Below are 72,089 nucleotides of genomic sequence, written 5' to 3'. Positions count from 1 at the left end.
CCACCTCCTCCAGGCTCTCGTCCCTTTACCCTCCTTTATTTGTTGCATGGCTTCTTACGCCACATGAGGTATTACATATCTGTTGCTGTTCCTTTGTCGTTTTTAATCTTCCTGTGGCAGGCACATTCCTAAGCTGGTCCCCAAGATTCCCGCCCTTCTGGACAGATACCAGTGTGACCCTCTCTCTGGGTGAGAGGAACCTCTAAATGCAGGGGGATGGTCTCTCCTTGATTGGTGATGCTATAGGGCAGTGGTGGGAGCTGCGCCTGCCCTAGTGGACTGGACAGAGATTTCCCTGCAGGCCTTGGAGAAGTGGGCTGCCATGTTGTGGGAAAGCATGTGTCAAGGACCTAAGGAGCCCATATTGCTGAATTCTCCCAGCAAGCGGGATGATCCTGGAAGAGGCAGATGACCCTGAGCCCCAGCCAACACTTGGATTTCAGCCTGTGAGACACTGAGCAGACAGCACAGCTAACAGGTGCCCAGGCTCTTGACCCACGGACATTTAGACAATAAACGGGCTTTTCTTTGAGCGGCCTAGACTTTGGTAACTAGTTACACAGCAATAGATACACCTTTCCATTAGAAAGCAAGCTCTGTGAGGGCAGCGAACCTGTGTTCCTCACTCCTTTCTCCTCTCAGCCCACCGCTGGGACTCAATAATGAGTATGGGCTGGGGCTGCTTGGGGTCCAGTTTTATAGAACCTGGGGTCCAGAGCGCACCCAAAGATTTCTGCAAAGTCCTGCCTTCCTCCCTCATGCTTCTATCTGGCTACCATCCCCTGGCACAGCAGCAAACAGTGTGGGTGTGAAACACTGCCCCTTGATGAGTGTTTTCTCCAAATTCCAATAGAACTAAGTATTGAGACGTCGCTAACCTGGGAGGGGTCATCTGCCATGGGAAGGGCCAGGATATGAAGCACGCTGCCTTCTCCACTTTGGGGACAGCCCTGTCCATGGCCAGGTTCCTCCAGCTTTCAGTGTGGAACCCATGGGGGCCTCTCAAGGAATTCTTTCTAAATAAACCCAGTGCCTTTCTTGGAAGCTCGTGGGGACAGCTGTTAATATAGTGACATTTTCTACATCGTTTAATCTATGCTGATAAATTCTACTTCAGACTCTCCACTGGGCGTCACATGCGTCGCATTTATCCATTTGCCTGCTGGTCACCTGCGTTTGGAAGTCTCACAGGTACCACAAATTCCACACGTCCAAACACTGAACTAACCATTTCATTCCTGAAAGCTTCTTCTCCAGGGCTCCATAGCTCATCGCCTGGCATTTCCACCCAGTTGTCCAAGCCGCAAACCTTGGAATCACTTCTGAGGTGCCCTCTCTCTCACCTCTGGCGTCTGATCAGTCATCCAGAGAGTTGGACCTCTTTCTTCTCCTTTGGAAATGGCTTTGGGTCCATCCACCCCCCTGCAATGTCATGACCATGACCTGACGCCAGACCACCATCACCATCTCACTGCTCCTTCAGAAAGCTTCACGGGGGCTTCTCTGCCCTTTGTCCTGACAGTTCATTTTCCACAGTGCAGCCAGGTCTGTGTCCTGATGCAAATATGCTCCCCATGACTTCCCTGCAGCCCTCTGTCATGTATGTTCTCAGTTCCTCAGAAACTCCCTTGTCCTTCTCACTCCCCCTTGGCCTTTGCCCATACGTCTGCCTGGAAGGCCCCATCTCCTCCCCTGCACCTGCTGACTTGTCTCTACCCCTCAGGTCTCTTCTGCATTACTTCCTTAAGACTTGGTTAGAGTGCCCTCTTATTTGCTTTCATAGCTATCAAAATGGTCACCTACTGCCTTATAATGGACAATCCAGTGCCCGACTCCCCACCTGAACAGATGATTTACAGGGCAGAAGTTGCATGTGTCATCTTGTTAGAAGCTGTGTCCCAGTGGCCAGCACGGTGTGGGACAACAGGTGGTGCTTAAGACTTGTAGGTCGGGGGACAAGAGAACAAGGAGAAGACACAGGCCCCAGGAACCCCAGAAGATGCTGGCCCCCAGGAGCTCACTGCCTTGTTGCAAAGTTAACCCATGAAAACTCACTGTCCAATAGCGATGCAACAGTGCTAGGTCATGCTAGATGGTGTGGAGCTATATTTGACTGATTGTGGGTCAGAACCACAGAAAGGGAATGTCCATGAGTTGAGAGACACATGGGAGCCCTGTGTGCGGGGAATATCTCACTGAGAAGTTGCACTTTGAGCAGAGCCCTGGTCAACGCCGACAACTATATCAAAGGAAAAAGCCAGGGCAAGTTTCTCTGAAAGAAGCAGATGTACAAGAGGGGCTCTTGGGGGTTGGGATGGTGAGGTGGGAAACAGAGGGCACACCCGAGAGAGGTTGCATGGACACAGTTCAGCTAGGAGGCAACTTGATGAGATGTGGGGACCAGCAGACAAGCAGGGTGGTGGTGGTGCAGCGCCCAAGGTCTTGGAAATGGCGGAGCCATTACTCTGGTGAAGTTCAGAGGGATGAGGACAGAACACGGGCTCCCGGCCCATGCCTGAAGGAGCCGCACAGGAATGGGCCTTGGGGTCACCACCAGCATCACCTTCCCACCCCCCACCTGCCTCCCCACAGGATCTGGGAGGAGAAAGCCCGAGGGACACAGTGGATGGGGGGCAGGAGGGGGCACAGAGCTGGGTGAGGGTGGGCTGGGCAGGCAGTGCAAGATGTGAAATCATCATAAGTAACCCCTTTAACTCTGCAGCAGAAATTCTGTACAGAATCAGGGTTCTGTAGGATGCGGGATTGGATAGGTTCCCAGCCCCCCCATTTGAAGGATCACGGAGCAAATGAATGAATAGGTGCAGACTGATGTTTCTGGAGCCGTAGCTGGGCACTGGCAGCACATTTCACATACCACACAACGTCAGTCCATCCAGATTAGTGAGTTTGGACTTCATCACATCACCACGGGCAGCTAAGTAAAGCCTGTCGCAGCAGAGAGATGGAATGAAGTTCATCTAGAGTCTCTAGGTGAGCTAAGCTCCGCGGTGGCACATTGGGAGAGCAGAAGGGGAGAGTCTGGATGCAGGCGAAGTCAGAGGTTCCTGGTGGTCGTGATGATGATAGTTATAACAACAATAATGTATTGAGTGTCTTCCATAGACCCGGCACTGGTGGCCCACGTTTCTGCTAAACTCTCTCTCTCACCGCACACAACTCCACTGGGGGAGGCAGGTACTAACATTCCCTTCATTTTACAGCTGAGGAAACGGGGGCTCGGAGATGTTTGGAAACCTGCTGCTGTCGCACACATGGTAACTCATAAAGCTCCAATCACTCGATGTCAGAGTCCACGCGGGTGACCCCGAGGCGGAGCCACGTGCCGGACCGGAAGTGACCAGGGCGGAGTCAGCAGGCCCTGTGGGAGCAGGAGTACAGCCCATCCTCCTCCAAATGAGCTCACTCCCTCTCAGTCTCTGTGCTGTGTTTCAGGCAGCCTGCCCCCTCTGCATCCTGCCCACGATAAGGTCCACTGGATCCATCATGATTTGCACTTCTCTGAAGGTGTCCCCAAATCTCTGTAAAACTCCCCCTTTCACTTTCCATCTAATGGCAAATTGTGAAACAGTCAAGGTCCTTCTGCTGAAATTGCAAGACGGTGAAGAAAGGTAAGATTTTTAAAAATGTGGGGATTATGTTAAATACCCCCCACATAAAGGCATTTATTTTCCCATTATCTGAGAACCACTCGAGAAGAAAAACACAAGTGGGTCCTTGACTTATAGGGGGTGATCATGGATAGACCAATTTTTTAAAAACACACACAAAAACTTTTTTTTTATTAGATTACTGGTTGTGTGGGCTGTTTCTATATGTAGAAACAAAGCATGCTATCTCTTTGGGGCACATGAGAGAACAGTCCCATGTCCCACAAGAGTCCCCTCCATGGTCCCCGCACAAAATGCCATGGGGTCCCACTAGATTCCTCATGGGGTTGCTCCCACCACCCACGTGTTAGCAGCAGAGCAGGAAAGATCCGGTGTGTTTCACGAGCATTGTCAACCCAAAGCCAACCCGTACCCCCTACCAAATCGTCCAGTGATTACCAGAGTCGGGGCAGGTGTGCTGGTTTTGGATAGCTCCGCCGACCCTCCAAACAAGTGTCCCAGTGAAGCCAAGTCAACACAATTCAGTTTCTAACTACTAACATCCCTACTGAACCGTTTGGATGGCCGTTCCATCACCATTATCCCCATTCCTTCACTAAATAAATCAACCAACAGAGTAAGGCGTAGAATCCAAGAAGAATATAAACCAAGTCAATGAGAGAAGAAAATGGCAGTTGCAACCAAAGCCATTGTTTGGTTGGGTTGCTGGTTAGTTTCGTGGTTAATTTTGGTTGTTTTTCAAGCGCATGACCTGGAGGGATCACAGGGAAAGGGAGGGTGGGAGGCAGGAGGTCCTCCTCGAGAAGGAGGCTTTGTCTGAGCTTCCAGAAAATCCAAGTCTGTCACACCCCTGAAATGAGAAAGCTGGGCATGTGAAGCAAGCCATTTTTTTTTGTAACTCCTAATGCCTGTGTGCATAATTCCAAATCAAACATATTCACATTATTAACTTTTTAAAGTTTATTAGTCTCAGCGCTAATGAACTCATTCATCCTTGGCAAAGGCACACGGCTCCCTAATGAAACGTCAATAGATACATCGCCCGTGAAGTGAGCACATCCAATGTCTGATGCCAAATTCCACTTGGCTGTAAGGACTGGAAAGACGAGATCACTTCCAAGGAGACGCTTGGACTCAGCTTCGCGTCACGGGAAAAGCACCAGAGCGGATGTCTGCAGACTGGGATTCTACACCTGGCTCAGCCACTTGGTGGCTGGGTGACCTTGAGCAAGTCTCCTGCAGGAAGAGGAGAGCGGTCTGGCTTAGCCCTAACGTTGGCTCTCGGTGTGTAATTAAATACTCTCCCTCCCGCCCCACACACCCGCGCCCTTCTAAGAGCTATCAGCGTTTACCTACGCTATGTTGCATGGCATCCTGTGTTCAGACATCTGCCTAGTTAAACAATGGTTCGTTTTTTAAGGATGAAATTAAAACTTGGCTCCTTGGGAGATAGCATGCCACAGGTTAAGGGTTTTAATTTCTGACCCGTCTGAACACTGCACGAATCCGGAGCTGTAATGAGTTTCCTAACCCGCGCTGTATGTGTCAGCCTGCGTGACACTGTGTTGAGCGTGCCACGGGAGACAGAAAAGGGAACGGCCTTTTAAAAAAAATCTAAGCGAGCCTCCCCTTCTCTCAATTATCAGTTTTGAAAAGTAGCCTGAGCATGGGTGCGATTCTGTTTGGAGGTTTCTGAACTGCTAGCATTAATTCTCCGGGGTAAACTTCCTGTCTACAAGCAATGATGGGTTTGTTTGTTTGTTTTTCTCACTTTACCTCAGATCTTTAAAATTGCACCACAGCTAGGAAGTGAGGACGGCGTTCCCCCAATGCTTCATGGAAAGAGACTGCTTTATTATTGAGCAAAAGCAAAAACGATAATCGTGAAAAGCTTTTGCTTCGGGACCGCATAAATTATCTCCAATTTTCCTCATTATTTTCTTCTGCAGGGTATAAAGAGATTGCCTGCAGTAAAATATGGATCAGTACAAAACAAATAGAAAACAGTTTAAACCACTGAAGTATTTACTTTTTTTATTTAAAAAAAAAAGACATTTTAATCCTATTAACGGTAAATTATATTACCTATTGTGAAGGCAGACATGAAAGAAATATTTGAAGCATGCAGTTAATTATGATACCAAGTGACACATAATATTTATGCTCTTCTTCTCTGGCCTCCACAGTTTTTCTCTCACTAACTGTGAGTCACACGCTGATTGAAGTCTTGAAATCAACGCCGAGGCGGACCCACAAGCACATGTGCAGAGGATGCCTTGTTCTATGGCTAATTAATGGTGCAAGGAATAGCCATTGTTTATTCTTTTATAGTCCTAATTTCACATAGAGGAGAAAATTCTCTCCCCCAGTCCTTTTATCTTAATTCTCCATTTCAGCATATTTGCTAACTGCCTGTCCGGGCACGGCGAAGCACGGAGCTTGCAAACGACCATCTGTGCCTCCGTGAGGCGGGTGGGCTTTGCGAAACTCCAAGACATTCAGTAGAGCCCAACCGTCTTTGAAGGAAGTGGCTAACCCACCTAAATAAGTCAGGTGTTTCAGACGTTACGACGTATTTCCGTACAATTGGAATAAGATATAAAATACCGGCTGGAGTTAGTAAGTCGTATTCCTGTTTGACGACTACACGGTGACTTTGCCAAGCTATGTCAGAGAAACAGGTAACAGGTTCCCGCTGGCTGGCTTTCCGATCAAGAATGTTCCAGTTCCAGGGGCAGTGTGCTGGGAGGTCACTCCGGAGGGCTGAGGGCATGGGGACACACCCACTGGTCTATGCTGCACCAAGGCAGGGTCTCAAGCAGCAAAATACTTCTCCTTCCTTTCGCACATAGAAGGCTAAGCCCTGTGGACGTCCACTGTCTCCTACCAGAGTCCCAGTATACGTTCTGCTGTTTGTAGCAGTGGCGATGTGTTTTATTTGAACTACCCCATTGTTACCTGTGAGTCATACAGGCATTTCCCCTAACGCTTCGGTTTCATGACCACTTGTAATTCCCAACAAGGATTGAGTGGGAATCCGATTGGCTACGGAAGTATGTAGTTGACCATGAGACATTCCCGCTATTAGATCTTGAGATGAGATGTCACTATCATCCTAAAAACAAGAGTTTTTACTCACCTATTATTCCCCATTGTAGTTCCATGAGATTGATTAATTTTTATGTCAGAACCTAAATAATGTGAGAAATATCTATCATTTGAAGTAACAAGAGCCATCCAGTCTGTTGAAGATCAATCATACACTACGTGTTTCGCATATGTTCTCATTTATCCTCACAATAAATTTGCAACGTCAGCACTAACATCCACTATGGTCAAGATAGAAACAGAGGTTCAGAGAAGCTAAGTCACTTGCTGAAAGCCAAGAGCCTATATGTTGAAGGACCACAAAACAAATGCAAGCAGGTACTTGGTCCCCAACACCAACTATTTCTCATTTAAATAGCTTCATACTACAAAATTATGACACAAATATTAACAATTGAGTGAAAGCATTTAAATTTGAATTCAATATCCATTCTGAGTTAGAGAAATAATTCTACCAGACCTCATTTAGTGACAAAATATTCAGAACATTTCGTCCAATTCTCAAATTATAATGAGATATTTTTTTTTTTTTTTTTTTTTTGCTGAGGTGTAATTTACATTTTCTGAAACGCACAGATCTCAAGTGTGCAGTTTGATAAGTTTCGACAAACGCATACGCCTGTATAACCCAAGGCTCTGTCTGGATAAAAGTGTTTCTGTCACGCCAGAGCATTCTGTCATGCCTGTGTCTGGCCGATACCTGCCCGTCCACATGGGGAAGCACTGTTCTATTTCCTTTAGATGATCTCACCTGTTCTTACCTCCATGCAGAACCATAGAGTATTGGGTTTGTGTTCTATTGTGTCCATAAGAAATTACCACCAATTTAGCTAATTTTACTCACACTCATTCGCTTGGGTGTGCTTAGTTCTGTACAGTTTTGTCACATGTATAGGTCCCTGTTTCCACCACCACAAAGTACTGAACAGCCCACCTGAAGGCTGGTGGTGCCATTTGCAATAGCGGAACTGAAGGGTCCCCCCTGTGGCCATTGAAGAGCCATACACACCTGCTTCTTCCTGCCCTGTCCCCCCTGTATCTAGTCACTAGAAACCACTAATCTTGTATCTATTTCCACTATTTTGTCATTTAAACATGTTTACATAGGGGCACTTGGGTGACTCGGTCGGTTGAGCTTCCAACTCTTCATTTCGGCTCAGGTCATGATCCCAGGGTCATGGGATCGAACCCCACATCAGGCTCTGTGATGAGCATGTTGCCTGCTTAAGATTTTCTCTCTCTCTCTCTCTCTCTCTCTCTCTCTCCCTCTACTCCTCTTCCCCGCTTGCATGCCCTCTCTCTCTCTAAAAATAAAATAAAATAAAAATGTTTATATAGATGGAATCATACCATATGTAACTTTTTGGATCGGCTTTTTTCACTCAGCGTAATGACCTGGACATTCATCCAGTTTCTTGTATGTATCAATAGCTTGTTTATTTTATTGAGGAGTAGTATTCTGTGGGATGGCTATGCCACAGTTTGTTTAACTATATACTTATCGAAAGATATCTGGACTCTTTCCAGTCTGGGGCTATTTAAAAAAAATAAAGGAAATATGAATACTTATGTACTGCTCTTTGTACGAACATGTTTTCATTTCTCAGGTAGCCACTGATGAACGTTTCAAGTGCTAAGTTGCCCGTCGGTTGCATAATTAGCTTTAAAAGAGAAACAAAACTGCAAAACTCGTTTCCAGAGTGGTTAAACCATTTTCCGTTTCTACCAGCGATGCATGTGCGACTCACATCCTCGCCAGCATTTGACTTTGTCACCGTTTTTAATGTTAGCCTTTCTGATAGGCGCGCAGTGATAGTTCATTATCATTTTAATTGCATTTGCCTAATGGCTAATAATCCTGAGCACCAATTAATATGCTTATTTGCCATTTCTAATATCCTCTTTGGTAAACTGTCTATTTATGTCTTTAGTCCATTTTCTAATTGGATTGCTTAATTTTTACTGTTGAGTTGTGAGAGTTCTTTATATACCCTACTTGTTAGTCCTTTGTTGGATATTTTCTGTGAGCCTGTAGTTTGGTTTTTTACGCTTTCCGCGTGCGGTTTCGAAGAGAAAAACGTTTTCACTTTGATGAGGACCAAAAATTCATTTTTTAAAATGAAATGAGCTTTTAATGTCAAGCCTAAGAACTCTTTGTCTGTACCTAGATTCTAAAGATTGTCTCCTATGTTTTTAAAGAGGTTCTATAATTTTGTGTATTACATTAAGTCCATAATCCATTTTAAGTTAACTCTTGTATAACATGTGAGACTTAAGTCAACATGCTATTTTTATGGCCTATAAAAAAAGTTGTTGAAGCAATTTTGTGAAGTCTGTCCTTCCTCTATTGAATTGCTTTTCTACCTTTGTCAAAACTAATTTAAGTGTATGTTTGAGGTTCTACTTCTTGGTTCTCTACTCTGTTCCATATATCTAGGTCTCTATCTCTCCACCAACTCCTACTTGGTGTTGGATCGTTTTTCCTACTTTATTTTTCTTTGTCAATACTATTGTAGCTATTCAAGAGTAGCTTTCTACATAAATTTTAGAATTAAGTTTGTCTATATCTGCAAAAAATCTTGGTGAGATTCTGACAAGAATTGCATTATATTCATTAATGAATTTGGGGGAGAAGTGACGCCTTATGATGTTAACTAATCCATTAACATGGTACAGTTTTTCATTTATTTATATATCCTTTTATTTCTTTTATCAGCATTTTAAAATATGTAACATACAGGCCCTGTACGTGTGTTGTTTGGTGGATGTTTTAGTATTTCATTTTCTTCGGGACAAATATCAATGGTATTTGTTTTTAATTTAGATTTCCACATGTTCATTGCTAGTATAGAATAATGTGTCTTGACCTTGTGCCCTATGAACTTGCTGAACTCACTTACTATAGAATTTTATGGGTAAGCACAAATTCCTTGAGATTTTCTACATAGGCAATCACTCATTTTCAAATAGAGGCTATTTAATTTCTTCTTTACAGATCTGTGTGTCTTTTGTTTCTTAAGCTTGTCTTGTTACAGTGGAAATTATTGCCAGTAGTATGTAGAATAAGAGTGGTGAGAACAAATGTCTTTGCCTTTTTTATTACCTTAGGAGTAAAGTTTTAATTCACCACTAAGTATGATGTTAACTGTTGGTGTTTCATAGATATTTTTAATCAAGATGAGGTAATTACTTCCCATTTCTAACTTAATGAAAGTTTTTTTTTTTTAATTTTTTTTTTTCAACGTTTATTTATTTTTGGGACAGAGAGAGACAGAGCATGAACGGGGGAGGGGCAGAGAGAGAGGGAGACACAGAATCGGAAACAAGCTCCAGGCTCTGAGCCATCAGCCCAGAGCCTGACGCAGGGCTCGAACTCACAGACCGCGAGATCGTGACCTGGCTGAAGTCGGACGCTTAACCGACTGCGCCACCCAGGCGCCCCAATGAAAGTATTTTTTAAAGTCATAAATAGTGTTACATTTTGTCAAATGTAGGGGTTTTGTTTTGTTTTGTTTTTTGGGTTTTTTTTGGTGGTTTTTTGTTTGTTTGTTTGTTTTTTGTTTTTTGTTTTTTGCATCAGTTGACATGATTGTATGGTTGTTATTCTTTAGCTTGTTAGTATGGTGGAATGCCTTAACTGATTTTCAAAAGCTGAATTAGCCTTGAATAACACTCCACAGCCAATCTACAAATCACTGATTTCTGACTACTGCAGTTAGTCCATATACATTATGGTGACTATTGACACATTGGAGATTAAGCCTGCCATTTTATTATTTAATATTTGTTTTTTCTGGTCCTTGGTCCTGTTTCTCTTTTCTTGACTTCCTATAGGTTATACATTTTTTTCAGAGGTGTATCTTGATTTATTTATCGTGTTTTTTCATTTATCTCTTTTATAGTTTTTTTGGTGGTTCTTCTGAGTTTTGAAACACACACACATGACATCACAGTCTACTGATATCAACATCTTCTCTCTTTCACTGGGGGAAATCTTACCTCCATTTGGGTCCTTTTAACCTGCCACACTGTAAAATATAATTATCCTCATTGTTAACTTTTTTTTTCAATCATGAAATAAGATTTATAAAATCTTTTAGAAAAAATAATCTATTGTGTGTACCCATATTTCTGTTCTTTCTGTTGTTCATTCCTTCTTCCACACCATCTAAGACCTTTACATTTTTTTTGTTTGAAGAAATTCCTTTGGTCAATATTTAAGGGTAGGTTTTCTAACAACAAATTCTTCTAGTACTTCAATTCTTTGAGAATGTATTTATTTCCCCTGTATTCTTAAAGGATCGTTTTCCTGGATATAAAATTCTGGGTTGACAGTTTTCTTCTTTCACAATTGAAAATTTTTATTCTACTTTCTCCTGGCATTCATGATGTTAGATGAGCATTGTACAAGCTTTCAGAATGATTTTTTTCTAGTATTGGGGAAAATGCTACACTAATTGCTATTCTAGTCTTATTTAACAAAGATAAAATATAAAAGAGATAGGGATGAGACTCTTTGCAAGTAACTTTACTACACTGAGAATAAAGCTCAAGAATATTTATAGGGTTGCAAAAATATCCAGCACTCAACACAGAAAAATTTACATTATATTGCATCCCATAAAAAGCACCAGCCAAATAAAACAGCTGTATTATTATGAGAATGATTAAGATGAAATCGCACACAATGCAAACTTAAAACTGACACAAATGATAAAACAAAAGATAGATAAAGAGCAAATATCTACTATAAATATATTCCATATGTTTAAGGAGCTAGAGAAAGATTGAACATATTAAATAGAGACATTGATATTAAAATAAAAGTCTAAATAAAACTTCTAGGGATAAACTTCACAGAGTCTGAAGTTAGAAATATATTGGATGGGATTAACAACAGATTAGATATTTCAGAAGAGAACAATAATAGAAACAATCCAATATAAAACACAGAGAAAATAGATTTTTCAATGAAAAGAGCATTGGTGAGCTGTGGGACAATGTACAGAAGAACAAAGGTAAGAGCTACAGCCAACTTCTTGTCAGAAACAATGCAGCCAGAAGATAGTGTAGGAGCATCTTTACTATATAGCAAAGCAAAGAAAAAAATGTGAAGGCAAAAAGAAATGGTCAACCTAGAGTCTGTACCAATAAAAATAGCCTTCAAAAACAATGATGAAGGAAAAACTTTTCAGACACACATAAACTGAAAGAATTCAGTTCAACTGTATATAAGTTGTATTAAAGTGAGTCCTTCAGGCAAAAAGAAAATGATCCCAGATGGAAATCTGGTTATACCTTAGGGTTGCTCTACGATGGTACTACCTGTCTTTGAAACAGAGAGTCTGTTGCAAAGGATTTCTGTTCATTGTAGGCTGCCTTGGAGCATCCCTGGCCTCTACCCACTAGATGTCAGCAACACTCCCCCTGCCCCAATTGTGACCCCCCAAAGTCTCTACATATTATCAATTGTCCTCCAGAGGGGGAAAAATTGTTCAAGTGGAGAATCACTAATCAACATAAAACAATAAAGACTACTGGAAATTATTACTATGTGAGTAATATAAAAAACATTTTTCCTCTTATTTAAATCTCTTTAAAAGACGATTGCTTAAAGCAAAAATAATAATGTAGTCAGAGAGTTACAACATATGTAGAAATAAAATACATGGCAATAATAACACAAGCCTTGAAGCGAAAAAATATACTTTGATAAGATTCTTATACTATATGTGAAATGAAAAAATGTCCATGAAGGTAAACTTATAAATTAAGATGGATACCACAAATCCTACAGCAACCACCAAAACAAAACAAAATATTATAATAATAGCCAACAAAAGAGGTAAAATGAAATAATAAAAATGCTCAATAGTGCAAAAGAAGACAGAAAAAGACAACAAAAGAATCAAATGATGAATAGTATAGCAGGAAACAAATGGCAAAATGGTCGATTTAAACTCAACCATATCAGTGATTATATTAAGTGTAAATGATCTAACATTCCAATTAGAAGACAGAGATTGTCAGATTAAATAATAAAAAGAACCTCACCCAACCATATTCTGTCAACAAGAAACTGAGCATAAATATAAAGACACAAATTGGAGGAGTTTAAAAATGGAGAAAGATGCCTCATAAAGACATTAATTTTTTAGAAAACTGGAGTGACTATATTAATATCAGACAAAGTAGATTTCAGCACAAAGATTTTTCTGGAATAGTCATTTCATAAAAATAAAGGGATCAATTCATCAAGAGGATGTAACAAACTAAATGTTTATACCTCTAATAACAGTGTTTCAAATACATGAAGCAAACACAAACAGAACTGCAAGGAGATATAGACAAATGCACAATTATAACTGGAGATTTCAACACCCCTATCTCAGTAATTGATAAAATAAATAGACCAAAAATAATCAATAATTATATAGATGATTTAACCGACATTATCAACTAAATTGACTTAATAGGCATTACAAAAATAGAATACACATTTTTTCTAGCGCACACAAACATTTGCTAAGAGAAACTAAATTCTGGTACATAAAACAAAGTAGGAACAGAAGAGAACTTCATAAAACTGATAGAGTACATCTATTTAAAATGTACAGCTAGTATCAGACCTAACTATAGAAGACCAAATGCTTTCTGCTTAAGATTAGTAACAAGGAAAGAATATTCACTGTCATCACTTTTATTCAATATTGTATTGGAGGTTATAATCACAAAGCAATAAAAAGAAAGAGAAGGCACCCGAATTGGAAAGGGAGAATTAAGACTGTCTTTATACACGGATGACATGATAGCATATACATAGAAAATCCTATAGAATCTAAAAAATAAAATAAAATAAAGCCTACTAGAACTGATAAGTCAGTTTAGCTAAATTGCAGGATACAAGGATACAAAATAAATGTGCAAAAAGAAATTGTATTTCTATATACTAGCAATACATATTAGAAATTAAAATTAAAAATAAAACAATTTATAATAATGTCAAAAAATGCAAAATAACTTGAGGTAAGTCTGACAAAAAAGTGTGCAAGATGAGTACACTAAAAACTACAAGACACTGCTGAGAAAAATTAAATAAATTATCAATAAAAGAAAAGATACTGCATTATAAACAAAATATCAGCAGTCTTTCATAGAAATTGACAGAAGGTTTCTAAATTTCAAAGCTGGAAGCTTTACATTACCTGATTTCAATACTTATTATAAAGCTACAGTAATGAAAACGATGTAGTATTGGCCTAAAGATGGACAAATAGATCAATAGAACAAATAGTCTAGAAATAGATATACACATCTGTGGCCAACTGGTTTTCAACCAGGTTGCAAGAAAATTCAATAACCATAATTTTTAGCAAATGGTGTTATAAAATTGGATAGCCACATTGAAAAAGACAGACATTTTTTTTTAATTTTTTTTTCAACATTTATTTATTTTTGGGACAGAGAGAGACAGAGCATGAACGGGGGAGGGGCAGAGAGAGAGAGGGAGACACAGAATCGGAAACAGGCTCCAGGCTCTGAGCCATCAGCCCAGAGCCCGACGCGGGGCTCGAACTCACGGAGCGCGAGATCGTGACCTGGCTGAAGTCGGACGCCCAACCGACTGCGCCACCCAGGCGCCCCCCCCCTTTTTTTTTTTTGACATTTTTGATACCTTAGACTATTTGCAAAAAGATAAATCCAGTTGGATCATATACTTAAATGTAAGACCTAAAATGATAAAATTTCTAAGAGAAAACAGGATAAAATCTTTCAGTTCTTTGGCTACAAAAGTTTACTTAATTACAATACCAAAAGCATGAGCCAAAGAAGCACAAAAGGCTACGTGTTCTATGATCTATTTATATAGCATTCTGGAAAAAGTGAAACTATACGGACAAGAATCAGATAAATGGATGCCCAGGCGCTGGGGTGGAAACCAGAGATTGACTACACAGGGGTTATAGGGCACGTCTGGGAATCCTACACCTTCATCAAAAGTCATGAAACTACAAAAGTGAATTTAACTGTATTCTGTCTCAATAAACTTGCCTTTTTAAATTAAAAACAAATTAGAAGACTGAGTCTTTTTATCCCCCTCTCCGCTAGCACTTGGCCAACAGTAGATGTTGTGGAAACAAATATTGGGTAGATGGCAAATGTGCTTCTCCCATCTCTGGAAGATCTCTAACAGCCTGGTCTCTTTCTATCTCCATCTCTACTCCTGAATCCCAAGACAATAATGGCCCATCTCCCTTACAGAATTGGGTCCAGAATGGAATAAGGTAATGGGTGTGAAAAGCCAATGCAAACATTAAAAGTTACCATGATCCAAGTTTGCACACTGTAGACTGTGCCCATCTGCTCTCTGGCGTCAAAGCACCTCCCGGGTTGAAGACACTGATCCTACATCCAATATTTATTCCAGCCAGCCCTTTTGCCGGTCCCACTGAAAGTTTCTCCTACCCACCATTCACCCCCTCACATCCACTTTGGAAACTTGAAGCAAGACACAGAGGTCATCCCAATGCTACCAAGCACAGCCCGTTATTCCTCTTGGGGAATCCTTCAAGCCTGCTCGAAACTCTCCCAAGAAGGGAATGTGAGGAAGGTGGTGCAGATCCCAGCAAGTGACCGAAAGAGAGTGGGAATGCCCTAAAATTAAAGTTTTAACCACTTACTTTAAGTGGAGGGGGAACATCAAGTCTACTTGGGTTTTCAGAGGCTCAAAAACTGAGAGGAGGGCTTAACCAGTTCCATCTGGTCACACCTTAAAGAGAAATGTCCTTTACACATCTCACGGACGTGAGTATTCTGAACTTCATGTAGTATACTCCTTCTCCAAGTGCTCACTGAGGGCTGGCTGGGTGCAGGTGTTTCTCCAGGAAATGTAACATCCCAGTGAAAAAAGAGAGTGAACCTGTCCCTCAGAGCTTATGCTCTTTTTATTTATTTATTTATTTATTTATTTATTCATTCATTCATTTAATTTTTTAAATTTTATACATATATATATATATATATAATTTGTCCAGTTGGTTTTCATACAACACCCAGTGCTCACCCCAACAAGTGCCTATGTTCTTTAAACGATTATTAGAATCCAAAAAAAATTAGAAATGCGTTTTATCCAATTTGTTTGTTTGCTCATCGCTTTGAAATGTTACTTTTTTGGCCAATGTTAGCACAGGACTGGAAAGACAAATAACAAAATCATTAAGTGTACCCTTAAAAGGCCCAAATTCTAACAAAAAGCGTAAGTATCTTCAATGTGTGCTCCGTTCGACCACATGGCCAAGTCCAATATTTATAAGAATCATGGTAGGGAGAGAACATGTCTGTCATAAGCCCACCACACTGGCTGTTTGGGAGGCACAAGCAGATGATGCGCGGACATAGGGAAAGCAAGGGGCCACTGCTCGCTCTCAGGCCCTTTACAGGCAAGCTTGCTCTGATGTCAAGTCACAGAGAATTCCTTCATAACCTGAGCTCAAGGAGCCATCCAAAACTATGACTACAACAAAAAAATCACAGACCAATTTTTAAAAAAATTTTTTAAAGTTTTATTTATTTTGAGAGACAGAGAGTGTGGAGCAGGGGAAGAGAGGGAGGGAGACAGAGAATCCCAGGAAGGACCGTGCTGCCAGCACGAAGCCCAATGTGGACTCGAACTCACCAACTGGGAGATCATGACCTGAGCCAAAACTAGGAGTTGGACGCTTAACTGACTAAGCCACCAAGGTGCCCTAATTACAGACCAAATTTTTAAGTAGTTTTTAAATAATAACCCGTACATATGGTATAAAAATAGATGACATATACATTGGTATGTATATACCTACATATGTAATATATATAGACCTGGTGTATATAATGATAATAAAACGTTATGAAAGACATAGATGCTGGATGCTTTTTCTTGAGGCTGTTTGATGGTGTTTTTAATCTTGAGGCTACATATAGCTAGCAGATCTTTTTGAAAAGATACTAATATAATATCCAGAATCTGATCACAATCTTCTAATATCTAGTTGTTAGAGAGTGACCACCTCTAAGGACTTTTGCAACATCCACACTGTGCAGGGCATTTGCAGTCAGTCGTAAGGACTCTTGGCAGTCAATACTTCTGGAGCCTTCAGAGGCCCGCTCGCCTAAACCCTTCTCAAACTGCAGTCCTAGAATTCAACACAGGAGCCAGGACTGGGAAAATATGTCATCTGTCCCTCCATTGCTCAGAACATGAATTATTCGAAATCCCTTTCCTCTTTACCGATAATTTTGTTTATTACTTGCTTCTCTCAGCTTGGCAGGAACAATCTGTTTCTTTTCTATTCCCTGCTAGTATCATTTTGTCATATTTGGGTTCGGTGGTAACATTCCTGTGTTTAGATCTCCCATTACTACTCAGGAATATTCAATCTCAGAACAGTTTTCGTTGACTTTTTAAAAAAATGCATTTTCTCTCAATCTCTTCCCATCCCCACCCCCAAACACACATTGACACTGGCTTCAGTCAGTGGTCTTTTACAACTGGCCAGCACCCAATACCTGAATCTTTGCATCATGAATGAATTTTATAATCTGTTTATTGACTAAAGCCTGAAACAAAGGCAAAATTACCTGAAACTATCTCTTTTATACCACATAGTTAAGCGTAAACATTTGAATTCATTTTCACCATTTTCTACTCCAAATGGCACTGATCCACGGACTAGAAGAAAAAAAAAACATTCTTTAAACTTCATTGGTATCATTTTTTAACCAATATTAAAATGATGGAGTGTGATATATGTAGAGGAGTATAGACAATCAGAGATTGTTAAAAACTAAAAATTGGGAACGTATGAGATATTTAGGCATCATTAAGATCATTCCTCATTAAGATATCAGTGGGCATCCCCATCAAAAGAAGAATGCCATCAAGTCAATTCCATTCTCTGATCCCTTTATGTATGTGAAATTATCATTACGTCTGATCCGAAGATCTGTCCACATGGAGACGATGGACCAAAATCTCTCTATGGCCCTTTAACCAAATTCCTTAAGCTCAACATTCAAATGGCCCTCCGCATTCCTAACAACACATATTTAAACCCACACAAACGTGCAGGGTGATGTACGTCGTAACTGTCTGTGTGGCATCCTGCCCCATGGATTTCTCCCATTTGCCATATGAAAACCAATGGATGTGTCCGTGGGAGATAAGAAGCTGGCCCCGTGGCAGGCAGCTCCAGATTTCCGTATGGAATCCACTATTTAATGTAGGTGTTCTTAATGGCTGCTTAATTAGTAAACTCAGACAATTGCACTCAACTCGGGTCCCTGAGTGAGAATCTCAATTCTAGCAGTAAACTTGCATCTGGCTCACTACTGCCTTCATGGCACCCTGTCTCCCTGGAAGCTTTGGGTTATTGGGTTTGGGTGAGGGTTTCATCTGTTTGTTAGTGTGCTTTTCATGCCCGTATTTACCAAGTCTGTTACTGGCTTGTTTTCTCCTCAACCCTCCCTGGGCATCCAAGTCCACTGGTCCTTGACCTTGTGGGGCCACCTTTCTGGTGCAGGTTCTCCTTCGTACAGCCATCCATCATTTTCCCTGACTTCAACACAAGCTCTGACACACTCGGTGAGGAGCTACAGCTGCTCTGCCACCTACAGGGACTTACACGTCACCTGCTCCAAGCCCTCTGTTGTCACTGGATTAAAAGACCAGACAGCTAGAATGTCTGGATAAACTCGTATCTGCTCGTGATCGTCATGGCCTCAAGCCAGCAACAAATCCTATGTGTTTTCAGGGGAGGTCACAAGGATTTCTAGGATTTGGCTCTTCCCACAGCTTAGAAATTTCTTTCACCTTCCCTTTATGTTTTAGAATAAAAAAAAAAAATCCCATGTCAATCCAACAATACGAGAGAGAGAATGTACTTATACCCAGAATGTGAAATTCTCCAGGTAGAGTGGAATTTATAAATCAAATATTAAACTACAAGGCAAATATTCCCTAGGAAAGAGTTATGCCCATGTTGATGGCCTATCTTCCTCACAAACTGGTAATTTAGTCATTGCCAAATTAACAAATACTCCTGCTTAGTTGTCTCCCTTTGTTAAAAGCACATCACTACCAGTTTTGAAGTCTGAACCATGCCATCAGACAGACCTCATTTGATACGTGATCTCTGTTTTACCCAAAAGAATGTTCTCCCACACTGCAAAACCTTCTAGGTGTTCATTGTGAGATTTTCCTGGGCCTGATCTGAGCGCTGACATCCTGACATGTTTCACGAAGTCTTAAAAAACATTTTTTTGGCCTAAAATATAAGGAGGAAATGTGTCGGGTGTCTTTCTTCCACGTCCACTAACACCCTTTGCTTTATTTACTTCCTTAATTTGATTGCATTGCTTCTGCCTTTTTTAAAAAAAAACTGGTAAACGTTGAGTGACTGTTGCAACACGTTGGTCTTGGTGTCTAGGCCTCTCAGACCCTATAACCATTCTCTGCAAACCCGTGATTTCCTCCCCTGGGTCTGGGGCATGTGGGCCTTGCTTTTCAACAGCTCATTCAACCAGCTGGAAATTCCCATGTCCTCCAGCAGGAAGCGCCTGATGGAAGCGCCGATGGCAGGTCAGATAAACCAAAGGCACAACCATTTTTCTTTCGCGTCTGAGCCGAAGGGTAAACTTTTGGATTTGATGAGAATTCCTTAAAACGTCAGTATTGAAGCAGTGATGAAGCAGGAGGTTTCCTTACCACAAACACTCCCAATCTCCTGTGTCAACGATGGCCAATACCGAGGCAGCAGACCCTTGTCACGTGTGGACTTTCCCAAGTAATTTACATGCAGGAGGCCGGTGTTCCCCCCGGTTCCCATTCTGCAGCTGAGGAGACAGAGGCAGAAGAGGTCGGCCAACCTACAGAGTCTAGTGCAAAAAGCTAGATGTTTAGTGGCCACACCAGCAGATTGAACATCCAACAGGATGTGTGCAAGATATGGTATCAGCTAGATCCCCACTGAAGACTGAAAGTGGCACACTTGTGTTACTGAATTTGTCTACAAGCATCTAGAGGCAACCTTCACCTGGAAACTCACAGCCATCTGACTGGAGACTGAGTTACGGCTCAATTTAGAACGCCCAAGCAACTTTTGCATTGTCACTGTCTAGAACTCTGGTTAAGATTTCATCTGGGGGGACGGTCTAATTAGATGGTAAATTCAATTTCTTTGAAGAGGCAATTCATTGGCAATTTTGATACAATTTAGAATAAATACTAAATTAACCATGAACTCAGAGTTGAAAGTTCTTCTAACCAAATCAATAATGGAGAAAAGCAGGTAACCCTTTAATAGTCAAGACTGTAAAGGGTTTTTTTTTTTTTATCTAAATATATGCCCCCAATAACATCTGTTAAATCAAGGCAAATAAGGTTGACCTCTCTCGTGGGTCCTTGTGAGAAACAGTCAATAAAAATGTATTCTGCTTAACTCTTAATCCAATTTTATCCCTTTGTGCAACATTTCCAAATTTTTAAGCTGCTAATAATGTTCCAAAAATAAACCTTCCATCAGTTCAAGCTAGCACCTTTGTGTGAGGGGGGAAAAAAATAATAATAAATGCATCGCTACAAGCAGTTAAAAAATCAAAACTACAGGAAGCTCAGGAAGCTTCTCTATAGGGAGTCCTTGCAAACGGTAACATAAGTCCCCATGCAAATCCACTTCTGTCAGCTATGTCACAGATGCCAAAAAAAAGCAGGCACAATAAATATGGAGTATATAGATATAAAAAGGCAATGATGTCAACGCTGGGGGATTTATAAGCCCCTCCATTCCTTGCTTCGAATGTGGACAATGCAAAAGCCTTTAAACAATTCTATCTTCTTACCGGGTCGCGGGACATCACAAAAGCAAATATTTTCTGTTTGTGTTGGTGATGGGTAAAAACAAAACAAAAAAAAACAACTCTCCTTCAAAACAGCAACCGCGGTTTGCATTATCTGTAACACGTTGGTATTCAAAGACCGAGTTTCCAGAAGAGAAAAGTAGATATCAGAGTTGCCATCTGGCAGATTCCCCGTCCAAGTCACCCTGGAATCCTATGTGAGCGTTAGTTACACTGAAGTGCTCCACATTCGGGGCGTCGTTCCCTGGACCCTGCCTCCGAGCTGGGACCCGACGATGCGCCCGTGGCCTTCGAGAGCCACGGGGCATCCTCCTCTAGGGCTTTGGTGCCACGTCTCCTCGCCGCCAGCTTCTGACATCCTTCTCTTCGGCACCCACCCCCCACCCCCGCCCCCGCCCCAGCGAGTGCCCGTCCCCTCGATCGAGCCAAGCAACCTGGCTGTTCTTGGCAGGGTCCCTGGGCCCCCCTGTCCCGGACGTCCCATCCGGTGGGCACGCTGACCGCCCTCAGATTCCTCCTTTTGTGGAGGTACTTCTCCCAGACTTGTCTCCAGGGGAGGGAGTGAAAGAAAGGCTCGCCCACACAGCCGACCTGGCCCCTCATGAACATCTATTGAAACTGATTGATCTAATGCCCCGCATCTGCCAAGCTGTCACTCAAGCCGGGGGGGATTTGGACGGAGACAAGGCGAGCATCATAAAAACGACTCTGTGATCTAGTTTATGAAGCCTGCCTTGAACTCCTAGGTACGGTGAGGGCGGAAAACTTTGTTCCCCTCGCACAAATGGGAAAATGCACTATATAAGGAACGGCGAATATTTTCCCTTGATTTGTGCCTGAAACCTAAGAGTGGGGGGAAAGTATCCCAGCTGTCTACTGCATTGTGTGAACATATACATGCATTTAAATTACTTATATCATTACTTACAGATGTAATTGTGAAATATGTTCTTTTTGCATTCGAAATGAGGGACGGAACAGATGGCGGGCGCTCAGTTTAAAGCAATATGTCCATTAAAATAACCCGTACTGTTGGTGTTTAGTGTCACAATAGCAGAGAGTTCATTATCACGGGATTCTGCGGCAACTGCCCGCCCGGGAAGGGGCGGCAGGAAACGCTCAGCCACCCAGGTGACGCCGGGGCCAGGCCGGGGCCGCTTGCCCACAGCTGCGTGGCCACCAGCAGCGGCTTTCCGAGTCGAACTCGGCTTGTTTGGCTTCGTATTTTGCTTCCAAACAGGAAAGTCAATAAACAGCTGACATTTACCAATGCCTTGCTTCTGGGTTATTTTTTTTCCCCACTCTCCAGATGTGCTGAAATGTGTGGCTCCAGATGCATCACCTCCAACAGGATAATCCTACCCCCGCCAGGAGTCATTGTCTCGCCTAATGAGCCTGGGTCAGGCGGATGGGCTAACGGCACATCAGAGAGCCAATCTCTCTTCTTCGAGACCCACCGAGAAGCAAGGTATCTGGCTGAAGGGCCGGAAGAGTTTCCCAACCTAGCAGGGACTCGACAGACCTCTCGCCCGGACAAAGGCTGCTGGCCTTCTCGCGAGCACCGCTCGCCGTGTGAGTAGTCTATTAAAGAAAGGAAAATGAACACCCTCCCTCTGAACCCCCAATGATTTCCGTTTTGACAACAGTGCCTGTGGCTAATATCCTCTAGAAAACCGTTCATAAATAGGGCAGAGAAATGCTAAATTTTCTCTGGGTGCCCAGACTAGGAAAGAAAGTGGGAAAATCTTACTGTGTGGCCTTCGATAAATCCAATCACACCCGGAGTGGATCTCTCCGTTGTTACAATGGGAAATAATGGCTACCGAGCCTCCCTCCCTTGACAGGTAATGATCAAGTGCATCTCCTGGGCGTGGCGGAGTTGTAAACTTCCCGCGTGCAGCACGTGGGGAGGCTGAGGTCAGGGGGTTCCCGGTGGAGGGGAGCAGGGCACGGTCTGAGGACGCGCCGCGCAGAGCTCAGCGTTAAGCCCGGGAGGGTGGCGGCATGGCCGGCAGTGACAGCCGCCGACCGGTGGAAGGTGAGTGGCAAAGGCAGACAAACTTCCCTCCCCGGGGGCCAGGGGAGGAGGGCTGACGAGCCGGTTTCGGCGTGAATAAGGAGGTAGAAAGGACACAGGAACATTTGGGCAGAGGGAGAAGGCTGGGGAGAAGCAGTTACGTTCTAAGATCTTATTACACCAGAGGACCGGGAAGGTGGAAAAAAGCTTCCTCCCTTTGCAGGGAGAGGAGGGATTTGCACCTGATTTTATCTGATTCAAGTGTCCGTGTGCTTTCCACCTATGTCCTCATTTCCTCTTTGCTGCCACCGGAAAAGATGGGAGGGAGAGAGAAAATGGGGTCAGCTTTTGGGAGGACAGAGGGCAATCCGCAGATCCTTTTGAAGGTCAACTAGGGACCAAAGAGGTAGATGGTCAGCTGGCGGGAGTTTATGGCATTTGCAGGGGTCAGTAACTGTGCTTTACCGCCATCATCCGTAAAGGACATTCGTGGACAGACACCTGGACCCACTGTAGACCTACGGATTCAGAACTCTTGGAGACGGAGCCTGGCTGTTCCACTCTCTAGAAAGCTCCTTAGGCAATTCTATTGTGTGGGTGGGGCAGAGGAGGCGGGTCTGAGGATAGGAACAAGGATACGTGCCCCCAAGAGGTCCCCCGCGGCCCGTCCTAGAGACTCCTCACCTGGGAGACCGTCAGCTGCCCAGAGCACAGCGTGGCACTCAGGGCAGCCCTGCTCAGTCCACCTGCCCAGCCTCCAGGCGGCCACCCCCTCCCCAGCCACTCTCCTGTTCTAGACCCTTTGCTGGTCCAGAAGCTTGTTGTGCCTTGTCATAGGCGTATGTGTTTGCTAATTTGCTAACCCTCCCTTTCTAGAGTTTCCTCCCATCCCTTGCCTCCCTGCTGAGCTGTTACTCATCCCTCAAGGTCACGTCTCCATGTCGATCTTCTTTGCCTCTACTCCGGACATGGCCACCCCAGTGGCCACGGCCACATCAATCGTCTCCTCCCTCGCTGTGGCGGTAAAGCCGTATTTAACATCTCCTGTGCACCACAATCCCTGCAGTTCGGCTACACATGCCGAAGCCCGAGTGTGGCCCCTTGCAGAGCCGAGGCACGAGGTCCGTGTTTCCTAGGCATCGGGGTGAGGCCGATGCAGGGGTGCGAGGAGAAGGTGCTGAGAACACGGCAGCGTTCGCCACAGAGCAGAGCCTCCCTTGTGCCCGGCGATGGGTCTAAGCCCCTCGGTGGTGCTCTGAGCCCGGCACTGAGGTCTCCATCTCCGGCCGCGGGGGCCCTGCCAGCACAGTGCCTGACACATAGTAGGGGCTGGGAAAAGTTGGGTGGATTAAAAAAAAAAAAAAAGTGAGACGGGCACAGATGGTCTGGTGTTAAGTACCAGAGGCAAAGGGGAAATAAAAGAAATAAGCTGGTAACACCTGCCAAGATAAATAAATGAAAGAAAGTCACCTGGGGCCATAAAAGGCAAGGAAGCAGCGAGACAGGGATCAGAGACATGGGAGGAAATAGAAGCCGTGGGCTCAAAACTCAGAATCAAACAAAAGCAGCGTGGCTCTATGGACGAGGACGTGGTCGGAAAATAGCAGGGCGAGGTTCAAGGAAGCTTGACTCTGAAAGAAATTATTGTCTCGGAAGGCCTCAAAAGAGCAAAGCAAAGACTGGGCATAGCTGAAAACGCAAAAGCGGTAACATTTACTGGCAGGTGTTGGGGGCTGAATTGCGTCCCTCGAAACGCATATGTTGCGGCTCTAACTCTCCGGACCTCAGAAGGGAACTGTATCTGGAGACGGGGTCTTGAGAGATAATTAAATTAAAATGAGGACGCTGGGGTGTCCTTGTTCGTAGAGGAGAGTGGGACTCAGGCCCACGCGGAGGGCTGGCCGTGTGAGGACGGCCAGCTGTGTGCTGGGGAGAGAGGCCTCGGGAGGAACGACCTTCACCGTGGACTTCCGGCTTCCAGAACCAGGAGCGGATAAATACATTTCTGTGGTTCCGGTGGCCCAGGCCTGTGGTGCTTTGCAGAAGGTCCGCAGGGAGGAGGAGGAGGATGGGCCCACAGGAATGGAAGGTTGGCCTCAGGGGAAGGGCACCGCGGGAGGGCGCCTGAGGGAGGCCCGAGGAAGACCCTCCCTCTCCCATGGCTGGTGTCTGCAGCCCCTCTCCCTGCACGCAGGTGCCAGTCCCGAGGAGAGGTTCCCAACACTCACCAGTCAACAGGCAGCCCCACGGCGGCCCCACGGGGACAGTGGTCAGAGACTGAGGGATCACCTACCTGTCCAGCTCGGGAGGCAGCGTGGCTGATGTCTGGTTGCATTTTGAGGGATGAGTGGGAATTTGAGAGGACGGGCGGGCCTTCCAGGTCAAGGGAGCAGAGTGAACAAATCCAGAGCGGGGAGAGCCCGGGACCCCTGGGCAACCAAAGGGTCCCGCGTATCTGGGCCATTAGGGACCAGAGACCCACAGAACAACGTGCTATCTGTGCAAGGCACTGAGACACATTGTCACTGAAATAGCGACCCGGGACCCTGCCTCATGGGGCTTCTGCTCCAGCAAGGAGTCCTTGTCTCCAGGGGGTGGGTGGGCTCCTGAGTTCCCACCTTACCTCGTAGGTCCCTGGACGCTCTGCCTAGTTCCCTGTGACTCATACGTGCGTTATCCTCAACCAGAACGCACTTCTCTCTGCATGACGAACCCTTACCCAACACTCTAAGGGCCCGTCCAGCTCGGTCATTACCTGCTTTATAAAGCCACCTCCCGAACCCTCCACAGAACGAGTTCTTCCATTCTGTGCCCCACGGAACAGGACGGCTTGATTAAAACGTTTGTCATGCTGGGCTCTGCCTCCTCACGTGTATGGTGGCCTTCTCCACTCTCTCTGTGGCTTCAGTAATCCTGGGCTCAGCAGGTGTTTGCAGAGAGACTGAGGGCATCAGTACGTGGACAAAGGACGCAGGAGGGGCACACAGGTAGCTGGGAATAAGGGGGAGCTGGAGACGGAGACCGTGTGACAATGTGTGTCCACATCAGCCCCCCACCCTGCTTACTGGAAGAAAGGTTTGCAGCCCGGGGTGGCTCGTGCCCCGCTCGCTGTGGTCAAGCTTATGCAGCCGGCTGTGGACCAGCCCCTGGGCTCCCCGCTCCCAAGCATTTTCTTCCACGCGTCCAGGCTCCAGGTGGAGAGGGGCAGCCGATGGCGATGAGGGGTCGGGGAGAAGGAAGGTGGCCAGCAGCACTGGCTGGGCTCTTGCACCAGAGGGAGGCTGAGACACCCAGGGTGGCAGGGCCCCTTCTCTGTGTACACAACGGCAAAGCTGAAACTCACTTTTCAGAAGCCAGAAGAATTGGCAGAGCTGTTTGGAAGATGCGAAAGTCCTGGCTCAAAAAACTAAGAAATATAAAATCAGAATGCGATCAGCGGCACAGTGAAGGGGCCCGTCTCGCGTTCCATAGGTCAGGGAAGCAGGACTCGTGACAAAGGATGGAAGAAAAAATCACTGACCGGAACAGAAAAAAATTAACGCGTCACAAGGACGGAGCACGTGTGCGGTATTCTACGCGAAATTAAAACAGAACAGTTTGTGATACAAATGGAATGGCAATGCCATGCCCACGGGGGGGCAGATAACGTCATGGAAAACCTCAAGAGTACTCAGATAAGAGGGGCGCCTGGACGGCTCCATCAGATAAGCACTCGATTCTTGATTTCGGCTCAGGTCGTGGGGTCCCAGGGTGGTGGGATCGAGCGCCATGTCAGGCTGGAGGTGCAGCCTGCGTGGGATTCTCTCACTCTCTCCCTCCCTCTTTCTCTCTCTCCCTCTCTCTCTGCCCCTCCCCCACTCGTGCGCTCCCTCTCTCTCTCTCTCTCTCTCAAAATAAATAATAAATACACTTAAAAAAATTAAACATAAAATGGCCTTTCAGTCTGAATGTCATCTACCATGTTTAAACATTTTTTTAAAGCGTCCTCTTAATGTCTTGCAATATTCTGTCCCGTGGGGATGTTCGTTGATTCGGTCAACAAATAGTCAACATCGATTGGGCTCCAGAGCTACCCACCTACCCCGGAGCTAGAGCGGGGAACAAGAAGGGGCAGAGGGACCGAGAGAGGAGAACACGAACAAGTTTAAGCAGATGTGTGGTAGCATCACGGGTGTAATCATCCCTGGGTTGTTAGCTGTCTAGCTTCTCTGGCATTTCTGACGTAACCAGCCATCGGGGCCCTGCCGGGCAGAGGGCACAGCCCGAGCCTGGACCAGAATTCAGACGCAGGTGGACGAGGCCCCTTGGGGTGGTGTTGTTGGATGACGTCAGGGTTGACGGAGAGGGAGGAGTACTTTTCTGGTCACATTTGTGGGAACGGGGTAGATGGCCCTGGGAAGGGCAGGCCCTCTGCCTGGCCCCACGAACTTGACCCTGACTCCCAACAGGCGTCAAAAGAGAAAGCTGCTTTGGGGAGGGCATCCTGGGGCAGGTGCCCCTCGGGGTCAGAGCTGCAAGCTCGTGGGAGACGGTGTGCTTGGCCAGACAGCAGCCTTCTCGCAGGGACGCCGCGTCCGCGGGGGAGGCCCGCAGTGGCACGCAGCCTTCCAGACGCCTCTTGAGCGCAGGAGAAAGCGAAGGCTTTCTGGTCTCCATGGTAACTGTAACTGTGGCTCTTCCCCGGTTTCGTGCAGGTTTTCTGGGGTCTGGAAGGAATAATTGCTGCGGAAGGTGCTTTGCACGGGGCTGGAGCCCAACATGTATGTATGTTGTGTGTCGGCAGGTACAGGACAGGGTTACTTCTGCTGGGGCGGCCGAGCCGTAAGGGACGTGGGGACACCTGAGGGGTGGGATTGCTGGCTCCAGAGGTAAGAGCCGCTTCCGGATCCTGACCACGTCCCGCCAACACGAGGCCAGCCGTGTTGCAGCAACTCGTGTCCAGAAGGCTGCCTCCCCAGGAAAGCAGGAGAGGGCCTGTGCCCACACCCCCATTGGCACTGAGGACGTGCAGAGTTTTATCTTGACCAATACGATGACTTTAAACGACATGGTGTTTTAATTCTCCCAAAGGGCGAGTTTTTTACTTCCTGATAAATTCCCATTTTCTTCCTCAGGAAATGTTTATGTTCAGTAAAAAGAAAAAAGAAATGGTTGTGTTTCCCCTATGGATCGCTGTCTGTATATGAAGGATATTAACTCTTTAGCTTCGTGAGTGTTGCCCGTCTTTTCTTTACGCGACGCGTGCGTCTGGTTTGGGCTATGATTTTTGACATACAAAATAACCTTCACAGGGTCACACTTATCAGCCACTTTGTGTGTGTGTGTCCCTGAATCGTGTGGCAGAAAGCCCTTCCCTAGCCTGGAACCAGTTAAACAGCTAACATATTTTTTCTTTTATTTTTACGGTCTTCTTTTTTACTTTCATCCTGAATTTTTCAGGAATTTTTTGGAGCGTGGTCTATAGGGAGGAGAAGACGCAACTTTTTTTGTTTCCCCTGAATTGCTAATTTCTCAGTGCTGCTTGTTGGATAACAGCCGTTTTCTCTTCTTTTAGAATCCGTCCTTTCTCATAGCTTAGACCCTCATTTAAATATCTCAAATTCAGTATTTTTATCTGTTTACAAAAAAAAAATGTTTCCATTGTGATGTTAATTTCTGATGTATGGAGTGCTTCAACTGATGGGCACATCTACGATTTTCCTTCCAGCTGCACTTTTGGGTTATTTTCCAGAAGTTCCAAAAATAATCCTGGTCATATCATTTTATTTAATCCCCAAATATCTTTGAAAAGTAGATTTTATAATTTCTCTTTTACAGCTGAAGAAATTTAAGGTCGGGAACCTAAGGAAGCATGCCAGCACTGCTGGTAAAAGCCGGCGGGCCGATTTGGTAGACCAGAACTTCCGCACGGTCCCGCTTGCCGGGAGATACCAATCCCCAGCCTCACACAGAGGTGTTCCTGGGCTTTGAAGATCCCCTTTGCCCATTAATCCTCAAATTCTTCCTCTGAAGGTACTTTTGTTGTTAAGGATTAATGGAAGAGGCGATCCGAAGAGAAAAGAGGAGCTGAAGAGGAGGAGTTCCTGCGAGCCCTTCTCTTCGTCTTCCCAGGGTCCGTACGTGGTCCACTCAGCTCGCTGCTCCAGAAGGCAGTTCTCTGGCATCACAGACTTCCAAGCATGCCGCTCTTCGATGGCACACAGCTCTCTCTCCTCTTCCTTTTCAACACCCCGGGGCCAACAAGTGCTTGTTATGAATCAAAACAGCTTCTGTTGGCCCGGGCATAATGTGCTAGGATTGTTTATCAACGATGGGAGAGCAAAGGCTTTGCAGGACGTTTCAAGAGTGACTGCCAAAACCACGGTAGCAGGTGAAATCGTGAGTTCATTTGTCACCTGAAACTTCAATGGGGGCGTCTAACTTAGGGGCAGGGCTCTGTGTATCCTGAATATTATTTTCCTGTAGGAAACCAAAAAATGGAGCCCTCACTCGTTTCTACAGTTTCACAATTTGAGTCATTTGCCATTTGCAAAGAAAAACGCAGTTTCAACTGGGTTGGAAGAAAACACAGCTCACACTGGAATCACCTCCCTAAATGAGGTGATTCTGTACTAACAGCTCAATCTTCCCAAAGAAACACGAGTTAAGTTTTTGTCAGAAAGGTAAACTCTTGTGTAGGAAGTTCATGGCTAAGACTGAAATTTAATGTACTATTATTTCTTTTCAGATTTCTAATCCTGCGTGGCTAGAACCATACGAACAGAAAAGCGCATCTATGTGAATATTCTTCCATGAAATGCTTTTGTTCTCGAAACTGTGAAAGAAATCCCCGTCTCTTGAGAATTTGATTTTGCAGGTTCTTGCAGGGACGGCTACCATTCGTTCATGCTGCGAACTCTCACAGCCCCCACTCTCCTTCCTTGCTCCACAAATACAGGTGCCACGTAAGCCGACGGGATTTTTTTTCTTCCTTTGAAGGTGGGGCTATTTTATTCCCAGGTAACCACATACACTTTAAGTATCTAACGGAAATAAATGGCGCATTTCCTCTCCCACCTTAAAATGCCTTCAATTAAAAAACATTTCCAGAGAGAGAGGAACATTGCCAATGCTGAGCTGTATGTGGTAATTGTATTCCTTTTGAAATGTGATAGATATTAGGTATTGTGGCAGATTGTGAGGTAATATTCATCTCTCTTGTAAAACATATATTCCCAGGAGGTATAGCGAAAGTATTAGATGTTTCGGCCAGAATAAAGTGTATTCCATTTCCAGGAGGTTTTTGTGATCAGGGCTTTTGTGCAGACCTGACTAGCCCAGGCACCCTCTCCAGTCTTTGTGAACCACTCAGGTGGTAGTTCTGGGGAGGTGAGTCAACCTCCCTTTCCGTGGCTGCACAAAGACACAGCTCTCTGCGATCGGGCAGCCGGGGGTGTCCCCGTGGCCCTGAATTGGGTACTCAATCCCTCCCCCCACCACCAAAACACAACATTTTCAGAAGTTCCCCTAATCGCCTGATGGAATATCGAAGCCTGATTGCTGACACGGGGCGTGTTGTGCTACGAAACACGTCTCTTGCTTTTCTAGAAAAAATAGACAAATCTCAGTTCATTCCCCACTGCTAAATTTTGGCACGAACGGTCACTCTTTTTAAGTGACATCCAGGGGGAAGGAAGTCGTTGCCACATTTCCAAGGAGAATCCGGGGTTAGCTTCATGGCTCAGTGCATCTCAGAACGAATGTTCCTCATCGTGCTCGCCCGGTCCCCAGGTCACTGCGGTCCTGGAAGAGAGGACGGAGTGCAAAGCCAAGCGGCCGTCTGCGTTCTGAGGGAGGACAGCATGCTGCTGTCACCCTCCTGGGTGGGTCCCCAGGCTCATCCCAGAGGTGCTGGCACAGCCTCGTGGTGGCCCCGGACCCTGGGTGAACTGTCCGTGCCCTGGGGTGCCCAAGCCAGACCTGCGCCCACATCAATCGCAGGGTCATTCTGAGAAGGCAAAAAACACTTGCGGCCGTGCCACGGCTGCACTGTGCGTGCAAACACTCATTTCTAACCAGGGCAGGAAGGTCCTCGGCAAGCAATGGCTCCCCGGGGCTCCTCTGCCCCAAGCACACGAGGAGAGAAGAGTCAGCGGAGGCCGGGTGCTCAGAGCCCGGTCCACAAGGTGCCGTGGCCCCCTTTCCCTGTCTTGAGAAATGGAACCAATCCAAGGACACATTTGGAATAGAGCTCATGATGACTTTGTGGCCAACCTGGCTCCAGCGTCCCACCGGCTTGCACCTGCGGGCATAGGCAGGGTCGTACGTGGGACAGGAAGCCCCCTCGCTCTGGCAACAGAGCTCAGCCATGGATCGTGACCCTGGGGACTAAGCGTTGCTCCTCTCTTGCGGCCGAAATCACGGGCGTGCCACCGCCTGAGAAAGAACGTGTTCTCCGCTGGGAAATATATGCTCAGCTGTCGTCTCTGGATCACCGAGGCTTACCTCTTGCGATAGGCCCTTAAAAAACCACATATCTTGTTCTCCATCCTGGACGCTTCTTACAGGGTAAGCTCTGCTATCTAACCCACGAGCGGGACCTCTGGGCTTTACAACCAGAACGTATTTTAAATCTATCCATGAGCTCACTGCACCCCAGTGCCCATGCCCCCCATTTTCCTCAGGACTAGAACTGGAGAATTGCAGTGAGCTACGCTAAGACTGCCTTTCCCGACCTTCCTTTGGCCAGCCACGGTTACTCGGACGGAAGTAAACGTAGTATACGCACGTCGCACAGCGCCCGTAAGGGAAGGAAGCGTACCTTCCTCCTTTCTCTTTATTCTTTGCTTCTAACTGGGATGCAGAGCTCATGGCCGGGGCCCGAGTAGCCACCTGAGACAGTGAGGTAAGCTCCGGGAGGCACCGGCGCTGCCCTGCTGCCTGGAATTCTGTGGGAGAAACAAATCTCCTTCAAGCCGTTGCTTCCACTGGGGGCTCTGGGTCACCCCGCGCTGAGCCGAACCGTAACTAGGGAGATCACTGTTTTATTCACCACCAACATGCGCTGGTGTTACCTCTTGTTTGATCACTTTACAAATTAGATGGTGTTACTCCCCGGGTCGAAACCCTGTCACGGCTCCCCACTGTGCTTGGAATCAAATCCAGACTCCGTACCGCAGGCCCGGGGAGGCTCGGATCCTACCACCTAGCAGCTGACGTGTCAGACCCCCCGGCAGCTGCCTTTCGCCTCGTCCTCCAGGAAGTGCGGGTCATTCTAGCCTCAGGGCCTTTGCACTCGCTGTCCTCTCTTCCCGGCGTACTGTCTTTCCACCCCTTCACGCGGCTAGTTCTACTCACCCCTCACCCCTCGACTTAACTACCCCCATCCCGAGAGAGTCTATTTTCACGGGCGGGTAGACCCAGCTTTCAGTGCGCCCTGCACCTCGCCTGGTGTCATAGAGTCCCTGACATCACGATTCCTATTCGCACTTCTGCAGCCTTCGTGCCATGACTGGTGGGAAGAACGGGCAGGACGAGCAGGTTTGGGGCTGCCCACCCCCATGAGGCTGGCTTCCCTGGGCCTTGTATTAAAGCTTCAGCCCCGATCCACCAGAAATGAATGGAAGCTTCTGCCGCTCGATCCGCACGGTGATGCTCCGTGAGCCAAGGCTCTGGTGCTGCAGGGAGAGGAGGCTTCTGGGAAGTTCAGCCCAGGAAAGCCTGGAAGAAGAAGAGAGGAGACGTGACACCAGGAGGTGAGGAGGCAGAAGAGAAAGAAAGCATCGTGACCCCCGGCCGAACAGAGGTAGCCATCACCGCCGGTGAATCCGGGGAGGTGGAACCGTGACACAGACAGGCAGCCAGCAGCCCCCACGAGGCTCACAGCGTCCGAGCGATGGGCTGGAGGGCCGTCTGTCCCCCGGGGAAGGTTTCCTCCTCGGTACAACAGGCACCTGGGGCTGGACGATTCCTCGTTGCCGGGACACGATCCCAGGCCTTCCTGAGATGCTCTGTGGCATCCCTGGTCTCTACCCAAGAGGCGCCCGGGCCACCTCCCTCCCACCAATTTGCGACAACAGTGAACGCGTCCACATATTGTCAGTCGGTCCCTGTGGGGGGCAAAACTGCCCCCAGCAGAGGACCACTTGTCCTTGTGCAAACTGAAGAGGGGTTTCTGGGTGAACGGCTTACTTCTGGGGGGGGGCGGATTTCCCCAGTGAAGGGGGGCTCGGCTTCGTCCGGAAGGGAATCCAAGTGAGGCCACGGTAACATGAACTCGGGAAAAGCTGAGAGGTTGAGGCTGACGTGCCGGCCGGGGAAGCGGACTCCAAGGCCCCTGACACTCTGCTCAGGTGGGTGCCTTGTTCTAGACTGGTTTTGTTCCAGGCCCGTTAGGTAGGGGGTCCGTCACACCCCACCTTTCCAGAGGCCCCGCTCCTCCCACTGAATCTCTCTAGCCTCACCCCTCCCTCCTCTCTGTGATCTGTCTGGCCTGGAAGGCACCTGAGCCTGTGGTCCTTGGAACAAAGCTTTAGTAGCTGCTGGGTGAGGACGAGAATGACCCCGACAGGCTGAGCGAGTCCTAGACTCTCTAACCCATCCGCAATGTTTGCGGTAGGAACTACGCGACTCTTCTCGTCTGCACGGCTCGGCATAATGTCACCGTGAGAGTGCCTGGCCCAGAGCTCAGATGCAGCCAAGATGATGGAACCCAGGAGACCCCACAGAATGCCCAGGGGGTCTGTGCGAACACCTGCCCCGATGGGAGGGCACCCGGGCCGCCTTCTCCCGGGGAAGTGCCCCCCTCTGCGGGGTCAAGCCCCAGCACGTCAGGCTCCAGCCCCCCCGCCCCGACCCCCTCGCTCATTATGCCCCGAGTTCGGCCTTGACAACACGCCTCTTCCCCTCTTTTTCTCCCAGCCTTTCCACGCACGGCCTCCCTCCCTGGCTCCCCAGAAGGTCAAACTGCACCGAGCCCTTCACCGGCCCTCATTCCAGCGCCCCCCACCCTGTGGTCTTCCCCACCCGGCCCCCCAGATCCCTGCTCCTGCGGGCAGTCAGTCAGTGGTGTTCATCCCCAGCCCTGGACTCCCGCTACAGTGCTCTGTGCCAGACTCGTTCTCCCTGACAGGCCATCAGGTCTGCCACCATCCAGAGAACAGCCTGACCGCCGGGTCTCGGAGAAAACTGAGCAAGCCAGCCCCGGATCCCTCAGCGGGCTGCCTGCCACACCTGCGTCCTAGCTCTGGGAGGAGGAGCCCCCTTCCCCCCACTGAGGCCAGCCCCCCACGGTGGTGGACACCCTCCTCTTCCTCTCTTAGATGCTTTTCCAATACACTCAATGCTTTTCCTTTCTACTGCCTGCTCTCTGAAAGCCTGGGAGCCTGAGGACAGCTAGCCGTTCCTTAGAACCCTCCCTGCGGCCTCATCATCGGAGACCCAGCTCCGTCCCACTCCTTCCCATCACGAGGCAAGCGACTTGGAAGTCAGCCCTTTCTTGCTATTTCTTTTCGAAACTAACACTGTTTATTTATTGCTAACCTTTTTCTCAATGCGAAAACAATACACGTCCATGTGAGACCATTCAGAAACTGTAGCAAAGCATGTAGAAGGAAATAAAAATCACACGCAATCCCACAACTTGGAGGGAGTGACTAATTTTGATTCATCCGTGCACTTTTTAAGGGTAAAATCTGGAGGACACTTTTGCATCCTGTTGTTTCTACTTGATGCTGAGTTTTGAACCTATTCCCACGTCAGAAACGTGTTTCCTAAGTGACTTCTCGGTGTCCGAGTTCAGGTACACGCCAAGAGGCACTTGGCCGTATCCTCCACTGCCGTCCATTCCGGGCCATTTAGATTTCTGTAGTTCTATGTACTAATATGATGAGCTTCAGGGACCACTAGCCCTTAAGTACATTCTGATTACTTATGTGAGATCAATGCCAATTAAAAACATGGCACCAGGGGTTCCCCGGGCGGCTCAGTCGGTTGAGCGTCCGACTTCGGCTCGGGTCATGATCTCGCGGTTTGGGAGCTCGAGCCCCGCGTCGGGCTCTGTGCCGACGGCTCGGAGCCCGGAGCCTGCTTCGGATTCTGTGTCTCCTCCTCTCTCTGCCCCTCCCCTGCTCACCCTCACTCTCTGTCTCTCAATAATGAATAAACATTAAAAAACAAATTTAAGTGTTTATCTTTTCCTCATGTGCTCATTAAAAAACAAAACAAAACAAAATTAAAAAAAAAAAAACCCAAAACACAAAAAACGAAACCAAACAAAAACAAAACAAAAAGTCCCAAAACTCTGTATGCCTTAGGAGTAGTCACTCTTTTCTCGTTCATTTGTCAGGAGTACCTTTGCCATTTTTGTCGCTTCCTTTTCCATTTCTTATCCATGCAGTGATTTTTACAAGTTTGGACAGGATCAAACCCGTGCATGTTCTTCCTTTCTTGTTACCTTTGCCTTTCCCCCACTCGTTTTCCTGCCCCCTGCACTCGGTCTTCTCCCCGAACGTGTGGCTAGAACCGCTCTGCAAACCCAACGGCAACCAGCAGCCCCAGCTGCCCGGAACAAAAGGCTCTCGGTGGCCGTTTGCTGTTGCCTGCTCGGTCAGGGAGCCGCCCTCGCCTTTTCTTCCTCCCGCATCTGAGATCCCCATCCGTTCACCGTCTTCACAGACATGCGTTAGGTTCTCAGCCACACGGAGGGGAGGGCGCAGAGATTCCGCGTGGACTCCTGCCCCTTGCAAAGCAGGACACTTGCCACAAGGATGGACCCACAAGGACCCGTCGTTGCCGGACCGTCTTTCTCTGCCCATGCCTCTTGGCGTCCTCCGGGCTGTGACCTTGGCCCTGTTCTCTTCCCGTTCTGCCGCTTGCCCGAGACCGCTGCCCTCTCCCACCGACGATGCGCGCCACGTTCTCAGTTGGCCCTCTCTCGTGGCTCCAGACCTGCAGCCTCCCGCTGCTTCCTGCGCATCCTCCTGAAAAGGTCCCACTGGCTCCCCGACCTCCTTGGGGGCAAACCCCCTCCTCTTCCCCGTTCCCTTCTCCGGAGACACTAGAGCCTTCCCAGACGTGGCGCGCTTCCACACCCCACGGGTGCCCTTCCTCCTTGTCAGTTTCCCAGCTCGAGCCCCTCCTCCCACCACGCTGCCATAATTCAGACCCCTGTTGGCCCCAACTTTGCGGTGAGCAGATTCGCGCCCCACTGAAGAGTTCGTGCTCTCCGGTGAACAGACTTCCTTGTTGGTCCCCAGTCACGTCGCCTGTAACACAGAAGTGATTCGAGCCCTTGCCTCGTGTGCTTGTGTCGAGGACTAAGTAAGGTGAGATGGGTGAGGCGCTTAGCCGGATCCCCGGCATATAGCAAGTGTCCAAGTGGATGTCAACCGTCCTAATTCTTTATCCCACCGCTTCCGGCCTGACGCATCCACAAGGCCCACTGCCACGCTGCCGCCATAATTCTCCCTCTCGAACGCAAACCAGATCACGGCTTGTCTCCCTGGACGAAGTCTCCTTCACTGCAGGAGACATCTAAATACCTCCAGACCATACAGGCTTTTCGTGGCATCGGCTGCTTCCCACCCCCCTCGGGTGGCGGTCTCACCGTCTCCGCCCTGTGTTTCAGCCTTGCTGGATGCAGCTGTCGGCTCTCGCCTCGGTCACCACGTGTGACAGCCATGCCCGTGCCTGCGGGTCTGGTTGGGCCCCATGGGTTAGCATAGGCCCGACTGGTGTATGGGCTGCAAGCCACAGTTTGGGTGTAAATTTGCCCTCTTGTGTGTGTTACGGGGCCCCGGCTCACAAGTCGGTGCCTGCCCTTTTCACGTCTGGTCACCACCGCACAGGAGCCATGCCAGACCGAGCAGGCTTAGCAAGGCCCCCACTTCACATCTGCTCATCTACCGGCCAGAGCAAGTCACGTGGCCAAACCCGGCATCGGTGATGCAGGAACGTACGCTCTGTCCAGAGGAAGGGATGCAGAGGGGGCCCTGGCCAAACGGTAACCCTGAATTACCCACATCCCTGAGCACGCCGCGCTACCTCTCACGCCCCTGGGCATTTGCCGGCGGCCCTTCCTGGAGAGGTCTTCACCTCCCAGGCCCCTTCTTCCACCTAACAGACAAGCATCTGTCTCCTAAGGCTCTGCTTAGCTGTCACCTCCTCAATAAAGACATTCCCCTTGCCCCAGATAGACCTTGCCTCAGTTTCCCCCAGGCACTCACCATGACCTGTGCATAAGCGGTCTTGTCATCCTCCATGCCTGGCATAGAACACTTAGAAATTTCTATTGTGGGGGCGCCTGGGGCTCAGCCTGTTAAATGTCCAACTCTTGATTTCAGCTCTGCTCATGATCTTGTGGTCCGTGAGTTCGAGTCCCACTTCAGGCTCTGTCCTGACAGTACGGAGCCTACTTGGGATTCTCTCTCTCTCTCTCTCTCTCTGCCCCTCCCCTGTGTGCTCTCTCTCTCTCTCTCTCAAGACAAATAAATAAATATTTGTTAAAAAGGAAGAAATCTCATTGTGGTTGAGTGGGTGGATATGTGAAGTTGGTCTAGTAAATTTCCCTATAATTCAGCCAGCGTAATGTAAGCCCTTCTCAAATAATCTCTTTTCTTTAAAAAAAAAAGTCTGAAAAAAAATATTATGTATTACAAACCAGACATTCTATGGATACTGGCATTTCAAACCAGATATTCTCAGATAACCATCTGGTCCTGTCTAATTACTTAAAGAGGGACCATGGATTACATCGGTCAGACCAAAGTTTACACGAGAAGCAGTTGTATCATGAATGATCTTAAACCTGGATACAATGGATAAGTCTTATTTATGCTTGTGGGACCACAGGCAACCCAAGCCTTGTACCCTGGCATCAGCCTGGTGGGATGCGGGCACACCCAGGGGCATGTTCTGTTAATTTACAGTGATACCCCAAAGCACTTCCTATGAGTGCCTGGGCCTGCTCTTATCCCCTTGATATAATACATGGGAATCTTACTGAATCCGGGAGAGAGAGACACAGATAGACATTGTCCCGTAGAAAAACTCATACTGGTTTTCACTTGAAACAGAAGACGTTCTCGGTAGAAATATTTTGAAGCCAAAATAAATAAAAAAGAAAAAGTAGAAAAGAGTCAAACAGGCAATTATTTGTAATAGAAAAAACTATTGATTTTCCTTTTTTGATACATAGTCTAAATTATCCCTCAAGAAAAGTAGTAATGCATCTTTAAACAGATTTATTGGTTCTAGGAGGGAAAAAATGTATTATTTAACTTCCATGCTATTGGATTTTTCTTTTATGTTAGACGTAGAGATTGTGCAGAAGCACAGAGCTGGGACAGAGAAATACTTTCAAGGATCGTGGTTATTTTGGGTCCCAAGGTAAGATGCTTTCGTATTTCTCTCAAAGCAGTAAGAGTTCGTAAACAAAAGATCATTTTTCTTGCTAAACAGATGGCATCACCCAATTGCAATAAGTATGTTTTCCACCAGATTCAAAGTTCCCGTGGGTGGAATGAACAAACCACACTGGATCCCTGAGTGCTACTTTGAGGATCAGCCTCTTTGTTATAAAGGATCTTTGCCCCGGGGAACAATCCCGGAGCCACAATCCCCTTCTCCGAGCTGGATTTCTGCACTTCTCCCTCTTACTCGATGACTTCTGAGCTCAGAAGGCACAGTAACCGGCCTCGTGGGGAAGCCTCTCTCTCATCCTATCCAATGAACTTGAAGTTGACCGGAAGAGCCGTGCCTGTTCTCTTCCCAGCTCTGTATGTAGCCTGTGCCGTCTCTCTCGGAAGAGGGACCTTGGGCTCGATGGGGCCTGACACATTTGGGGCTGCAGAGACCGTGGACCAGGCCCCACAGCTCTCTGTTTGCCTGTCACGTGACCTTGCAAAGCCCCCTCACCCAGGTGTCCCTATCTATCAGTCAGCGACAATCCTAGGTGACCTCGCTGGATTGTCACAAAGAAAAATTACTCCAAAGGATTGGAAAGCATTTTTCAAATATAGAGTGCTCTAAAAGCCATAAATAAATATTTCAGACCACAGCTACAAGCTGAGCCCCTCATCATGTTTATTCTGTATAGTTCAGCACTTCAGGAGTTTGATGTGTTTGTTCTCTGTTTTTAATAACTAGGCTCTTTCAATGAGCTCGGGGTATATTTACCAGGAGTCAATATGGAATGACCTGTAAAATCTAGTGGCCAGAAAGCATCGGGTCTGAACTATAACCAAGGAAGTCCCCAGACCACCCTTAAGCACACTGCCCTCCCCACTGCTTCCCGGGTCATTGCGCTCACATGTCCACAGGAGAAGGAGATCCAGGATCGGAAAAGGGAACGCCCATGCTTTTCACGCCACTCCACATGGCGGTTCTTCCCTCTTTCGGGGATGATTTTGGCATTCTGGTTCTTTACGTTGAGATCGACGTGCCAAGTCTGTGAGGCTGCTCTACGACCCACCTCAGGAACCGTGGACACGGCAGTCACTCGGTGCCCGCAGGCTGGAACATCTCCTTGACCGCAATGCAACAGGACAGAGGCAAGCGTCCTTCTGGTCACCCAACAGCACAACGGCCGCTATGGGCGTTTCTGTTCAGTGGCCATTCGGCCACTACCATCCGTCACTACCTGGGTGCCCACTCTTCTCCTTCCTCCCCGTGGCTTCCACACCTAGACCTCAGCACTTGTACCTACAAAACTCAGTAGTTGTCTATGTGGAACCCAAAGGCACGTCCTATTCTATATTCCAACGTGTGTACTTGGGGAGACTGGCTACTTGACAAGCAGCCTTAATCACCTTCCTACCACGAGATGGAACCTTTTCTACACGGAACTGTCCTTTAGAAACCAAGCCAATGAAAGCCTGGTCAGAGTTTCGAAAAGCCAGCCACTTGCAAGAGGATTATCTGTAAAGACCAGCTGTACACCTTTCTTTGCTGTGAATAAGGAATGCTTTCGTTCCACGAGGCTCCCGAGTTCATGATCAAACCTTCTGGTGAGAAAACAGGGCACAGAGAAATCCGTACACTCCCCGTGTGACAGATGATGTTGTGAATGCAGACCCTTCTTTAAAACTCCAGCTAATTCAGGTGGCAGGATGAAGTGTCATAATTAATCCCTCATGTATTGCAAGCAATTTAATGTCAAAATAATCAACAGTAGCTTTTTTTACCCTTTTGTGAGTACATAATAAATACTGCCATTTAGCCGAAGCAAACATCGGATTTCTTTTCTGGTCTTTGAATAACACTATCTGTGAGGTAAATACCAGACCCTATCCCTCAAGCTCCCCTCCCCAAGCCCCACCAAGCTCATGTACATATTCTCCTTAGGAAAAGATATGGTGGGTGTCAAAAGAGGAGTAGCGTGTCTAATTTCCATTGGGTTCCTCCCAGCACTCCTGAAGAAGATGAACGCTGCCCTCTCTCTCCAACGCAGAACGTGGAGCACGGTGGGTCTACACCTTCCTCTTCACTGCTTCTCTCCAGGAGGTCTTATGTCACGGTGTTTGTGACATCTTCCCCTTCCAGGGTGCCGGGGCGGGGGTTGCTTTAGGTAGAAGCTCTCCTGTTGCAATGATGTAGCGATGAGGAGGAGAGCCCCGGGAGCAAGTTCAGGGCAGATGGTTGATCTCCAGAAGGTACGTGTGAGCAAAGAATGCCTAAAATCCAGGCTTTGAGGTGATCCTTCCCGTCAGGTAGGAAGACCAAAGAATGACTCTTCTACCTTGAAAGATCTTGTGTGGAGATAATTTCTAAAATATTGAAGTGGGAAACAGGGTCCCAAGAAGAGCTCCTTCTCAATGAGTAGGTTTTCATTATCACGGACCTGAGTTTCCATGACATGGCATTGCATTTTACCCCGTGCTATCTGTTCGGCCGTCGTGACCAAAGACCCTGGGTCTCTCCTTTAGATATTTACACATTTTGTGGGTGTGCAGGAAGCTTACAACTACCTACTTTCATGTTATCATGGTCTTCGTTACACTATTATTGGTTTTTATTCAACTCATACAGAGTGTCCACTTTGCCAGAAGCTCTGGATAGAGTTTCCTGTGATATGGAGAAAAAGAAAACACAGTTTAAGTGTTCACACAACACACACACACACACACACACACACACACACACATACACACACACAGGCCAATAATCATAATAAAACATAATTCCCCTCTGAGGCATGTCTGAGAGGCCAAGACTATTCCTCGTTTCTTGGATTTGCAGGTCCTGGTACAACACTTTGCATATGGCAGCTGTTCCATTACCGTCCCACGATGATGCCATTTACCTTGACTGGGCAGGGAGGAACTTCCAGAACAGATTAGACAGTAAGCCATTCACATGATGACACAGGAAGGGTGCTGGGGCTGCTCTGAGAGAGAGTGCCTCTTTTGTCGATCTTACCACATCTCTGAGGACATGGGCAGATCGTGGGAAGACACCCGAAATGTCTGAGTGGCAGCATTTTAAGTTTTTCCAATACTTCTTTTATATGACCTTATTAGATTCAATAGCCAATTACCCAAATAGATCCCGAGTGGATGGCACACGGGTAGAGTGTGTAAGGACAGAATGCACTGCTGTGGGGGAGTCCAGACTGCAGGGCAGACCCAGGGACATGGGGACACTGGACACATCGCAGAGATGCTGAAGCATGAACCGGGGTCTGCCCGCAGGCAGAAGGGCAGTGAAGCCAACCCGCCCAGCTAACGGCTTTCTGTGGGCTGACTCTGTTTGCAGTATATCTTTATGACCAGGAAGAACACTTCTGTCCACGCAACCCTCAAGCTCCCTATAAAGTGGCTTAAAATGCTCGGAAAGAGGGGCGGGAGAGCACAGCACAGAAGGTTTGCAGAAGCTGCATTTAAAACCGCCAAATCAATCTCCCTTGTAGACTTTTCTTTTAAAATAAACTTATCTCTGAAAGCTGCCTCTCGAAGCTTTCGCTCTAACAGTAGGGTTTCGCTGGTTTACGAGCTGGTGGTAAAATCCTAAAACCAGAAGCTCCTCAAGGAGGTACTAACACGCCATTTACAGGAGTACTGCGGTGAAAATAATATGTGGCAATGAAGTCACTATAAATTCACACACACTCGCGCACGCACAACGCATCGACCCTGCTTTACACTGCTTTCTCTTTAAGAGGACAGATAACGGCACAGACACAGCCCTCACTGCGTCCCTGGCCACTATTCTTAGCAAACCCGGCCCGGACAGAGGCCATCAAACAGCAAGGTGGCGGGTCCCCGAATGTTCTGCCCTGGCACTACTGGGCTGTTTGCAAGATAACAGTAGACACAAGAATATTTCACCAGTGTCATTGCTAAACAATGTAATATGACAGCATCCATGAAACCGATTAGCATAAATCAACATAATACCCACTTTACAGCATTAGTATTGAAAACTTTCATCTTGAAATAGTAAGAGGAGAAAGACAACGTATGATGAATTGTAATGATTTTGCTGGAATGTTACCAGATGACTATATAAGACGCACATGTCGACGGAGCCACGCACTAACATACATATGTCAACATAATAATTCCAAACAGCTTTATTTTCATTTCACAGGCTCCGTATGACTACATGCCTGGTTTCCCAACCATGGCTAGTGAAAACAAGCCCGGAATTATCCCCACAATTCAAGATGGTTTGGTGACGGGCGATACATAAAAGTTGCCTGATATACCGAAGGCCATTCTGAGGGCCGCACACACCGCCCCTGGAGTTCAAGCGACACATAATTGTACTTCACAAGGCCACCTTCTAAACTGAGGAAGAGGGACAGAACTGCCTCGCCGAGTGGCGTTTTTGGTAGTTGATGGATGAGCTCTACGCTTCAGGGTGATTGAGACAGAGGTCATGTGTCCCTCTGGCAGGGGCAAACATCCTTCCTTTTCTTCCCTCTGCTTAAACCTTCTCTCTTTGTCAATGATCCATCCAATTCTTCTCTTCGAAATGAATTTCTTCAGTGTGGCCAATTGGGAAAATGGCAGGCCTTGAAAGTTGACCGGAGTTTTCTTTAACATGCCCAAAGACGGGACTGGATGTTGGAGCACATTCCTGAGATTTTTGAAACTCCGGAAACCTTGTGATGACACCATTTACTCTTAATTGTATCAATGGGATGCCAGGACTTGGCCATTGCCAAGTAAACCTTCCCAGGATGGGGGGGTGTGGCCCGTCTCCTGGGGTCGTAGGAAGAGAGTCACACGTTCACATTGAGTTTCCCCTGCTGACCCACACTTGCTGGGCACAGGCAAGTAGACAATGGCTAGGAGGCCCTCACCCAGGCTCCGTCTCCTCCTCCGCGGCCACCACCCCAGTCGCCAAGGCAGGCAGGCAGGCAGTGCTGCTGTCCCTGTGCGCACCTCCACGATAAGAAAAGGGTGCTATGTGTGGAGTCAAACTACATCCCCGCGGTGCTCAGAAGCGCTTTCACATAAATTTTTAAGCCTTAAAACTCCCCCATGCCATAAAGCATAACCCTATTTAATAGATGAGGAAGGAATGTGGCTTAGAGAATCATGTAGCTGGTCCCCTCCCCCCCCCCCCCCCCAGTATGAACGCCAGCATTTGGACCCAAGAAGGCGAACAGTCTGTGTGGTTAAGAACTGGCCTGCATTGATTGCCTTCTCCCTCCGGAGGACGTCTGTGCCTGTTTAGCAACAGTAGGAATTAAGCTAAGAGGTGTAATCCAGTTAATAAGTAATTATTGAATGCCAGCTATGTGCTCAATACTGAAAAGAAAACAATAAGAAGACAATTATACATTATTCACTTTTTTCCCGTTGCTCCCACAACCTTAGCCTCCCAATCGGTCACTTTTAGGAGCCGAAAAAAAATCCGCACTCGATCGATCTCTTACTCTTTCTCTGCTTCGGCAAAAAACCCGTTATTTTGCTACTATGTTGATGACAGTGAGCAAAGAAAAAATAAAATACAAAGACGGCTTAGGTGCTTTCATTGGCTCGCCATTTTTTGTTTAACTTAGACTTAGGTGCAAGCCACGCCAGAGACCAAAAACTTGGCAAGTCCGAAAGACAGCCGGCCATCACCCAACACATCCTGGCTCCTGTTCACTCTGTACATGATGGGGGGCGGTCGTGTTCTGTAACTCTGGCATGTGTTTTCAGCTTTGAATTTCTGATAGTGGAATTCAGCTCATCCCACCTCTCAGATCACCCACTGGTAGGAATTTTGGTTGGTCTTGCAACACGGCGCGTGTCTTTTCTCCATCTCTAAATAATCTTTAAACCGCCTAAAGCAGCCCCTTCACCAACAATGTGCTTCCATTCCCACCAGTCGCCGTCAAGGCTAGGTCTCTGCTAACACAGCAGATACAGCCAAATCACCTTCATGATTCATACAAATTGTTACATGGCACAGACACAGAATCTAAGATTTATTATCAAGAGAGTTGAAATAATCTAGTGGATGGGACAGGCTCTGATCTGACGTTGATGTGTACACATACAGGCATGACTTTCTTACCAGTTATGGAGAGGAGCAGATCAGTTGTAATCCAAGGGCCAGAGATAAAAGTAATTAAGTTATTAGGGGAATCATTTCAATCACCTAGAAAGTTCATTATGCCCGATTTTAAGATTTGCAAAAGTTGCAATGGCAGGATTGATGATTTATGGGTTATTGGCTATCAAACAAGGATAATGAAAATAAATGCATTGATTTGTGAATATGTATGCCAGCTTTATGCATATAAATAGACTTTAAAAATCCTATTGTGTTTTATGGCTGCACATAAATAACAAAACAACCTCATGACTTGGAAATAGGGTATGTGCATCTTAAACGTTCCAATCAGGCATCTTGGTTTCCCCATTAAATTCTCCCGTTAATGCCAGTCTATGGGTGAACGCGTCCCTCCTGGAGAAGATACAAGAGGAAGTGAGATCAGTGCTTCCAACCATGAATGTGCTTAGAAGTCACCCAGGAAACCTGTTAAAATGCAGGTCCTGACTCCACGGAGCCAGAGTGGGACTGCCAGTATCTGTTTCTAACCACCGCCCCCCCCCCCCCGGTTGATGCTGATGTTGTTGGCTCATGGTCCACCCTTTGGGCAGCAAGGATTAGATTTCTCTGCACTCCCTAAGGTCTCACCTCCACCTGAACTGGATGGAATGATCCAGATGCAGAAGAGAAGAAAGAGAAGCTATGGCTGCCTAAGGAATAGTATTTGCAAAGATGTCTGAAGAATATATTTAAGGAAGCATGATTTCGATAAAGCATGATAAGCTCCTTTCGTGATTGCAAGGTTCTGAGATGTTTGTTTAGCTCTGGGACCTCCATTCCATGAGGCTTCCTGCTCATTCCTCCACCTTTCAGAGGGCTCTAGATTGGAGGAACAGACTCGTATAATAAAAGCTAGTTTTACTCACCCAGCAGAATGGACGAACAATATATATCACCGAAAAGCAAGGATAATTTTTATATACCTCTTCTTCTCCTCCTGCCCTTCCTTCTCTTCTTTTCCTTCTTCTTCTTATGCCTTTTTCGGGTAGGAAGCGCTTTCTAAGTGAAAGCTCCCAACGGCACCTTTTTTGGAGGTAGCAGTGTGTAACTTCCTAGATAGAAATAGCAGTGACCGCACTGTGTTGAGAACAGCCCCGGATGTCGGTGCCCTCCAACACTGCCACCTTCTTGTGAAAACCGGCAACCAGGTCACCAAATCACGGGGCTCCCCAAAAGACACATCTGAAGCCCATAAACTAGTCAGACTGCGAATCCATTCCTTAGAGAGTCATTTATGAGCATACAGATACGTGATAATGATTAAAATGGTACCGAAGCCTCGTCTCATTTAAGTTTAACTCTTTATTCCACCTCTTGTTTTCAAAATGAGTTGCAATGAATTTTCATCGAGAAATGCAAATGTTAACATTTTTTTTCTATTCCCACAACCATAAAACAACTTAACATCAAAGTCCAGTTTTTAAGAATCAGTTACCCAAGGGCAGGCAAACAATTTTGTTAAAAATGCGTTCACTGATCTTATGAATCCAAAACACCAAACCAATATTTTATGAAATTCTGTAGCTCCAAACACTCAACTGTGACACGGCATACCTCCTTTTCTGAACGACTACAACCCTACTGAGAAAACCGTTTCCAAAGGTACAGGCTGCACCAAACAAGGGAAGATTTATATTCAATTTTAAAGGAGCAAACTACCTATAAATCTCAAACTTCCAAAGCCACTAAATGAATCATATTCGTTAAACTTTGGCAATACCCACATTTTGCTCACAAAACACACACACACACACACACTTTAATTTAAAATAAGGTATAATTTAAAATACTGAACTTATGCAAATAAATACTGATATAAAATTTAGCGTTTGAAAGACCAAGAAAAGTAAATAACGTCACACTCTATTTCTTAATCCTAGTGTAACAAAGCATATTTTTCTTCATAACCCTAAACTTTTTCCAATTTATTGGTAAAATTTCATTATTTCTTTAATATCCTCAAATGTATTTATTTCGCAAAGGTTTTTTCTTCTAAAAGTCTTCCCTTTTTATCTTAAAATGCATGACTGCCAGGAAGTTCCAATGTTATCTCAGTATTGGCTTTTATGTTGATGAATATGCTTCCCTTTCTTTCTTTCTTTGTTTATATAGAAATCACATGATATTGTTTTCCTTTCTTTTTGATTAAAGTGTTATATTTGATTTTCCAGGAATAAAGTAGCTCACACGAACCAAAGTAAGATAAAACTTTGAATCTGCAAAACAACCAGATGGACCAAGCAATACAGAAAAGCTCCAAATCAACAGTCGCCATAAATCAGTTTTGCCATTCAAATTCACATTTGTGATGCAATTTATTTTTTGAGAGAATTTACAACTATCCAAGCTTCACTATTTACTAGGTAAGGCAGGGATCTGAGTGCAGGATTTATGTCTTATTAATGCCTTTTATAACCTATTAATTCAGACAACTTATAACATATAAACAATCTGAGCTGCATTATCGCCGCGTGGATTCAGACCCTGAGTCGGGCGGAGGGCTGGCTTTCACGGCCCCTTTCCTGCCCTGAGACGCTCTCATGAGATCAGGATGCTCCGGCGGGGGGGGGGGGGGGGGGGGGGGGGGGGGGGGGGGGGGGGGGGGGGGGGGGGTGGCGGGCACACTGCAGCCTGAAAGAGTTAGCCGAAGGTCTGAAATGGCCTTCTCTCCCCCCACCCCCGAAAACTTTGCACTTGGAGGAACCAGAAAGCAGTACGATGTTTTTTATGGTATCTTTGTGATTACAATTCCATTCAAAACTCAACCTACTCAACCCCATTTCTTCTTCAAAATGGGGCGTGCGTTCATGTTTCTAAATTCTGTTTCTCCAATGCAACCCCATTATCCTTTCTCCCAGGGTCGTGTGGTTGAGGTTCGGGTACCCTAAATGTACACGACAATGGTATTTCTTCCTTGAAGACGGGGAGTCATCGGCTTGGGCGGGATGCGCTCCTGGATGTCAGGGCCCACGTGCTTTTCGGAAATAGCTTATATTTCTTTAACCCAGGTCATATTTTACATTTAACATTTATTACATTTAAGGTTTTCCTAGCAGCACGGAACAAATAGAACGTGGTGCTGCCTGACCGTTTTCTTTGGTTTCTAACAAAACGAATTTACACGGTGCTGTTTTGTTCTATCAGTGATACAAAAAAAAGGAATGTTTGGTGTTTAATTATATACATGTGATATTCAGCAGGTACTGGGAGTGATATTTTAAGCTCCCTCAGCTTTGTTTCAGGTTCGAGTGTATTAATTCCTATGCAAATCATTCTGTGGCAGAGTTCACTGTCACGCTGATGCTGGGAAAAGAGACTTCCATATATTAGTAGAAAGAAAGAAGAAATTCTGGGAAGATGTCTGAAGATTCAGAGCGCAAATCAAGGCAAGGCCTATGCTAATGCCCCAAATCTTTCTCCCCCCAAAACCTTGTAATACTAAACAACACAGAGCAAACTCATTGCGTAAGGGCAAGTGGGGCTAAACTCACGTAAGAAATGCACAGCACGGACCACATTCTCAGAATCGTGGACAGCAGCCACTGGAGGTCCGCCACGCTGGAGATGATGGTACCTTGGGTCCAGTCCACACCACGTGGCCATCCATCAAGCAGACTTGAGTTTTCATTTCTAACATAACTTCTGGGAAGGGAAACAGGAAAATACACAGAGAGGTGTGGATATTTTTTGGGAATCTTCAGAATATTTTTTAGGTCACATGTATGTGCCTAATCAGAGAAAAGATACTTTGAGGGCCTTCAAGGACCATGAGGTCTATAGATGTTACCCATTCATCTCCTCTCGACCCTACTCCAAACTCGGTCTCAATCCCGCAATCGGTGATTGATTAAGCAAAACTTCTGAGCCTTGAAATGATAGCCAGGGTGAAAATTTCAGCAAACTCTGAAAGCGTCAAACAGACGTTAAGTTCAAATGGTGGGACGGGTGGGAGGTAGGATGGGAGGGGGAAGCGGTGTGAGAGGACAGAAGAGCAAAACCAGGGAGATGCCCAGCCCTTTCATGCCATCTTTCTGCTCCTGGGAGCCCTTCTGCTAAATCCCCTCCGGCAGCCATGGCTGAGAGGGATGGAAAGTTCCAGGAGAACCGTTCACCAAAAGCTTTTATGGAATCACCAAAGTTAAGAATACCGGCTTCTACAATGAGGGAAAATATTTAGACACCAAACGTGTGATCAATTCCATCTTTCTTCTCTTCAGAGACCCTTCAGGAAGGTAGAAAGAGCTCACCTGTGTGAGTTATAGGTCTCTCAGTATGTCACCGCACAAATGAAGCTGCCATAAAGCCAGCCATTATATGTTTCAGAAACTCCAGTTGATTTAGTGCAATGGTGGTCTATATGACGCTGTTTTAAAAAATAGTAATTATGTTTGTGAAAATAAGATGATTCCTCTCTTGTGAAAATTCATATGGCCGCTCTTTCTCTGGCTGTAACAGCTGAGGAAAAAACAAATGCCTTTTTTTGTTTCAGTTTTCTTTTCCAATAGTAATTTATGACTCTTCTACATTGCCCGAATAACAAGTGACTTTTCAGACGCAAAAATAAAAATATGTGTGTTTTTTTTAAGCCGTTAGTATTTCCAAGAAACGACTTGGGAACAGAGATGTAGTTGATATCGGAGACATCGATTTCCCAACTTCCTAATTTCGGTCTAAAAATTCCAGAAAAGAAGCCATGTTTTCAATTTTAAAGAAGTTGTTGGCCTCTGGTAATATTTCCTCCAAGCAGAAGGTGGTTTCCTCGTGTGAGTTTCCAGCACCTTTTCTCTCTGACTCCTCATCCACTGCTTTGCATGGTCGGTACCTGGAAAAGTAGGCTTGAAAGTTAATGCCAAAGGGCACCTGACCGAAAAGAGAGCCTTGCCTTTGTACAAGACAAAACAAGCTTTCTTTGACCACCTGGGGACCTCCAGAGCTCGTTGTGGATGGACCCACACGTGTTAGCCATGAGCTCACCGTAAGGTCATGTGATGGAAGGAGACAATGGCTCTAAAAGGAAGGGAATAAGGTCACAGATCCTCGGATGCCACTGATTGATCTTAAGGACCCAGGTCCACAGAAGGAGAAGAGTTTTCGAGAATATTAACATTTATCACTCACAGGCCATATTTACACCCTAATGGTAGAATTTTCTGTAAAAGATGGCTATATGCCAATCCAGTAAGAGTCCATTTACTTAAATAAATTTCACCATAGAAAGACCCTGAGGGGAAAAATTGTACAAGTCTAATAAATTAAACAAATACAGTATCAGTATAATAGAACGGAACCCTCCAAATGTGTGGCACAGAAATGTCTCTTTACATGTTTGCCAGTGCATTAGCCTTCTAAGCTTTTATAATTAAAAAATAATTATGCTTTGGTACAAAACAGAAGAATAAAATTTCAAATTTTACGTTTATGAGAATAAACTGGAAAGGCATAGCCCTTAAGTATTAACTTTTAATTTCAAAATAATCAAAACTATTTTTTTTTTTTTTGAGAGACAGCGAGTGCGTGAGGGGCAGAGAGAGAGGGAGACAGAGGATCCAAATCAGGCTCGGCACCGACAGCAGACCGCCCGATGAGAGGCCCGAATTCATGAACTGTGAGATCATGAAGTGAGCCGAAGTTGGACGCTTAACCAGCTGAGCCACCCGGGTGCCCCAAACTGAATTTTTATTTTATTTTTTATTTATTTATTTTTTAAAATTTTTTTTTCAACGTTTATTTGTTTTTGGGACAGAGAGAGACAGAGCATGAACGGGGGAGAGGCAGAGAGAGAGGGAGACACAGAATCGGAAACAGGCTCCAGGCTCCGAGCCATCAGCCCAGAGCCTGACGCGGGGCTCGAACTCGCGGGGCTCGAACTCCCGGACCGCGAGATCGTGACCTGGCTGAAGTCGGACACTTAACCGACTGCGCCACCCAGGCGCCCCCTAAATTTTTAAATAAAATCAATGTAAACGTTTCTATAGCTCATCCGTAACTGTCCAGAATCATTTGGAATTCGGTAATTGGTGGCTGAGTGATCGATTTGTGTATTTCCTTCTAAGAGAACACATACCTAAAATCCAATGCCACCATAAGCTTTCTCATTCAATTAACAGATATGAACCAGGACATGGGTATGATGTGGCAATATTATAAATATGGTAAAAATGTTGTCTTTAAGTGGGATCTCCTTTGTCACTTAGCAAAAGCTGGAGACTTTTTTTTTGGCAATTTGGGAAAGCGTAAATGATAACCGATTCTCCTATGCTAAGTGTAAACGAGGTGTCAACGAGGCATCGTTTACATCCAGATGAATAGTCTGTGGCAGAAGAAAGTGAAGCCTCAGCCAGAATTCAGAGTTGCGGGGTCTGTGGTCAATGCATGTTTCAATGCTTCCTGGGGTTTGCAAAACACATGAAACACATGTGTATCTCCAAGCCCAGAGAGTTTAATTGATTTTCTAAATAAATTGGATTAATCCCAATCCTAATAGAACTTCTCGTTCTAAACTTTTTAAAATTTTTCTAAATTTTGTTAATGTTTATCCATTTATTTTTGAGAGAGAGAGAGAGAGAGAGAGCACAAGCAGGGGAGGGGCAGGGAAAGGGAGACACAGGATCCAAAGCAGGCTCTGAGCTGTCAGCACAGAGCCCAACATGGGCTCGGACTCACAAACTGTGGGACCGTGACCTGAGCCGAAGTCAGGCGCTCAACCCCCCGAGCCACCCAGGCACCCCTAGAATTTCTCATTCTAAAGCACACGACACGGTGCACATTATTACTACTGGGTAGTCTCAGAGGAACTGAAATAGGTCCCTTACTGGAAACAAAACACAGATGGGCCTCAAACCCCAGGTAAGCCCCGTGGAATGATATTTCACCATATTCAGTGTGGTAATTTGAATTTTCCGCATGCCGAGGTCAACAACTCAGATGAACCAGGACATTCTGGCTAATGAACCCTTGATTTGAACTTAGCGTGGGTGTTTAGAGACGAGGAGTAGGTAAGGTTCCCGAATTTCTCATTCAAGAGCCTCTTTTCCCAAACGTCCTTCCTTATGAACCTGCGAGTATCCCTTTCTACCTTGAGAACGCAGCCCTCAGATGATCTGCTCCGTGGGTCTGCCTGCCCGAATGACGCTGGGAAATGCTAGCCGAGTTAACTGTGCATTTTGGAGAGAATTCCTCCCACTGTCATTTATCAACCTCCTGCTTTGTCTCGATGACGCCTCAGTATTCACACAGTACTAGCACATTCTCATGGATCTGAAAAGGAAGTCAGTTTGCCAGGGATAAATAGATAACTCTTTACCCTGAACCCTGGGAGTGGATGCTCTTGTATCAATCTGTGTGCCCAGGTGCATGGAAAATGTATGTGCGTCTGGTATGAGACGACAGCCAAACAATGCCACCCTGAACTTTCCCACCATGATTTGCTACCTGTCCCCCAAAAACCTAGAAACCTGGGCTCTGGCCAGAAGTAAACGAGCAGAACAAATGAAAGAAAGAAATAACGTCTTTGTAGTATTTATAGTCTGTAGTCTAAGTAGAAGCAGGAAATACCAGAAATTTCCAAGAGAGGGGCTGTTTCCAGGAGATTTTTCAGACTAATTTTGCATAACCGCATTTGCTTATCCAAGGGGCTTAGACAGCTTGAATGAAGCATCTGAACTTCTGGGTGCTCATTTGAACCAAAGCCAAACCCTGAACTTTTCAGGTTTCCCTGTCATTAATCAAAATTTCAAAGATCAATGGCAGGCAATGAATCAAGTATAATGGCCACCATCAATTGGGAGTGGCACCGGGGGAATCGCCGGAACACGGTGTTGGATAAAAATCTGGCCGACTTTGACTACCAAGTGAATCAGTGCTGCGATCTGGTACCGAGAAAGCTGACCGCGTGCGAGAGGCACCCTGCCGTGGAGAAGGAAGGAGAGGCTTCCAGAGTTCCAGAGCTCACTGAGCAGGGACCTCAGAACACCTGGGGGGGGGGGGGGGTAGTCCTGGATGCCTAAAATGTCTCGTGCTGCCCTGACACCTTTGAGTCCTCACAGGGCACCTCACCTGCCCTCACCAGACACGCCCCCCACCCAGCAGGAGAGCCTCCCCACCCAGCTAGTTTTCCCTCTCTGCTGAACCAGCTGCACACATCCCCACCCCAGTCCACGACTAACTGGTCCACCTCCCTGACGGCCCACAGAACGATTCCAACAAACCAGTGATGTCCTCCCGCGGGAACCAGGGGGCACGTTCGCCTTTCGTTACTACAAAGCCTGCTTCCCGCAACCCCTGCTGGTTCTCCCTGCTCCCTCGTGCAGCCCCCACGTGGCCTCACGTGGCGTGCAGCGTGTTCTTCGGGGGCTGTGGGTCTGCTTCATTAATAAACTTCTGTTTGATGTCAGTCCTGAGCATTCTGCACTTGGCCGTGCGATACCATTTAGGGAGGGGGATCGTCCTCTCCCCAGTGAGGTGAATAGGAAGCAATCAAACTGGATGACGGTGTCAGTAGGCGACCCTTTGGAGGACATTTGTAGAAAGGTTCCAGAAATAAGAGCCGGAGAAAATCAGTTGCCCGAGAATATTTGACACATGACTCAAATCCACCCTTGTGTGATGTTTGTGTTCGTGCGTGTGTGTTACGCACACACAAAGGAAAATGTGCATTATCAAGGAATAGAGCCTGTGTCAGGCACACACCCGCATGCCTGCAGTCCACAAAGCGTGCTCCTGGAACACCGGATCCAAAGGGTATTTAGGGTGTGGTGAGAAAAATATAGGCTTAGTCAAACAACCGTGAGAAATGCTGACTTGAACAAACTTAGACAAGTTTATTATTAATGTGCATTTCAAACCATCAAACTTATTTGAGGTCTAATGTTCCAGAACAATATTCCAGTAAATGTCAGTCTATAAAATGACATTTGGGCTTAAAATAACTTTTAAAAAGTAATAGAACATATTCTTGACCCTGTCTCCATGATTCGCCATAAATAATATACTTATTTATTTGACATCAATTAAAAAGGAAGTAAAAAAAGAAGTCATTGTAAGGTATTCATGAAAAACTTGTTTTTCAATTCTACCTCTACTGCTCCCCCTGCTAACTCCTACTATTCAGCCACTCAGAATCCCAAAATAATGAACACTGCTCTCTCTCTTTTTTGTTCGTTTGTTTTTGTTTACTTTTTTTTCCCCTTCTCTTCTGGTACCTTTTTCTCAGTGATAGCCATATGAATACTTTTAGACTCATATTAGGCCTAATAAAAAACAAAAATAACTGAGCAGGAACTTCGGAGTAGTGTCTAATGAAAACATGATCTATAGGCAGACACAGACGCATGTTAGTAAGTATTTTAATATCTGGTTTAGAAGTTCCAGTCTATTGTTATGTGAAATACATGACTCATCGTATTTTTTTTTTTTTGCTTAAAATGAAATTACAGAATGCTCATTTTAAAACTTCATGATTCGCAAATTTTCCGAGGCAATATTCTGGAGAATTCTCCTACTAAAATAATGTTGAAATCATAGATTGATTAGATAGATAGATAGATAGATTGATAGATGATGGATGATAGATAGATAGATAGATGATAGATAGATGATAGGTAGGCAGATAGACAGATAAATAGATAAGCAAATAGATGGATGGATAGATAGATAGATAGATAGATAGATAGATAGATAGATATAGATAGATAACAACAAGCCACATGGCAAAGAATGGAGCCATGTAAGTGGGGAAGGTAAGTCTGATATGCTAGACTACACTGAGATCCACTTATCGTCAGGATAAATACCATTTAAAAAAAAAAGATCTGGGGCGCCTGGGTGGCTCAGTTGGTTAAGCGTCCGACTTCAGCTCAGGTCACGATCTCGCGGTCCGTGAGTTTGAGCCCCGCGTCGGGTTCTGGGCTGATGGCTCAGAGCCTGGAGCCTGCTTCCGATTCTGTGTCTCCCTCTCTCTCTGCCCCTCCCCCATTCATGCTCTGTCTCTCTCTGTCTCAAAAATAAAAATAAAACGTTAAAAAAGTTAAAAAAAAAAGATCTAAAGACATTTCAACACAAATTGGTCAATTTAATTTTAGATAAATTTGTGTATTTTTTTTTTAATTTTTTTCAACGTTTATTTATTTTTGGGACAGAGAGAGACAGAGCATGAACGGGGGAGGGGCAGAGAGAGAGGGAGACACAGAATCGGAAACAGGCTCCAGGCTCTGAGCCATCAGCCCAGAGCCTGATGCGGGGCTCGAACTCACGGACCGCGAGATCGTGACCTGGCTGAAGTCGGACGCTTAACCAACTACGCCACCCAGGCGCCCCTAAATTTGTGTATTTTTAATGATTAAATTTAAATTGATGTTTTTCCAGTTTGTATCCTTACTATCATTGATTAACAACGAGAATAATGCATACAGCAGAATTAGTGCATAAGAGCAGTTTTACAGCTACAATAACCCAGTCATTCAGAAATCACTAAGCAAATACCATTAAACATACATTATGCTAGAAATTAGGGACAGAGTCATGATTCAGACATAGTCCCTTTCTTCAAAGAATTTATAATCTATTCACACACTATAGAAAGAAATCCCTTTGATTTCACATATATCATATTTGATGTTGATTCCAGGGGAAATTTCCTTAAACAACTTAAGGAACATATAATGTTGAATTTATTTCAACCAATAGTTCTGGTGTCTTATTTCAGCCAATGGTTTATACAGAGCCATTCCAAATATATTTGTACCTGGACAAGAAAAAGCCAATGCAAAAGGTGACCTCACTAAATTCTTACTCACTGAGATTGTCTCCCAAACCACAACCGCAATAAGGAAACAACCAGCAATTAAAATGTCCTTTACCTGTGGCGCAGGTTGGGGTTCCACAAATACTCTCTTACTAGCAAACCAGGAATTTTGACACATCTCCAGCAGATTGCATCACACACACACACACACACACACACACAGAGTCACAAAACTGACAAAAAGGGAAAGGTGGAGACAAAGAAAAGCACACCTCCTACAACAGTGAGGAAACGTCTTGCAAAAAGACAGGACCTCGTCCACCTGACTGACTCCACCCTCGGGAGTAAGTGTTCGGCACAGCAGGAGCAGGTCGTGGGGAGGCGTGCCAGGCTCCCACACCACGACCATCGCTAACCGCAAGTGCCTCGCGTTATTGTCTGCGTATTTGTCTCTTGCCCTAAAAGAGTATGAGCTTCATGATGAAGTGTGAATCAACATAGCAGTGAAAAAGCCAACGGTGACACAAAATGAAGGCAGAAAAAAGAGATGGAGAGAGATTAATAACTCCGACTTTACCAAAGTGAGTCATCAATCACCCACCCACCAGAGGTCTGCTGTGCAAGGCCTCGCCGGCGGGGGTCCTGCCTCGCGAGGCTGAGGGGGTGCTGCCCTCTTTGGTTTCTGCCTGGACAGGGACCTCTAAGGGTGTGCAGGGACCACAGCGCCCCAACCACCCAAGGGGAGGGCTGGCGGCCTTTGTCGGCCATGTGCACAGCAAGCAGCCCCCACCTCTCTCCTCGGGGCTGGCCCTCCTGTCCGGCCCTCTCTCAGGCAAGAGCAAAGATGCCACATTCCTTGGGATGGCCACCCACGGGAATTTGGGCAGCTCCACGAGCACGCTACCCGAACTTCTGTGCGGTAACGCAGGGAAGCTTTGGACTCAGAAAGTCCTGGACTCACCTGATGGCGTGACTACTTTGGCCTCGCTACTCATCCTCTGCCCACCGTCTCGGGACAGCACGAGCATGGAATCCCAGGTATGTAAGCTCGCAATGTCATGGGCATCTTCGATATTCCTATTGGCCGCTAGAGGCTTTTACCCGCTGTAGAAGCTGAAGCCTGGAAAGGTTGGGCAGGATGTCTCTAATATTACTGTCAGTCGTGACAGGAACAGAAATAAATGCAGGTATTGTGGTTTCCGTGTTGGCAATCAACATAAATTTTTGTCAACAACCCCTACGCCATCACAGGGCCCTTATTCATGCAAATTAGTTTCTGATAGTTTCGTCCACCATTAAATAACTAATATGGGCTGAGTTCAACATCCTCAGACAAAAAGAAAAAAAAAACTCACAAAAATGTGAGTTCATTGACATGGCTAAAATATGTTGTCATTAATTTTGATAGGAATGATTTCCAGTGGGCTGAATCTAGGGAAATGGTTGATTAAGTAGGAGAGGTAACAGAAAAAAATATGTCTAAGTTGATATGAGAAAGGACGTGGAGGGAGAATGTGGGGTGAAAGAAGAGGTTTATTGCTACAAAATCACACTTGTCACCTTCATTCTTGGTGCAAATTCTCTCTGCCCAGGGTTATGGGCCATCAGGCGGGGCCTCAACTTCCAGGAGGGAGACTGACATAATCTTCATGGCTGGCATGCATTCAGTTGAAGGACTTCACCTACAAAACCACTATTTCGTTTTCAACTACCATATTTCGATTTTAATTCCTTTTAGTAGGCTTTAGTTTTTAGAGCACCTTTCGGCTCACAACAAAAGCAAGGGAAAGGTACTGAGATTTCCTTTAGACTCCCTGACCCCACACACCTGTCCTCCCCCACTGTCAGCATCCCCCAGAAAAGTGGGCTATTTGTTACAGTCAATGACTCTATTTTGACATGTCATTATCACCCAAAGTCCGTAGTTGGTTTACATTAGGGTTCACTCTTGGTGGTGTACATTCTATGGATTTGGACTTAAGTGTAATGACCTGTGTTTGCAATTACAGTATCGTGCAGAGTAGTCTCACTGCCCTAAAAATCCTCTGTGTCCCCCCTGTTTATCCCTCACTCGCCGCGGACCCCTGGCAACCACTGATCCTTTTACTGTCTCCATAGTTTTTCTTTTCCAGACTGTCATAGTTGGAATTATATATTATGTGGCCTCTTCACGTTCTATCCTTTCACTTAGTGCTGTGCATTTAAGGTTCCTTCATGCCTTTTCATGGCTTGGTGGCTCATTTCCTTTCAGCACTGAAGAACATTCCATTGTCTGGATGGACCACGGTTTATTTATCCATCACCTCCTGAAGGACAGCTTGGTTGTTTCCAAGTTTTAGCAATTGTGAATAAAGCAGCTATAAATATCTACGTGGAGATTTTTGTGTGGACATAAATTTTCACATCCTTTGGGTAAATACCAGAGAACATGATTTCTGGGTCGTATGGCAAAAGTATGTTTCATTTAGTTAGAAATTTCCAAGTTGTCTTCCAAAGTAGCTGTAGCGTTTCTGTATTCTTATCAGCAGTAAATGAGACTTTCACGTGCTCCCTATCCTTCCTGATATTTGGTAGCATCAGTGTTTGGATTTGGGCCCAGTCTCCCGAGATCATATGATGTAGAACATCTTTAATATGCTTATTTGCCATCTGTATATCTTCTTTGGTGAGGTGACAGTTCAGATTTTTTCTCCATTTTTAAATCGGGCTGTTCGTTTTCACATTGTTGAATTTTAAGAGTTCTCTCCTATCTTGAATAACTGTCATTTATCAGACAAATCTTTTTTCTAAGTTTTTCATTCTTTCATGGATCACGCCTTCGGTGTTGTGGCCAAAAAGTCACCACCATAGCCGCCATAGCTATGGTTACGTAGGTTTTCTCCTACGTGATCCCTCCTGGAGTTTTATAGTTTTCCATCTTACGTTTGAGTCTATGGTCCGTTTTGAGCTAATTTTTTTTAATGGGTATAATGTCTTGTCTAGATTCTTTTTTTTTTTTTTTTTTGTCATGTTGATGCCCAATTCCAGCTCCATTTGTTGAAAGGACTATCCTGTCTTCATTCGTGTTACCTATGTTTCTTTGTCAAGGTCAGTTGACATACCTCTGGGCTCACTATTCTGGTCTATTGATTATCTATTCCTTCACCGATACTACGCTGCCTTGATTACTACAGTTTTATACTAAACCTTGAAGCCACGTAGTGTCAGTCTTCCAACTTTTTTCTCCTTCACTAATGAGTTGGTTGTCCTGTGTCTTCTGTCTCTCCATATAAACTTAAGAGGCAGTTTGTCAAGATCCATGAAGTAACTTGCTGGAATTTTGGATTGGGATTGCATTGAATCTATAGACCATCTTGAGAAGAACTGACATCTTAACAATATTGATTCTTCTTATCCATAAACATAGAATATCTTCCCATTCATTTAATTCTTCTTATTTGTTCCAAGTTTTGCAGTTTTCCTCATGTAAATTTTTTTTTACATATTTTGTTAGTTTTACATCTAACTGCATCATTTGAGGAGTGCTAATGTGAATGGTATTGTGTTTTAAATTTCAAACTTCACTTGTTCATTCCTGGCAATGTTGAAAAGCAATTCACTGTTACATTAACCTTGTATCTTACAACCATGTTATAATTGCTCGTTAGTTCCAGGAGTTTTCTTTTTGATTCCTTCAGATTTACTAGATAGATGATTATGTCATCTTTGAACAAAAATAGTTTTCTTTCTTTCTTTCTTCCCAATTTTCCTATCTTTTTACTTCCTTCTCTTGCCATATTGTATAGCTAACAATTCCAATACGATGTTGAAATGGAGTGGTAAGAGGGAACATCCTTGCCTTGTTCCTGATCTTGGTAGAAAAACTTCTAGTTAATTACCATTAAATATGAATTCAACTGCAGAATTTTGTAAGTGGTCTTTGCAAGTTGAGGAAGTATCCTTATTTTTAGTTGCGGGGTTCTTCATCATGAATGGGTGTTGGATTTTTGTCAGATGTTTTTTCTACGTCTATTGTATAATCATGTGGTTTTTCTTATTTAGTCTGTTGATATGATTGATAACATTAATCAGCTTTTTAATGTTGAACCAGTCTTGAATACCTGGGATAAACCCCATTTGGTCACGGTGTATACTTCTTTTTATACATTATTGCATTTGATTTGCTAACATCTGGGGTCATATATGTTCGTAAGATATATGTGTCTGTTGTTTTCTTGTGATGTATTTGTCTGACTTTGATGTTGGGGTAGTGTTCACTTCATAGAACTATTCCCTCTGTTTCTTTCGCTGAAAGAGACTGTAGAGAATTCATATAATTTCTTCCTTAAATGTTTGGTAGAAATTACCAGTGAACGCATCTGGGCCTGGTGCTTTTTCTTTGGGAAGGTTATTAATTACGGGTTCAATGTGTTTACTATATACAGGCCTATTCAGATGGTCCATTTTTCCTTATTTGAGTTTTGGCAGAATTTGTTACACAACGAATTGGTCTATTTCACCTAGGTTACCAAGTTTGTGGACATACAGTTGATCACAGTATTCCTTTATTATCTTTTTATTTATTTTTATAAGGATTTTTTTAATGTTTGTTTATTTATTTTGATAGTGCACCGGCAAGAGAGAGCAGGAGCGAGAAGGAGAGGGGCAGAGAGAGAGGGAGAGAGAGAATCCTAAGCAGGCTTCATGCTGACAGGACTTGATCTCACGAACCGTGAGAAATTAAGATTCGGACGCTTAACCAACTGAGCCACTCAGGCTCCCCACTTTATTATATTCTTAGTGTCATGGGATCTGGAGTGATGTCTTCTCCCTCATTTCTGATATTGGTAATTTCTGTCCTCTTTTTCTTCATTAGTAGAGGCTTATCAATTTCACTTATCTTTTCAAAGACTAGGATTGGGATTTTTTTTTTTTAATTTTCTCTTTTGATTTCCTGTTTTTGATTTCATTGTATTCGGAATATGTTTTTAAAGAACTCTGAAAATGCAATAAGAATAAGCCACCCACGGTGACAGATGTTAACTATGCTTATCACGATGAGCATTTAGTAATATATATATAAATATTGGGGGCGCCTGGGTGGCTCAGTCGGTTAAGCCTCCAACTTCAGCTCAGGTCACGATCTCACGGTCCGTGAGTTCGAGCCCCGCATCGGGCTCTGGGCTGATGGCTCAGAGCCTGGAGCCTGATTCCAATTCTGTGTCTCCCTCTCTCTCTGCCCCTCCCCCGTTCATGCTCTGTCTCTCTCTGTCTCAAAAATAAATAAACGTTAAAAAAAAAATTAAAAAAAATATTGAATCACTATATGGTAGACCTGAAAGTATAATATTGTATGTCAACTATACCTCAATTATTATTTTTTTAAAAGAATACCCCAACGATACAATGGGCAAAGAATTTGGGCAGACATGTCTCCGAAGAAGGTATACAAATGGTGAAAACGCACACGGAAAAACGTTCAATGTCATTTCTCATTAGGGAACTGCAAACCAAACCCAATAAGACACCGCTAGACATCATCAGAATGGCTGTAATCAAAAAGACGGCCAGTAGCAAAAGCTGGCAAAGATGTGGAGAGATTGGAACGCCGCTTGCTGGTGAGAATGAAAACTGGTAGGGTCACACGAAAACAGTTTGGCAGGACCTCAAAATGTAAAATATACAGATATCAGATGTGCCACAATTCCACTCCTAGTAACCGCCGAAGGAAAAATGAGAGCATGTGTCCATGCAAAGACTCATAAATGAACGTTCATAAGTTATTCATAATGGCCAAAAAGTGGACACGACCCAAATATCCATCAACTGATAAACGCATAACACAAAATGCGGTATGCCCATACAACGGAATACTATATGGCAATAGAAAAAAATAAAAGGAATAAAGTACGTGTATGTACTGCAAAGGTAAACTTTCAAATGTTTTGTCATGAAAAGAAGCCAGTTGCAGAAGATCAAATGTTATATTATTCCATTTATGTAGTGTTCACAATAGGTGTATCCAGGGAAATAGAAATAGGTCAGTAACTAGCTGGGGCTGGGGTGGGGCGTTGGGGTGATGAGAGGAGAATAGGGACTGATCCCTAATAGATACAGTTTCTTCTGGAGACGATGAAGTTATCTAAAACTAGATTCTGGTGATCATTACACAATTCTGCAAATACAGGAAACACTTTGAACTGTATATTTTAAATTGGAGAATGTTACGTGCTGGGACTCCTACCTCAATAAAGCTGTTATTAAAGAAAGCATTCCGATACAATAAGGAGATTACTAAAAACAGCCCTTCTTCCCATAGATCTGGCATTTTTTATCAATCCTACCACATTACATGCTTCTCCATATGCTTGGTTTAGTTTCGCTACTCGGGGATTCTTACAGTAAAACATTTCTGGGCAGCCTCTACCGCTTTATCTAGATTATATGCAATATTTCCCAATAATAAAGACTATTTACATCTATATTTCTGAAGGAGATGGATATGATTTCCTCATAACACTACAAATATAAAATCTTACATGTCTTTATGGACAGTCTGACGAAACAATGGGACTTCAATGGTTAACTCATTTGTCTTCTCCCTTCAGGACAATACTTCAGTTTTAAAAACGTCCTCTGCTATATTCCCCTCCCCCCAAATATGCATTCAAAATGGCTTGTGAAATGTATGTTAAATAAATCTTTTTCACTATGTTGAAAGTTTAAGTGATTTAATAAAAATAGAATCCACCATTTTACAACTTGAACAAGCTTTCAAACGCCACATTTACTAAACTCCATTCTTTCGGTGATGGAATCATCTGAGAGTTCAGCCTGAGACAGGCTCACCTCCTACGTAACTCCAGAGGAACTGTGTGGGATGGGAGCCTGGCCCTGTAACCTGGTAAGGCCATGAAAGCTTAATTAATTCTCAGAAAACAAAATGATTTGCATGGTCTAATTAGCCTACATCTCTGAAACATACCCCAAACAAAGCTAAGTGATACAGTTTTATGCAAACAAACAATAAAACCTAATCACTCCCCACATTCACACACCACCATTATTATAGTTGTTCAACCTTTTTTAACTCTCCATTGCTTGGAATAATAATAACCTGTTAGAACTTTGAAATGAAAATCTTTCTACCTGACAAATGCTGATGTTTTTAAGTATTTCAAAAGCCAGTGTCAAACAGGCTTCTTGTGATTTCCATCTAGGTTTGTGCTTGAACGTTAGTGAAGTTATCAAGAGCAAAGGGCCTCAGATTAGCCCCTCCTCCATAATTCCCCAATGTCAAGCAGCAGGGGGAGCTCTCCTATTATCTAAGTGACCACAAACAAAGCACGGAAGCATTTTTATAGACTCTCCTGGGGACAATGGCGAGGGATTTTTTTCTAAATGGATGCTCGAATCTGAAGACCATTAATGCAATGATTTGCTCAAAGTTGGGAGCTGTACTTCATTCAGGGTCAAGAAGGTATTTCCTAAAACAGCCTTGTAAATTGATGAGGATGTGGAAGTTGTGAGACTATAGAAAATTGTCCCATTCCGAGAAGGAACCACACCCCATCACTTAAGTGGAATACAACTTAATTGTATCAGAATCTTAATGGCCATAATGAGCATCATCATCTCCTTGATATGATGGAGTGTTTAGAAAGGTTAGAAAAAAGATAAATTCAGACTAATAGATTTTTAGACTTTGAAAAAGGTGGATTTCTGCCATAAATTATATTGCAGGATGTACAAAATGAAAAGAGCTTCCAGAAGTCTTAGACTCTTGAAAACAATTTGAGATTTTGTTAAGTTAAATGAAATGATGTCATGGTAAGGAAATGAATGATATACCCAGTAAGCTTTTCATGTAATTTATGAAAATAATACTATCACAATTAAAGAGAAGTTTGTATCATTCTTTTTTTTTTTTTTTTTTTTTAATTTTTTTTCTCAACATTTATTTATTTTGGGGACAGAGAGAGACAGAGCATGAACGGGCGAGGGGCAGAGATAGAGGGAGACACAGAATTGGAAACAGGCTCCAGGCTCTGAGCCATCAGCCCAGAGCCCGACGCGGGGCTCGAACTCACGGACCACAAGATCGTGACCTGGCTGAAGTCGGACGCTTAACAGACTGCGCCACCCAGGCGCCCCTGTATCATTCTTAATGATAACTGCTGAGTTAAAGTAACAATGCTCTTTCAGATGCTACATGGTGAGTATCACAATATGGTGAATTGAAGGCCATAAAATACAAAGCGGAGTTACCAAGAGGCAACAACAGCAAGAATTTTCTGTTTCAATGTGAATACATCCTCCAACATCATATTGCTAAATGTGGCAGAAACCACGGATTGGCCCAAGTACCTATTTGCTCTTCTTCTCTCTATTAATAGAATTCACACATTTTTGGCTCCTCAGAGGAGAAACTACAATTCCCAGGCTTCCTCGTGGCCAGTAGAAGGCAGATGACTACCTTCTGGCCTATAGGATATGAATGGAAGTCAAGTGATGCGAGCTGAAGGGCCACGAATGGTAGAGGACACATTGGGGAATGGAGCATGCTCACACCTACCGTTTCTCCTTCCCACCGGCAGGAAAGTGGATATGAGAATGAGTCACCTCAGATCATGTGGAGAGGACAAAATCCCTGGGAGTGAAGCAGTAAAACAGAAGGAACTTGTGCACCTTACAACTTGGCCAAGCAGAACCACCATGCTGGCTTAGATCCCTATGTCAGGGGGGAATGCATTGTTTAGACCACTATTATTTTGTGTTTCTGTCTCCATAGTTTAATCCATATCCTAACTAATCCCTAAAAGCTTATTTTTTTCCATTGTGGACTTATCTAAGAGTTTAGCAAGGGAACCCAGCACCAGATTGTTCTAGTGTCAAAAATTTATACAGAGACTTATTGACTGGTGATCCAATATTTGGGAGCTAAATAGATGGATGATAGGTAGGTAGATAGACAGATAGATAGAAAAGAGAGACACACAGAGACACACAGAGAAAAATGATATATTTCCCCTATGAGCAGGAATTAGGAGGGCAAGAAGCAGGTGTTGCAGGAGGAGGAGAAGGAAGGGAGAGGGAAAAAGAAGAGAGAGGAAAGGAAGACCAATCTCAGTCTGGCCAGGATAGTTCCAGTTACATATGTGGCATGACGTAGTTAATAGTGCCTCCTTTTGGGGCTCCTGGGTGGCTCAGTCGGTTGAGCATCCAACTTTGGCTCAGGTTACGATCTCACGGTCCATGAGTTCGAGCCCCGCATCGGGCTCTGTGCTGACAGCTCAGAGCCTGGAGCCTGCTTCAGATTCTGTGTCTCCCTCTCTCTCTGCTCCTCCCCTGCTCATGCTCTGTCTCTCTCTGTCTCAAAAATAAATAAAAACATTTAAAAAATTAAAAAAAAAATAGTGCCCCCTTTTGCTCTAAGAAGAGCCCTGATAAGGACAATATACTATATGGCCACTCTTTCCTTTGATGTACTTACAGAAGACCCCTACTATCTGAGACAGCCTGAGGTGGACTTCGTGTCCTGAAACCTGCAAGTACCTAACCCAGGAGAACATAAATATGCTAAGAGAGAGAACAGGGTCATGGATGACACCAAAACTGAAAGAATATAAAATGCAAATTGTCTAAGAAAAAGAGTATTGCAAGGAAAATGATAAAAAGCATAGGACTTCATCAAATCAAAATTCTAAGAAAAAAATCTTGGTAGAAATGCTTTTGATAAGCCCGAACGAGAAGCACAGGAGGGAGCAGCCAGAGAAGGTAGACGGGAAGTCGAGGGAAGATCCACTGCGGGTACACAGTGAGATTCGGGGAGCAGGAACCTACAGAAGCCATCTTTCCATCAGCTCTTGACTTCCATAGCATCAACTGTATCAATAACCAGTAATGAATTACTGTGTGAAAGAAACTCAGAAAGTCTCTGACCTTGTGGTAAATACCCAATTCACTCTACGCTAACATAAAACTATGGAAGAACATTGGAAGAACATAAAGTGGGCAAGAAGTAGCCTTCTAGGGGCATTTTATCAATGGCTTTCTGTTCTGTTCTGTTTTGTTTTAAGAAAACAGATACATCTTCAGGCTAACTGTGCATCTCTTTATTTCTTATGAATTCACGAAATGGCAGGGTTCCTAGTCAAAATTAACATTCGTTCAGCGGGTGTACGACTAGCCTCTTTCATCAGACCCAAAGTACACTGACTTTGCTGTTCACAAGCACGAACTCCAGGCAGGATGATCAAACCACACATATGGCCAGCCGCCTTTGTTACCTGTGATTCAGAGTGACCAAGAGGGAGAAAAGGTAAGTGAGAAACCACTCCAAGTTCACACATTGTGCACATAATGCACACTTCTCATCAAAAATTTAAGAGACATAGCAAATCATTCACTGAGGTGCCAGGATTATTTTACAGTTTTTAATTGGTGCTTCAGCTAATTATGATTTTCCCTAAAACCCAGGAATATTCACGTGTTTATGTATTTGTGTATGATCTTCACAGACTCTTTGGATACTATAAAATTAATCACTCATAGAACACAAAGTTAATTCATGTGATGGGTGGCAGGGGTTTGTTTTATTTTTATTTTTTATTTTTGTCTTTTGGGTTTTTTTTTTATGTTTTCTTGCTGCACTGATCTATATTTGGAAGCACTGGGAAGTTGGATGACTAGAAGCAGAGGCTAGGGAGACAGAAGAGGTCTATTCCAGACTATTTATCCAAATTAGGAACAGTTCCAAGGGCATTTAGAGCTGAGACCAGGGGGGTGCACCAAAGTGTTTTCTTGAACATGAGAAACCTTTTCCTCTAGGACAGACTGGGCTCAGATGATAGGAGAAACTCACCACACTGTGGCTGAGGGTAGATACACGACTATTGTCTTCATTATGGTTTAAAGCAATAGCCAGACAATGCAGTGAATTTCCTGGTCAGGGAAAGAGTGTGTAAGAAGCACGTAGCTTGTAATGTCAGGAAAAAAATAAGCTGACTTAATAATTGGAAGTCTTTGGCGGCAAGGTCACCGTATTGGGGCAAGTTAAGTGTTAAGGAATCTCATTTTTTCTTACTGGTAAAAAAAAACTCAAAGTCTTCAGGACCCTCTTCCCAGTAGGAAATGTAGATTCAGTGAGAACTGGGACAGTGGCTTGTGTCTCTCCAGTCCAGTGCCAGAATATGTAAGTCTTCCAAAAACCACCCACTCTGCTCTATACACAGATGCGCCCTGGCTGAAGAAAACCTCACTAATGCAGAAGATCTGAAAGGCATACAAAATTCAAGAAAACAAATTGTGACCAGGGAAAGTTGAACAGGCTGTGTAAGGCTGAATTACAAAGCTGGCTGACGTTCATGACTGGAGAACAGTATTAGCAAAGTGCCTGGGAGAGATTCTTACCATGAAAGCGGCTGAGTCACTGGACCAAAGCCTCAGGGGCTCGGCTTGAAGCTGTACAGAGACTTGGAAAATAAAAGGAAAACCACACGATACAGCAGGCTGACCAAAGAACAGCAGGGACGATCACCAGTGTCATCAGTTCATAGTTTTAAAAAAGCAATCAGTAAAGACATTGGGGAACTTCAGGAAGCAATAAGCATAGAACTATATGGTCAGAAGAAATTAAAGACTAAGCCTGATCTTTTCAGTTGTCGACACACAGGTAGGACATGGTCTTAGGTATAAATGACTTACAACCTGTTCACATTGTTCCATTTTAACTGGAGGCATGAGGACTTTATCCTAGGATTCAAACAGAAGAGGGGCATGCCTGGATGACCCCATCCACAAGATCTTTAAGCCTTTGGCGATGGTTTCCTGCTCTGATGAGCCAGGCCAACATGAAGAGGTGGATAAGTGAAAGACCATTTATGTGTTTGCACAGTTTTGTCTGACACAGAACGTGTGGGACACGACTGTGGTATGTCTTTCAGAAAGACTCTGTTGACTCTGATATCAGAATCACCTATACTGATATTTTATTCATTGGACATGGTGAACATTATTATTTTAATATTAAAAATATAAGTAAATATCACCCTGTTTATTCATTTTTATTCGCTTATCATTTTACTAAGCACATTGGTCGGCAATTCTTAGAAAAGCACCTAACAGTTTTGTGGTTTTTTTACAGTGTTTTAAAATAACTATCCATGTGTTTGGTCCTGCGGTTCTCTGATGCAATTCTCGGTCCTCAAATAAGCTTACTTATCGGGTGACAGGCGTCCCGGACCAATATTTCCCAACGTGGGAGAGTGTCTAACAGGCAGTCCTGCATAAGTTCTTTTTTGGCGTGATGGTAGACACGACACTGGCTGTGTAGGACATTGTGATCGGCTGTATTCGGATGGTTTTGTTTGCCTTCATAAACTACAAGTTCAGCACAAACTCAGAACTACCCTCCGACCGGATGCCGACTCTGTGGAGCCCCCGGATGGGGTTAGCAGCTTCCGGTTTCCGCCCCTGTGCGGAAACAGTTCCCACTGCGCGTGCACCATTTTCCTTCTCTTAAAATCCATTGTTTTTTTCTTTCAAATTTCCCACAAGGCCTTTTCTCATTGAAGGCAAGACCAGGAAAACTTTTAGTAGCTAATGTTTTCCGTTGAGCCAAAATGGAGTGTTTCAAAAGTTTGGACTTTTGTGCATATTGAAGCTACGTAAATGTGTTTCAGGAGTTCCCAAAAATGAAGTTTTGAGAGAAGATGAAAAATAGGGAAAAACTTATCCTATGAATATTTTTAGTTTCTTTTTTCTTTTTTAAAATTCTGATTTTAGAAAATTGTGAGAAAGAATTAAGGATCCATAGTTGTACATGGCCAGAAGTATCCACCAAACTGAATAGAAAGGAAGATATTATCCGCCTTCGATATTAAATTCTACAGGTGCGTGGAATATTTGCCTGTTAGGCAGATAGGACTCTCAGGCTTCTAGAGAATTCTAGACCTGTCAGAAATGGTTACAATGAAAAATATTTTCTCCCCCTGGGAAGCAGAAATATGCTAATGCCAAAGCAATTGCATACTTTCAAGTTACGTTCAGGCAGGATAGAAAGCGCCCATCTGAAATTCAGACCCATTTTTACCACATCTCATTTTTAATTATCTAGACAAATATGGCAACTTCTAGTTCACTTTCACTGAGGCTATCCAGCGTTAGACTTTCAAAAGCAGCTACCCTTCACAAGGACGTAGCAGCCGTTGGACAATTCATAGGCACATTCCACTATAATTAAAGCCAAGAAACAGTGGAGAACCATATCCAATTGAATCTGAAAAGAGAATTTTAGTCAGCCAGAACATCCTCACTCAAAATAGACTAGACAAAAAAAAAAAGAAAAGTTCAGTAAACTTTAGAATTTTATAAAAAAAAAAAAAGCCTACCAAAACAATGACTATACTAGAGAGAAAAATTGCCGTTAACTTTGAATGACACCCTGTAATGATTTTATCAAGTTTCACGTCTATTAAATTATAGCTTGAGATCACTGGGCATCCCAGCTCACTTTAGTGAGAAACCCAAAAGCAAGCTGCTACATCCCGTGTCAGCGTCAGTTTTGAGTTCCAAGCAACCCCCGAGGGAAGGGGCCAGGTCTCGCCTGTCCACAGGTGCAGTCCTGGGTGCACCTGCACAGAGCCCGTGCGAGGCCAGTACACCTGCCTGGGTGTCCCGAGACCGCTTCAGAGATTCACCGCGCAGAGGAAGAACCCCCACCCGGAATCTGGAGACAGAGTCCTTCCGGAGACAAGCAGGGAGTTAAATGGTGTGTTCAGCTTTGGAGTGCTTGGTCCAAAGTGGTCAAAGCAACAGTGCAGAGGAGCGTGTTGGTAGCACCCTCATGTCGAATCAAGGCCAGGGGATCAGGCTGGCAGGCCAAGAAGGAACACACACAGCACGTGTGCACCCTTCCATGCAGCCAGCCCGGCGCCCTGCCCCTGGAATAGTGCTCACCAATGTCGCCACCTTTGTCCTCTTAACGGGTCACATCATGCTGTCATCTAGTATTCCAGAGACAGGTTTGGGATTGTTTTACTGAGAAGTGGCCATAGTTTATACCAGTCTCTTTATATCTCCCACTCTTCATATGTTCACATGCACGTGAATGCTTTGTGTTGAAGACATACGTTTAAGTCAGAAGAGCCTACAAGAGGACCCAGTAAATACAGAAAGGGAGCACGAGCAGATGTGCACTCAACTGGCTACGGGGACGCCCAGAACCTGGGGACAGAGCCCTAGTTACTGCAGCGGGACAGGGAGGGCCATTGTACCTCTATGGCCCCATGTCCTCAACTGCAGAGCAAAGACATTGAATTAACGTCCCAATGTCTCTTTGGCTTTTAAAAACATACCGGTCAGGGCACCGGGGTGGCTCAGTTGGTTAAGAGTCCGATTTCGGCTCAGGTCGTGGTCTCATGGTCTATGGGTTCGAGCCCCGCGTCAGGCTCTATGCTGACAGCTCAGAGCCCGGAGCCTGCTTCGGATTCTGTGTCTCCCTCTCTCTCTACCCCTCCCCTGCTTGCACTCTGTCTCTCTCTCAAAATAAATAAACATTAATAAAAATTAAGCAAACAAACAAAAACGTACTGGTCACCCAGCGTTCCTGCTGGATTTAGTGTCAGGAATCCCAGAGAGCCAGCAGCTCCCCGTCATCTGCACCTGTGACTCAACCTTTCGGTCAACCCCTGCCTCAACGTCTGTTTTCTCCTCGTTGTCCACACTTGCACAGATGTTGCGGGTGGGGTGGCTTTCCCTCAGAGCCGACAAAGTCTTCTCTGCCGAGAGGAGAACGAGGGCTTCCCATGACCGCCCGCTCCCATTCTGTAGAGGAGGAAGTGTTTGGAAGAGAGACGTAAAAAGGAAAAGTCACAAATGAATGGAAGAGGCTTTGGTGGTATATCAGGCCGCTGTGCAGACCTTCCCTTCAGATGCTTCCTCCGGGGTTCCATTTCAGGTCACCTTATGCCGTGGCTGGGGTAATGAGGACGCCCCAGCGGAGCTTGTTTCCCTGAGACCTCTCATTAGCAGTAGAGCCCCTGCCTGCCAAGGGATTGCCAAGGAGGCCCGTCTCTGTGGGAATGCCTGCACCTCATGCTTTATGACATGGAAGATGCTTAGAGGCAAATGGGAGTTTTATGAATATAATGTTAATAAAAACTGATTTCCGAAAATGAAGCTGCCTCTTTATACTACCTGCAGGGTAGAGAAACAAGCCACTTGAGGGGCGCTTGGGTGGCTCAGTCGGTTGAGCGTCCGACTTCGGCTCAGGTCATGATCTCGCGGTCCGTGAGTTCGAGCCCCGCGTGGGGTTCTGGGCTGACGGCTCAGAGCCTGGAGCCTGCTTTGGATTCTGTGTCTCCCTCTCTCTCTGACCCTCCCCCGTTCATGCTCTGTCTCTCTCTGTCTCGAAAATAAATAAATGTTAAAAAAATTAATAAAAAAACCAAGCCACTTGAGTGATAAATGCCTGCTTTTCCCAATCATCATCGGCCACATATTCTTTTACTTACACAGGCTCCTGTTTACCTTAGACAAAATAGTAGTACGTAGAGCAATTAGCAGCTTCTAGTAAGACTTGGGAGCTTACGTTTGTGAGGACCAGGCCAGAGCACTCTCCGCCACATCTACAGGTTGGTGGGTTGTCCCCCAGTCTCCTTGCCCTGCTTCCCACCCCCCGCAGAAAGGCTGGGATGCGAACGGTTATCTCACGATGGATGGTGTCCCTTCTTCGTGACCTACCACACTCACATGATTTAAGCCATGGTTTAGGATGTTGTTGATGATTTATTGTATGAAAAATGCAAATGATCTGGATGGCAGATGTTTTATATTTTCTGACCATTCATTTTCAGTGGGAATGTAATTAAAATTTATGAAGTGTATCTGCTGAATTGCATTGGCAATTGATGATCTTACTCCAGGGCTGTCTAGGTAGAGATGATGAGTAATTGTGGACGGTGAGACGTGGTGACAAGGGCGGGGCGTGATGCCTCCGCCACAGTGAAGCCACCTGGGCAAAGGACGGAGTTCCTTTGTCTTACGGCATGACCCCTGGCCCCACCCAGGCACACAGTGGCGAAAGGCAGGAACAGGGTCTGTCCCTCCTTTTGCAGAGTTTAAAACTCTGTGCCAGGCTCCTGATTTCTCTCATTTTCCCTAAGTACTCTCTTCTGTAAGTCATGTTCTAGGCCGATGCTGGGGACCCAGGGTATAGTCTGAACCTTCAGAGAAAGCCCACAGAACTAACTTTGGCAAATTCCAAGTGTCTCCAAGGGAGTTGCATTGTTTGTCCCTTACGTATGATTTTTCCAGATGTCAAAAAAGTAGTCAAAGCCTATATACACACCTCCACTGTACGTGTTCTACGGTAGTGTGATTAGCAGTTTCCATGTCTGTCTCCCTCCTGGATCGTGAGCTGCTTGAGGTCAAGCACCTTGCCTTTGGTTCTCAGTATCTCCAAAATCTAGCCCCCATCCTAGAGCAGTGCCTGCCACGTGAATTGATTCTGCACTTGGTTGACCTGTATTGAGGATGCTTCATCTGGGGTCAGAAAGAGAAGAAAGCCAAAGAACCAGAAAATTCTGTAACATGGGATAATTCGCATGTTTTTTTATTAGCTTATTACCTTTTGTGATATCATTTATTAAAATACCAAAGCTTTACAATGGATATCATTACTATCATGCAAAACCCCTAGATTATTCCAATGAACGTCCACAGTCTGAATCCAAGTAAGCCATGTGATTGGATGATATAAAGGAAGGAAGCAAACAAGAGTCACAAAGTCCATGGTTAATGGTTTGGACACTCCCCATATAGAAGCCTTCCTTTCACTTCCACTTGCTCTGCACCCAAATTTTGACCTGGCATTGCACAACTCAACGTGTGCATAGGTCAATGAAGGCATGCTCTAAAGACGCTGCTGCCAGTAGCCTGGGGTTCCAGAAAGATCGATCCCTATGACAACCAGCTGAAGAGTCTGAGGGGAGCCACGTCTTCTATCAGTTCACCCTTTTCCACCGGAAGCCCATTTTTCCCGTCTCTTCCCCCGTCCGTGGACCTTTATATGACCAGCGCATCCGTGCATTATCTACTAGGTACTTTCCTAGCCATGCATCCCATCTTTCACGATTATTAACATGAGTACTAGGCCGCTTTGACAGCTGCTTCTTCTCACTAAAATGGA

Source organism: Prionailurus bengalensis, chromosome D3, assembly GCF_016509475.1.
Source record: "Prionailurus bengalensis isolate Pbe53 chromosome D3, Fcat_Pben_1.1_paternal_pri, whole genome shotgun sequence".
In the NCBI taxonomy this organism is placed as follows: Eukaryota; Metazoa; Chordata; class Mammalia; order Carnivora; family Felidae; genus Prionailurus; species Prionailurus bengalensis.
Note: the sequence above shows the minus strand (reverse complement) of the source record.